This window comes from Callorhinus ursinus, unplaced genomic scaffold (genome assembly GCF_003265705.2).
Source record: "Callorhinus ursinus isolate GAN/ISIS: 27379988/994484 unplaced genomic scaffold, GSC_fseal_2.0 scaffold31, whole genome shotgun sequence".
Classification (NCBI taxonomy): domain Eukaryota; kingdom Metazoa; phylum Chordata; class Mammalia; order Carnivora; family Otariidae; genus Callorhinus; species Callorhinus ursinus.
In genome coordinates, this window is record NW_027397093.1 from 9,296,016 (window position 1) to 9,368,104 (window position 72,089).

The window sequence follows — 72,089 nt, forward strand, 5'->3', positions numbered from 1 at the left end:
AATCGCTTCACATTGCCTCCTGGGCTCCATGCAGCTCAGCAAGAGGAGGTGGACAAAAGGACAATTCTGAAGGAAGCTGCTCTTGGATAAGCAATTAGTCAGGGCCCCAAGGGGAGAGTGGGCTTGCTGGCATCATGGTGTTGTGGTTGCAGGCTGGAGCTGACAGAGGAGGGAGGTAGCAAAGAAGGTCATGGGCCTTGGTTTTTAGATCTTAAGGCCAGGTTGGCAAAAGAGTTCTAAATAGCATTTCAGTGATACAGAAGTAAATAGTGCATCAAACGCGAGCATCAGGGGCGCCTGGGTGGCTCAGTCATTAAGCATCTGCCCTCAGCTCAGGTCATGATACATGGTCCTGGGATCGAGCCCCACATCGGGCTCCCTGCTCAGCGGGGAGTCAGCTTCTCCCTCTCCCTCTGCCCCTCCCCCTGCTTGTGCTCTGTCTCTGTGAAATAATAAAATCTAAAAAAAAAAAAAAGCGAGCATCATTTCTAAAGGGCCAGCTTTAACCATTACATTAGCAGTAATGTAGTATAAGATAGTGGGTTCAAAGCATGGTCTTGGATTTAGCATTCAGGGATTTGGGTCCTAGCCCCAATGGGCAAGTTGGCTTAACCTCTTTAAGACTCAACTTTCTTATTTTTAATTAGTGTAGCTTCCTGTTGAGGCCATTGAGAGGGTCAAATGAGATAATATAAGGAATGTGCCTAGCACAGGGGCTGGTGTTCTCTCCAAATGTTTGCCATCATTTCAAGTTCTGTGAATAGATGGAAAAGATATTGCTGAGAACAGCCAGCAAAACTTCATGTTTGAGAACAGACCTGATATGGTAGTTAAAGAGGAAAAGAAATAATGTAGGTTGGTGGAGAAAATGGGGGGTCCTGAAGGAACAGAAAGCCTGCTGGCTGCCAGAAATATGTCACAAGCCTGGAGCTAGAAATGAAAGTCAGGATGTCTAAGAGCCTAACTTACTTTCTATTTCCAAACTGTGCTTCTCCCCTAAACTTCTTCAAAGAGAAGTCCCTTTGGACTACCAATGTCCCTTTATCAACAATTCACTAAATATCATTTACTTTCAAATCTACAGACATCTCTTTAGGTCTTTAGATTTGCCTCAGACATGGTCTTAAGATTCAAGACCTTAAATGACACACTGGACCAAATGGACTTCACAGACATATTCAGAACATTCCATCCCAAAGCAACGGAATACACATTCTTCTCTAGTGCCCATGGAACATTCTCCAGAATTGATCACATCCTAGGTCACAAATCAGGTCTCAACCGGTACCAAAAGATTGGGATCATTCCCTGCATATTTTCAGACCAGAGTGCTTTGAAACTAGAACTCAATCACAAGAGGAAAGTCGGAAAGAACTCAAATACATGGAGGCTAAAGAGCATCCTACTAAAGAATGAATGAGTCAACCAGGAAATTAAAGAAGAATTAAAAAAATTCATGGAAACCAATGAAAATGAAAACACAACTGTCCAAAATCTTTGGGATACAGCAAAGGCAGTCCTGAGAGGAAACTATATAGCAATACAAGCCTTTCTCAAGAAACAAGAAAGGTCTCAAAGACACAACCTAACCCTACACCTAAAGGAGCTGGAGAAAGAAGAGCAAAGAAAGCCTAAACCCAGCAGGAGAAGAGAAATAATAAAGATCAGAGCAGAAATCAATGAAATAGAAACCAAAAGAACAGTAGAACAGATTGACGAAACTAGGAGCTGGTTCTTTGAAAGAATTAACAAGATTGATAAACCCCTGGCCAGACTTATCAAAAAGAAAAGAGAAATGACCCAAATCCACAAAATCATGAATGAAAGAGGAGAGATCACAACCAACACCAAAGAAATACAAACAATTATAAGAACATACTATGAGCAACTCTATGCCAGCAAATTAGATAACCTGGAAGAAATGGGTGCATTCCTAGAGATGTATCAACTACCAAAACTGAACCAGGAAGAAATAGAAAACCTGAAGAGACCTATAACCACTAAGGAAATTGAAGCAGTCATCAAAAATCTCCCAACAACAAAAGCCCAGGGCCAGATGGCTTCCCAGGGGAATTCTATCAGACATTTCAAGAAGAATTAATACCTATTCTCCTGAAACTGTTCCAAAAAATAGAAATGGAAGGAAAACTTCCAAATTCATTTTATGAGGCCACCATTCCCTTGATCCCAAAACCAGACAAAGACCCCATCAAAAAGGAGAATTACAGACCAATATCCTTGATGAACATGGATGCAAAAATTCTCACCAAAAGACTAGCCAATAGGATCCAACAGTACATTAAAAGGATTATTCACCATGATCAAGTGGGATTTATCCCTGGGCTGCAAGGCTGGTTCAACATCCGCAAAAATCAGTGATACAATACATGAACAAAAGAAAGAACAAGAATCATATGATCCTCTCAATAGATGCAGAAAAAGCATTTGACAAAGTACAGCATCCTTTCTTGATCAAAACTCTTCAGAGTATAGGGATAGAGGGTACATACCTCAATATCATAAAAGCCATCTACGAAAAACCTACAGCGAATATCATTCTCAATGGGGAAAAGCAGAGAGCTTTTCCCCTAAGGTCAGGGACGCGGCAGGGATGGCCACTCTCACCACTGCTATTCAACATAGTATTAGAAGTCCTAGCCACAGCAATCAGACAACAAAAAGAAATCAAAGACATCCAAATCGGCAAAGAGGAAGTCAAACTCTCACTCTTTGCAGATGATATGACACTGTATGTGGAAAACCCAAAAGACTCCACCCCAAAACTGCTAGAACTCATACAGGAATTCAGTCAAGTAGCAGGCTATAAAATCAATGCACAGAAATCAGTGGCATTCCTATACACCAACAACAAGACAGAAGAGAGACAAATCAAGGAGTCGATCCCATTCACAATTGCACCCAAAACCATAAGATACCTAGGAATAAATTTAACCAAAGAGGCAAAGGATCTGTACTCAGAAAACTATAAAATACTCAGGAAAGAAATTGAAGAAGACACAAAGAAATGGAAAAACGTTCCATGCTCATGGATTGGGAGAACCAACATTGTGAAGATGTCAATGCTACCTAGAGCAATCTACACATTCAATGCAATCCCCATCAAAATACCATCCACTTTTTTCAAAGAAATGGAACAAATAATCCTCAAATTTGTATGGAACCAGAAGAGACCCCGAATAGCCAGAGGAATCTTGAAAAAGAAAAGCAAAGCTGGCGGCATCACAATTCCGGACTTCCAGCTCTATTACAAAGCTGTCATCATCAAGACAGTATGGTACTGGCACAAAAACAGACACATAGATCAATGGAACAGAATTGAGAGCCCAGAAATGGACCCTCAACTCTATGGTCAACTTATCTTTGACAAATCAGGAAAGAATGTCCAATGACAAAAAGACAGTCTCTTCAACAAATGGTGTTGGGAAAATTGGACAGTCACATGCAGAAGAATGAAACTGGACCATTTCCTTACACCACACAGAAAAATAGACTCCAAATGGTTGAAAGACCTAAACGTGAGACAGGAGTCCATCAAAATACTAAAGGAGAACACAGGTAGCAACCTCTTCGACCTCAGCTGCAGCAACTTCTTCCTAGAAACATCACCAAAGGCACAGGAAGCCAGGGCAAAAATGAACTATTGGGACTTCATCAAGATAAACGGCTTTTGCACAGCAAAAGAAACAGTCCACAAAACCAAAAGACAACCGACAGAATGGGAGAAAATATTTGCAAATGACCTATCAGATAAAGGGCTAGTATCCAAAATCTATAAAGAACTTATCAAACTCAACACCCAAAGAACAAATAGTCCAATCAAGAAATGGGCAGAAGACATGAACAGACATTTTTCCAAAGAAGACATCCAAATGGCCAACAGGCACATGAAAAAGTGCTCAACATCGCTCAGCATCAGGGAAATCCAAATCAAAACCTCAATGAGATACCACCTCACACCCGTCAGAATGGCTAAAATTAACAAGTCAGGAAACGACAGATGTTGGCGGGGATGTGGAGAAAGGGGAACCCTCCTACACTGTTGGTGGGAATGCAAGCTGGTGCAACCACTCTGGAAAACAGTATGGAGGTTCCTCAAACAGTTGAAATTAGAGCTACCATTCGATCCAGCAATTGCACTACTGGGTATTTACCCCAAAGATACAAATGTAGAGATCTGAGGGGGTACGTGCACCCCAATGTTTATAGCAGCAATGTCCACAACAGCCAAACTGTGGAAAGAGCCAAGATGTCCATCGACAGATGAATGGATAAAGAAGATGTGGGGATGCCTGGGTGGCTCAGTTGGTTAAGCGACTGCCTTTGGAGCGACTGCCTTCGGCTCAGGTCATGATCCTGGAGTCCCGGGATCGAGTCCCACAACGGGCTCCTTGCTCAGCAGGGAGTCTGCTTCTCCCTCTGACCCTTTCCCCTCTCATGCTCTCTCTCTATCTCATTCTCTCTCTCAAATAAATAAATAAAATCTTAAAAAAAAAAAAGAAGATGTGGTATATATACACAATGGACTATTATGCAGCCATCAAAAGGAATGAGATCTTGCCATTTGCAATGATGTGGACGGAACTGGAGGGTGTTATGCTGAGTGAAATAAGTCAATCAGAGAAAGACATGTATCATATGACCTTACTGATATGAGGAATTCTTAATCTCAGGAACAAACTGAGGGTGGCTGGAGTGGTCGGGGGTGGGAGGGATGGGGTGGCTGGGTGATAGACATTGGGGAGGGTATGTGCTACGGTGAGCGCTGTGATTTGTGTAAGACTGTTGAATCACAGATCTGTAATTCTGAAACAAATAACGCAACATATTTTAAGAAAAAAGAAAAAGAAGAAGATAGCAGGAGAGGAAGACTGAAGGGGAGTAAGTCAGAGGGGGAGACGAACCAGGAGAGATGATGGACTCTGAAAAACAAACTGAGCTTTCTAGAGGGGAGGAGGGTAGGGGGATGGGTTAGCCTGGTGATGGGTATTAAAGAGGGCACATTCTGCGTGGAGCACTGGGTGTTATGAACAAACAATGAATCATGGAACACTACACCAAAACAAATGATGTAATATATGGTGATTAACATAACAATAAAAAATTATAAATAAAATGTTAAAAAAAAGATTCAATGATCATCTTTGACAAAGCAGGAAAGAATGTCCAATGGAAAAAAGACAGTCTCTTCAACAAATGGTGTTGGGAAAATTGGACAGCCACATGCAGAAGAATGAAACTGGACCATTTCCTTACACCACACACACAGAAAAATAGACTCAAAATGGTTGAAAGACCTAAACGTGAGACAGGAGTCCATCAAAATCCTAGAGGAGAACACAGGCAGCAACCTCTTCGACCTCAGACGCAGCAACTTCTTCCTAGAAACATCGCCAAAGGCAAGGGAAGCAAGGGCAAAAATGAACTATTGGGACTTCATCAAGATAAACAGCTTTTGCACAGCAAAAGAAACAGTCCACAAAACCAAAAGACAACCGACAGAATGGGAGAAGATATTTGCAAATGACATATCAGATAAAGAGCTAGTATCCAAAATCTATAAAAAACTTATCAAACTCAACACCCAAAGAACAAATAATCCAATCAAGAAATGGGCAGAAGACATGAACAGACCTTTTTCCAAAGACATCCAAATGGCCAACAGACACATGAAAAAGTGCTCAACATCGCTCAGCATCAGGGAAATCCAAATCAAAACCTCAACGAGATACCACCTCACACCACTCAGAACGGCTAAAATGTTTGACATTAATAAGTCAGTAAATGACAGACGTTGGCGGGGATGCGGAGAAAGGAGAATCCTCCTACACTGTTGGTGGGAATGCAAGCTGGTGCAGCCACTCTGGAAAACAGTATGGAGGTTCCTCAAAAAGTTGAAAATAGAGCTACCATACAATCCAGGAAATGCACTACTGGGTATTTACCCCAAAGATACAAATGTAGGGATCTGAAGAGGTACGTGCACCCTGATGTTTATAGCAGCAATGTCCACAATAGCCAAACTGTGGAAAGAGCGAAGATGTCCATCGACAGATGAATATATAAAGAAAATGAGATAGATATATATATATATATATATATATATATATATATATATATATAATGGAATATTATGCAGCCATCAAAAGGAATGAGATCTTGCCATTTACAATGACGTGGATGGAACTGGAGGGTATTATGCTGAGCAAAATAAGTCAATCAGAGAAAGACATGTATCATATGACCTTACTGATATGAGGAATTCTTAATCTCAGGAAACAAACTGAACGTTGCTGGAGTGGTAGGGGGTGGGAGGGATGGGGTGGCTGGGTAATAGACATTGGGGAGGGTGTGTGCTATGGTGAGCGCTGTGAATTATGCAAGACTGTTGAATCACAGATCTGTACCTCTGAAACAAATAATGCAATATATGTGAAGAAGAAAAAGGAAGAAGATAGCAGGAGGGGAAGAATGAAGGGGGGGAATTCGGAGGGGGAGACGAACCATGAGAGACGATGGACTCTGAAAAACAAACTGAGGGTTCTAGAGGGGAGGGGGTGGGGGGATGGGTTAGCCTAGTGATGGGTATTAAAGAGGGCACGTTCTGCGTGGAGCACTGGGTGTTATGCAAAAACAATGAATCATGGAACACTACATCAAAAACTAATGTAATGTGGTGATTAACGTAACAATAAAAAATTAAAAAAAATTAAAACTAAAAAAAAGAGATTCAATGATCAGCTGACATTCTCCAAGGAGCCTTCCCATTTACTTCTCTAATTTGTCCTTTGTTTCCCGCCTTACAAGTAACACACATTACGTGTAAGTGCATTCACTTGGATTTAAGTGACCAGGCTTATTCCAATTCTTCATGCCAACAGGAGGGGGCAGGTGTTTTGTCCCTTAAAATATTGCCTTTGGTGTTCTACACAGGTAGTTTTAGTACCCCTGAGTCCCATTCACTTCTCCTGAAAGTGGCATGAACCTTCTTTTGCACATGTAATATTAAGGAAATAGCCCTACTGAAGAAGCGTCAGGGAGGGTGGCTTAAAATCCAGTGGGAATCCCATAATGAGGAACTAAACACAAGGCAGCTTTCTTTAGAGAAAGCAAATATTGGAAATAGATCCAGAGATTTCCCATACATCAGCCCAAATCATAAGACAATACTGTATTTGAAATAAGAAAAATTAAAACCCTCACTGGGAACACTGCAGTGAATTAGATCCAGTTTACAAAGAATGGAACATTGCCCATTGGTCATTTAGCCTTTTATTAATTCTAGACCTAATTTTTTCTGGGGAGGGGGGAAAAAACGGAGTTCCTATATCCGGGGTATTCAATCTGTCTAGTAGCCAAACTTCCTCAGGGTCAAGGCCATGATACTGGGACTCTGTTCTTCATACTGATCATTTATAATAGAATAAGTCTTAACACTAGACAAGACCTGAGAGGTCATGGAATCTGATATTTTACCTTTGCCACTGAGAATTCTGAAGCCCGGATTTGTTGACCTGTGATTGATAGTATCAGAGACAGGCCTGGAACAGACATCATCCTGGCTCCTGGTGGTACTCTTTGCCCCTCTCCACATTTGCTTCTGTTCCAAAAAACTCTTTTCCAAAATTGGCCTTAGTAATAAATTGACGATTGGGTTCCAGCTGCCCAGACGCAGGCCCACTCTCAGGAGAGCCAACTTTCCTTGTCTTGAACAAAGGTGGGAACGCCAAGAAACCCATAGTGTGTCAGAAATGTTGATGGCTAAATATTGCAATGTAATAACAAAGGCAACCTTCAGAGGAATAAGGAAACAAAGCAATTTAAATCTCATTTAAATAATTTTCCCTTCTTCCCCCATCTTCATCCTAGACTATTCAATGAGCCCATCTGAATTCTGAGGGCATATTCATCCTCCCACAATGGGGCTGAGTGCTGGAAATGTCCTTTCATTTAATTTCCAGTACTAGCTAAATTATCTATTGCCACGATCTGTGATTGATTTAGCTTTTATTGCTCTTGGCTGCGACAATCTATAAGGACCCAGCTGATTTCCCCTTTTTGGGTTTTAGGCTTTATTGCTGTCATTTTAATGACAGATATTAAACATAGGGAATTCTCATCTGTATTTCCTCCAATAGGCTGAGCTGTATGTTGTATTTGAGTGTAAAATGATATCAAGAACTAGTTCCTCCAAAGTTCCCTTCTCCTACTTGCTCCAAGCAATCACTCCAGAAACCTGTGACAATCCTGAAGAACACATATATCTTCAGGCTAAATTCATTATCATGATACCAAATATACAGTAAATATCTAATAAATATCTGATGTATATGTACACTAACGAATGAAGACTTCATTAACCCTTTGGCATGTGGACTTTTCCATGAATCTGTCATTAATAAGAGCATTCTGTTCTACCTTATGTCTACCTTCCTTTTCATAGAATTTCCAATTAAATGCTTCTTCTTTGCTCTTCAAACCTGGACACAGTTTGTTCAATATAAGAAATAAAAAATTTCTAAACTTAATTTTCGAGATGTCCTCTTAATTCTTGAAAATATATCATCAATCAGGCTGAAATTCACAAGTAGCAACATAGTCAAATCAAGTAATAAGTTGGCAAATAAATTGTTTGAAAGCCCAGATTTCAGCTCTGCTTTCTGTTTATCACTGATAGGCTCAAAATGGGGTTCTCTCTTCTTCACCATGACAGGTTCATGAGATGCATTATACAATGATATCCTACCTCCTGTTCTCGGGTGCTACTGCTATCTTCATTTGCCAACAAATTCAAATATCAACTCTAGGGTGTCCATTCAAAGAGATGGCATTGTAGAAGCTGACTCTATTAGAAGAGAAATTATTTATGCTTGATTATTATGAAAGTATGTATGGATAGTGATGGTAAAAAGGGAAAAGTTACTATTTAAAACAAAAACAACAACAACAATAGCCGCATAGGCTTGGATTTTTGCCTACTTGGGAAGCACAGAAAATATGTGTAGGTAGGAATCAATGTTTATATTTAATGTAATTATATGTTTAAGTATTATATCATAGCTAATACAAAAAGATAACTTTTCAAAATGCTTTTGTTGATATTATTCTTCTTTTTGAAGACTTGAATGATGGCAATGAAGGCACACTTATCAAATCTATAGATGACACAAAGCTTTAATGAAGAAATCTATATTCAAAGAGACCTCTACAGTGTTTTTTCCAATAGTCCACAAAAGCCAAAATACATATGATATACAGTGTGAAAACAGGTTTCAAAACAACAAAAAGGAAATGGAATATTAAGCTCTCCCTTTTTCTCCCCTTTCTATCCCTCCAAAAAAAGTAGTTTTAATCAGCTACCAGAAGCCGGAGCTTATAGCAAGCCCAGTAAGGGAGAGACACTTGAATTGCTTCTGGTAAGAATAGAGCTTGGTGAGTTGAGAGGATTAAATTTAACCTGAAATTTTAGAGGTTGGTGTTTGTTTTCTCATGGAAAATTTGGGTTTCCTCATCCCGAGAAAAGAGGATCTTTGAACATGTGAAATTTCAAAGTGTTCTAGCAAAATCAAAATCTTTCACTCACTCAAAAAATGTTTGCTGAGTGGTTTCCATGTTCCATTCACTTGGTACCCACCTTTACTGGCTGGGGGATTAAGAGGAGACAGACCTGGAAGATGAGGAAAATGAGAGAGATACTGGCTGGGATGGGGGGTGGGAGTAGGCTCTGGAGACTTTTTGAATTACACAGAAAATAAAACAAATTGAAGAGTTTAGTAAATGTCCAATACTTGACAGCATCTCTGATCCCAGGCCTAGAGTTTAACACTTACCTCTATGCATCTTCAGCAATACCACAGCCAGCATCTCCACCAAACCCATTTCCTAGTCCTCTAAGCAGAGAGAGCCTGAAGTTGGCAGTGGTGTTAAAATTCTATCTGTCCCCCTGGAAGGGTCCTGGGAGGAAGAAGAGCCCAACAGAGGATCCGGATGTCTCAAATGAATCCAAAATTCAATCACAGGACCTAGGACTGGCATCCAAATCAAGTAATAAGGAAACCAATAATCATAGATTATTGTGTTCCAGATGCTTTGTGCATGTTCTACAATGTTTTCAAAAGAGGTTTTAAAGTCAGAAAATGGGTTGGAATTCTAGCTCTGATCATTTTTTAGCTGTGACTTTAGTAAGAGTGTAAAACATAGTATCTTCTACTACCATTATTATTACTACTACTCTACAACTATAACTTCTACTACTGTAACTACTATCATGATTACCTTGTTGGATGTTATATAATTCACCCTAAAACCTTATGAAGTGTGTATTACTAAACCCAGTATCCCAGGAAAAACAAACAAGGAAGAAAAAAGAAAAGAAAAAACAAAGCTTGTCCAGAGTTGTATAGCAAGGAAGTAATGGAACTAGAATTTGAATCCAAGTTTGACTCCAAAACCATTGTGCTTATCCAATAACTGATCATACCTATAGGGTGGACAAGAATTTAGTTCCCTGAGAGCCAAGGAAAAGAGAGAATGTGAATGGTTGCCTAAGATTCTAAATTGCAGAAACAAAATCTTAGCAGAGCAAGGAGGACCATAGGTAGCATGGCTCTGAGACCATCTCAGACACCATCTAAAAAGACCACCCCAGTCCCAAAAGCTGTTTATATGTTATATCTTGTTGTTGGCTTAACCACAAATCTTGCCTTCACCTTCCCTGTGCAAGTCAACTTATGCTCAGTACAGATGACTGTTGGACCATCCTCTCCATTCTGCTGTGGAGATGCGGATTTCCAGTGAGGCCAAATTATCCAAGATGGTTGCCATTTAAAACATGTGGTCCTCCTCTTTTACAAGTCACTGACATATTCTGGAAATTCTGATTTTTATATGTCCAAACACTCTTAGGCTAACTCTTAAAGTAGTTGAAATAAATTTATCAAGCTTATTTTTAATTGGGAAAATACAGGTGGCAGAGCAGAACCCGTCTTCAGCTCAGCTCACTAGCACTTGTTGCTGCTGACCTTGCAGAAGGGATGTGTTGCTGATTGAGCAGAAACAAGGAACTCAGAGCCTAACATCTTGAAGAGGGGAACAGCCACACCAGAAACCTCTTCGGGGCACCATGAATATTACCAATAAGGAAGTACTTCATATTTATACCATTTGACATCAGATTCTCACAAACTCCTTGTGAGGAAGGCCAGGTGTCTTATAGATGACAAAGGGAATACACAAAGGAAGAGGCAAGGACTTAATATCTAGTGGGTCTTTTACCTGAGCTAGCTCATTTTCTCCTCCCACAGCATTAGTAAGTGGAGGTAAGTTATTTTCTCTCATTTATAAGTGAAGATATTCAGGCTCAAATAGTGGAAGTAATCTGCCCAGGGTTAGCACATAGTCACCTGGAACAAGGTTTCAGGTCTTTCTACAGGTCCACACTGCCTTACTTTCCCAGACCACAAGGCTCCATGACCCCATTCCCAACAACCCACCTCAAGAGAAGTAAAATTTGTGCAGACCATGAGGGCCTCCATATTTAGGAGTATGTTTTAAATATTGACAAGTTCTTATCTAAAAGGCCAGTATGTAGTCTCAGCCTGAGGAATGTCCACCGCTCCTCTATCTGCAGAGTCGGTGAGGGAGCAAATGTGAGAACTAATTCACACCACTTTATCTGGTACAAACATCTCTCTAAGTCTTGGGTCAAGAAAGTACCCAGGGTTCTTTATTCAATCACTGCTGTCTCTCCCAAGCAGAGACAATTTGGGTTTGAGCTTCCTCTCTTCTGTGGGGAAATCAACCTCAAACACTGTTGCCGATTTGGGGCAAATGAACTTTTGTAATCATAAAGAATTTTACCATTTTATCAAGTGCATCCTACCTTTTTATCTGCCATGTTCCAAACTCTTCCTGTGTGCTCAATGCTTTCAATGTATGCATTTATTTTTTCCCTACAGCAACACTGTCGGCTAGTTTTTTGTTTTTGTTTTTGTTTCATTTTAGAGAAGGGAAAACTGCAGATCTGACTTATCTAGGGCCCTTTAATAGGAAAATAGCCAGGCTTCAAACCCAGATTTTTCTGATTCTTCAGACTTGCCCTTGAAGCAGGCTGGTATCTTTCAGAAGGGACTCTTTTACTGAGGCTTCAGCTGCAGCCCAGGTATTATTGACCTTGTCTTTAGGTACTTGTTCCTTTTCTATTTGGGATGGAGGGTGAGGACCTCTCAACAACATCAGCCCTTGGAGGGGTGGTTTGGGTTTATAGGACTGGAATTTGAGGTCACCTACCTTCCTACTGCCTATCACTTGCCAAAGAACCAGGAAATATACCTGGTGTCAGTGCCAGGTACCAGGTGAAGAGGATATCGAGAGAGTCTACCTGTGTCCAGCCCAGAGTGGAAGGGGAGAGGTGCTTTCTGCATGGTGTCATTTATCATGCTCCACTGCCCCCTCCACCATTCAAAACAAGGATATGGCATTCTGCATGTCCAAGGGGCAGGAACAGGAGTGCAGAACATAAGCCTCATAACCTCCGCTGGATCCTTTTCCAAGTGGTCAGCAGAACCCATTCAGGACCAACTGCAAAGGAGCAGGCACCCAGTCAAACTCCCCCAAATGCAAAGACCCTTTGTTCTCTTGAAAACTTGTCTTTGTTGGCGAGATTGCTATTGCTGTGGTCTTGGGAGGGAGGAAAATGCCGACATCTCCAGTTTCTAATATGGTAAATGTCAGTGTTTATGCCTGCGCGGGCTGGCCTAATTATCCTGTGTCCTCTAAAATCTTCTGCTGTAATTACCACTCACCGCAGTGACACCTACTGCTAAAGGGAGAGCCGTAAGCTGCAGGAAGCTCAAAGCCAGAGCACACTCAGCAAACTGCAAGCAACACCAGCAGCTGTTTCTGGTTTCAAAGCGGTGGGAGCTTCCTGAGCCATTTTCCCTGGTCCCTCCGGAGTAAATGCCACCATGGTTGAAAAGTTGGAAATGTTTGTCAGGCCCAGAACAAAGCTGTGAATGAATACTACAGCAATTTGCTTCCCCACAATCTTCTCCTTTCTCTAAACCAGCCGTGGAAGCAACTGATGGGGCCAGAGCAAAAGGAAAAAAAAAAAAGACTATTAGCACGAGTGGTATCTGGTATGTCGTTGCTATTATGTGTATAATAGCCTTTGTGTTATCTACATATGTACTGTAATGCATAGAGAACGAGCTGCAGAGTTGAGACAGCTCAAGAGAATAGCTTTTAAGCAAAACGCTATGCTAAAGAGACTGATCGTCCTTCTAAAAAAAAAAAAATGCCCATTAGCACACATGGGCAGTATTGAATCGCATTTCCAGTGTAGAGGGAATAGTCTGGCCTGGCTTCTATGCTTGTAACGGTACAGAAAGAGGAGGGGAAGAAGAAGGAGAAGAAAAAGAAGAAGGAAAAGGGGGAAAAAAATCAATAAATTCAGTGTAAGCAAAGTCAGAGCAACCTTTAAAATAATAAGACAAATCCATTTATTTCACAAATGTCTTCATTTCCAAATGCCATTGTTTGGGCCACTCCGCTGTCATTGTCCATGACATTTTCGAAAACTTGGCTCTTAATCATTTAGGTGTAGCTGGAGTTCTCCAGCAACAGCCAAGTTAAAAGCTTATACATTCACCCCACTGCTTTCACAGCCTTGTGCTGTGGGGTGAAGGAGGGAGGCCGGCGGTGGGGGGAAGAGACAAGGCTTAAATATGGACAGAAAAGCTCAGCTGTATTGCTATATACAATGAAAAGTAATTACAGAGAAAAATGAAAGCTGTTTCTTGCTGTTAGCAGGAAGAATAAGAGAATTCTGTACCTTTTTAAAGCTCTGAGTCCATTTTGATGTAATTGGTTCTGGAATTATTTATGACGTTAATTGCTGCGCTATCGACTGCCTGTCAGTGGCTCTGGCAGTTAGTCCATCTTTCTTAGCAGAGACAGCCTGCTCAGCCCAAACTAGACTGACAAGCTAATTATACCCATCTTCCCCTTCAATGACAAATGCTGCTCATCGGAAACCTTTCTAGAAATAAGCTCTCATTCTTTTCCCTTTTTCCTGAGCCAGACATAACGGATATCTCAAGGTGCAGATCGCAGCTAAAACTCAGCTCACAGGGCTATTAGCTCTGAACATCTCACTTGAGCCAAAAAACCTAAGCATCTTATGTTATCAAACTGTATGTCATTCCCTGATGCTAGTTTTCAGGGATGAGCAGGGGCCTGGCCTGTCAGTCAGGGCCTGGCAGAGAGAGCCAAGCTGACTGAATTAGCCAAGCTCTTCCTAACCATCAACCGTGTCCAACTCAGGTGATGACATGGAGGTTGGGAAAATGCCTTTTGTGCTTTGTACAGCTGCTGTGGGTGTCGTTTTGGGATGCTCACTGCAAGGGCCCATTTTAGGAAGACAAGGTGGATAGTTTCCCTGGCTGCCTCTTACCCAAAAACCCCTTTGTGATTTAATTGTGTAAATTGTTCTTGCCTTCAAGGCTTGTTTTGCATGCAGATTTAGTAGAACATGTTGGAGGCAGGACACCTACTCCGTGGGGCTTTGCCACATACCCTTGTATGTGGCACACTTGGAGGAGGCACAGAGGAGAAATGAGGTGGCTCTCTTGCTTTAGGACCATGCAGGCTAGTTGGGAAGACAAGGCATGCACATAAACAGGCATGAAGAGCCTTTTCTCAAAGCATTCGGTAAACACAGGGAAGTCGTATATTTATGAGAAGGCTGGACAGCGTTGACAAAAAGAAGCAACTCTATTTTGGAAATACCACCTGGTTTATTCTCTGCCACAGGTATTTTTGCTCTATTTTGTGCTGGCCAAAATAAATTGGCAAAATTAATTCTCTTTTTAAAAGATAAAGTGCTGCAGAAAACAAAGGCCCCTGTGTGCACTGTTACTCAGTTGGGAGGAAATTCAGACGGCTAGAATTGGGTCTTAGGCAAGACGCAAACTCTCAAAATGCAAACCTGCAATATGAACTGAATAACCCCAGTCTACCTCCCAGTCAAAGCTTGGTAGGAATAAATTTAGAAAAATTATAAAAACACTGAATAAACAAGAATTCTGTTTGCTGCAAAAGTATGGTGATGAGAACAGGATGAACTATGGGCTTTGTAGCAGGAAGGTCACTGGAGACAGCTTGCTTTGAGAAAGATCTTAGAAGGCCTTTGAGATTATGGGATCCTGAGGACAGTATCAGGTGCATTCTGATCTTTCACATAATTTTGATATTGTCTTTGTTTACAGCTGAAAGGGCCATTTATGGAAGTCAAGTCTAGAAGGGGTGGGCTGCAGTGGATTTGTATTATATTAGCTGAGCTAAACTGTGCATTTCCTAGAATTCCCTTCCCTGCACAGTTCCAAGTTAATGCCACATGAGATATTTTTGTATGAGATTTAGAAGGGGACAGTAGATGTGTGGCCATATTCTTTTACTCTCCAGAGGTCGGTGGAGGGAATCATACATCACCACTTATCTGCTGGCTTATCTGATTGGCATGGGACAGACATCAGGCTCACAGCTCCTCCAGCTGCTGGGTCATCTGCTTCAGCTTTTCCAATGCCTGGAAGAGGTGCCTGTATGAGCTTCTCCCACAGCCTACCCCCTCATCAAAGCAGGAGGTCTATAGGAGGAGGTAAGAGACCAACATGGATTCCCGACTTTCCTCCTCAGTTCAAACTCAGCCTTGTTGGTTCCAGCTTGTCCTTGATTTCCTGACTTCATATCTATCTTTTTTTCCTGGCTGTCTGTTATGGACTTCAGTCCCTAGCATCAGTATAATTTATATACTAATATGATACATTTATTAGTGTAATATATATAATATAGTATATACAAATTGTATTCTTGTGTATATATATATATATATATATATCCATATATCCTCAGGATTATATATACATTCTTTTTTTTATATAGATATAGAGCTCCATATCATTAAAATTACTCATTGCCCAGTTGGCATAAGAACCAGAACCCTAGGGGAGGAAAGTTCCAGTAAAGGACTCCTCAGAATGTGGGAAGAGGGCATCAGCTACTATGTCTATAAAGACGTGTTCATCAATATGCCTGACACCATTTGATTTTCATTTTAGTGTAAAATGAAAAATGAGAAAAGAAAATTTGTGTTAACATTTGAACTCTATTTTTATGACCCTGAATATTTAAACACCACCTAATATTTTGACCTTAGAATACCAAGCACTTGTATAGCTAGAAAATGGACTTTGTTTTCATGCAGAGGATGATAATTTACAAATGTAAACTACTGATCCAGGGCATAGCACAGTGAAATTTGATCTACAAAGGACTTTATGTAGGGTGACCCATGGTCCCAATTTACTCAGGACTGAGGGATTTCATGGGTCATGGGACCTTCAGTGCTAACTCAGAGTGGGATGGCTGATTCCCTTCAGTATGAGACACCTTCTCACATGCCCTAAGAGGGAGCCAACCCAGCATTATAGTGCTTTTAGCCGCTCTGTCTCCTCACCTCTAAAATAGTTTGAAGATTTTTTTTTAATAAATGTAAGACATGATAGTTCTTGACAAATCATAAACAGATATGTGTAGATATATAACTAGATATGTAGTTACTAATAATTAGCAAATAATATTACCAGAAAAAGTAACACAGGAATATGTGAAATTATAAGAAAAGTCCGTATGTGATGAAATATTGAGCATTAAGTGAGGATGAAAGCAAGTGCTACCAGGGCCCATGGAGACATACAATATGAAGGCAGGAGGTTCTTGTATTCATTCATTTGACAGAGTATCTACTCTGGGGCAGGCACCAGACTAAGTGAAAGGTCTAATTTGGTGAACCAAGTACATATTGATTCTTATCTTCATGGGGCTTTCAATCTATGGGAGAGTCAGACATTGCACAAAACACAACCCCCAAAAATGAGTATTATGAGAGAAAGTAATTGAGTACCCTCAGAGAAAATTTGGGGAGAGATCTAATTTAGATTCGGTAATCAGAGAGGGGTTCTCTGATGAAGTGCCATTGAGAATGAGTCCTGAAGGATGAGAAGGAGCCAGCTAGACACAAAGGAGGACAAAGTACAGCCCACACACAGGGGAACAACAGGGCTCAGGGAATGGATCTTGGAAGAGGTAGGATTTAAATTTGGTCTTGAAGAATAGGTGAGTTTTCATTTTTTTTTAAGATTTCTTTTATTTATTTCAGAGAGAGAGAGAGAGAGAGAGAGCAAGCACAAGCATGAGAGGGGGGAGGGCAGAGGGAGAAGCAGACTCCCCACTGAGCAGGGAGCCTGATGCTAGGGCTCAATCCCAGGATCCTGGGATCATGACCTGAGCTGAAAGCAGACCCTTAACCAACCAAGCCAACCAGGCGCCCCCAGAATAGGTGAATTTTTTTTTAAAGATTTTATTTATTTATTCATGAGAGACAGAGAGACAGAGAGAGAGGCAGAGGGAGAAGCAGGCTCCCAAGGAGCAGGGAGCCTGATGTGGGACTCAATCCGAGGACCCCGGGATCATGACCTGAGCCGAAGGCAGGCGCTTAACCATCTGAGCCACCCAGGCGCCCAGAATAGGTGAATTTTTAATAGACACAGGGGAATAATTCCTATCATGGGCCTTTCTACATCTTTACTGACCTTGGGAAAATTATTTTCATTGCCAGGCCTCAATTTCCTCTTCCATGAAATAATGGGTTCAACTGGATGATCCCTATGGAAGAATTATGTTAATATAATTGAATATGCCCAAGAAGATGAACACTTAAGAATCAAAAGCCACTTGCCATTAACCATGGCCAAACACAAATATCCCATGGGAATTGGAGAAAAAGTGCAGGTTCCCCAGGTTGCTATAGTCACTGCCCATTAATTGAATGGACTAAGAGCTTCCCTTAGTGAAGATTTACTCAGATGTGAATAGATGATGGGGTGCAAATTAAACCTGCCTAGGAGCAAGTCTCATGCATGTCTCGGCTTCTTAAGGAGGAATTTGTGCTTCTTATTTTCAGTGAATGATTTCAGTGGGTCAGAGTAAAGAATTTTCCCACTTATGAAGTCCTTTCCCACTAGAAGGAAAGGGATAATTGTAAGTCTAAACTGGGGACACTTTATACATATTTTTTTTTCTCCTGGTAAATTCCTTGGAAACATCCACATAAAATTAACATGCAGGTCTAAAAATCAGATCCTTTAAATCATTGACTCTGTGCTTATAAATTGTGGGGTGCTGTGGGTAGCTTTCTTAAGGCCATTTTTTTTTTCACTGATTGTGTAGAGCTTCTGAAGTAGGTAGATCAGGAGAAAGGTTTCATGTAAGTCCCCCCACCCCCCACCTCACCATCCCCAGGCAACCACGGGTTCATTTCTGTGCTTCTCCCTCAATATTGCCAAAAGAGGAGGAAATTAGGCCTTCTCTGAAGACCTTCATCTAAACCAGTGAGCCCCATGAAGGCCAAAGAATCTCCTGCATCCCAAACTCAGGGCGCAGAGCCTGGCCCACAGTGGGACCTCAGGGATTGCCAGGTAGTTGAATGGACAAATTAACTTCAAGCCAAGATCTGCCTTGATCTGATCTGGCTCATGTGGAAATTGAGGAATGGCAAGGAGATTGGAGAGGCATTTAGAGTAAGAGTAGCATCCTGACACTTGGCAAGAAAAATAGACTCTCAGTCAAGCTGTAGAGGGAGGCTCCCTCTTGGGGCCCTTAGCAAGGTGATCTTGACCCAGGTGACTGTTCTCTAATCTGAGCTCTGCAGGTAAAAATTTCTCTCCTAGGTAGAAAAACTGTCCTTAAAGAAAAATAAAGTGAACTTGGCAGTCTTTCAAATTCTGTAGCTTAGACTTTCAAATAAACATTTTGCAACATGACATAGGCTGGCTTAAGCTTAGTCCTGATGAAGAGAGAAATCAACTAGCAATTGCAATGCAAATAGCAATAGTTTTTTACAGTTAGTAAACAGATAATAGACTCCAAAGTCCTTTTACATACACTACCCCATTCAGAATGGCACAACTACAACTTCATCTCCAATATGGGCGGGGACCAGGTATCTCTTGTTTATCGCTATATTCTCCTCACTTCAATAAATAGTTGTTAATAGATATTTATTGAATAAATCAGTAACAACAAATCAGATCCTGGCTTAGGAATGCCGTATCATTTTCCCAATGTCAAATAGTTAAGAAATGGCAGAGCAGTTACATTTCAGCACAGGTAGTTAAGAATGTTTTCCAAATGTGCTCATAACTCAACCTCTTGCCATGCCCACAATGGCAGGTATATTCACCTTCAGTTTCATTGATACAGGTAGTGTTCAAGCTGAAGAAAGGATAAAGTTTTAGATCATAAAGGAAAATGTGGAAAAACAACAATAGCCACCCAATGTAGATTGTTTTATAGAAATTAGTTCACAAATCCCAAAGAAGATCAACCCTCATTGTAGTTTTGTGTTATATTATGGTTTATCATACCATATAGATTGGTATTTTAAGGTCAATAAATTATTTTTTAAAGCTCACCAAAATGCCCAAGTAATAGTTCTCTTTCTAAAATTCCTTTGATTTTTCTATAAAAGTATACTTTGACCAAAATTTAGCAATCATGCAGATGATATGCTTATGCTTTTCACCTTTAAGAACAATATTGTTTAGCACTCTATTCATGGCTTCTGGAAATTATCCCTTGGGCGCTTCTAAAATGCTTCTTGCAGAGGAAGTCCCGTACGCAACAATTTACCAGTCTTTGGGATGGCAGGGTAAGTGAAACGTTTACATCCAGCCAAACCCAGAAAGGCTGTAGTACGTAACTCCAGGAAAAGTGCTATCTTCGGCGGTACTTTCTCTTTTTAATTTCTGAATTTAAGGCTGCAGTTGGAAAGAAGAGAAAGATGGGCACCCCCCTTTCCTTCTGGTCGATAAGCTCACATCAGCTTACCCAGAACTCACAGACATTATCTTCACTCAGGACAGGTGGCGGAAGGGGTGGTTTGCTCCCTCCTCACCCTGTCCTTTTAGGTTTCCGACATTTTTAAGACGTGTAGAATTTTTTTCAGGTGAATGCCACAAGAGATTTAATAGAAGATGCATTTGTTTTTGACTTCTAATTAATCAAGATAACATCTCTCTCAACCATTAGACAGTAAAATCAATACCTCAGGCAGCTGTACCACCAGTTAGACTTACACACCAATACCTATTATTGGCAAATCAGTGATGTATTTAACCATGTTGTACTCTATCATTTTATAATATGAGACCAACGCGACTATGTTGAAGGTGTGTAGAGCAGGATACTTTTGCCTCTGGACCCAATAATGGGATTTCTTCTGCATCCCCCAGCCCTGGCCCACACTCTCCCACACCCAAAGCTGGGGTGATGATTCATTTCCCAGACTCTGATTTGCACGAAAACATATACTTACCATGAGCGATATCAGAATCCCAGAATATGAGAAACATAGGGAGAGCAAAGATCCCGGAGAAAAAGATGGGACAACAACCATGAGCGATGTGGGTATGTCATGAGCTCCTTCCATCAATAGACAGTGGTGGCCTGGGGTAGGAAGTGTCCTGTCTATTCTGAGGCCCTGCTTTTTGGAAATAGCATGTGGAAGATGTCTTAGGTCTGGCTGAGGGGGTAATGAATCTCTGGGGAATTCACTGTAGAATTTGCATAAGTGGAACCTGCCCTATTCACTGTAAATATTCTTCTAGGCAAAACCCACCAAGTCAGGGGGTCCCTGGCAGGGGGAGAACTTTGTTTTTGAGGCAACATACGGCCTCCTGCTAAGCCAGAGCTAGAGCACTGAGTCCATGATATGTTCCAGCAATTGACTAGCTATCCAAGGCACTGTGTGACCAAGAAAGCCTACGTGGCAGGTGACCCTCCCCTGGACCCTACACACAGTCTTGACAAATCACTGAAGTCCCGCATCACTATTGCTCTTTATTAGAGTGCCCTAAGTTTCAATCATCCCAACTTTTCATCTAATTTGTAAGTATTCCGTGAGGGAGACTCTTGAAGGCATGATGAGTTCTAGGTGACCTGGAACCTAAAGAAGACACTCTGACTCAGGGGAGAAAGAGCCTGGGAGGGGCTTAATAAAGTAAGGTACCTGCTGGGACACTGAGGCACAACAAAGCTAGTGCTAACCTTTAAGACAGGCACACTCTTCTGACTGATCATCTTCCAGAAAGCATTCTCTGACCCCCTCAGGCTTCTCCCTCCACACCCTGGCTATCCTTGGAACCCCTCTCTACCACATGTCACAGAAAGAGGTCTGTTTCCTGTCTCTTCCCTCAGTGCCTGTGAGCTCCAGGAGTCTTGTTCTTCTCCATTCCTCCAGGGTTAAGCACAGACTTGGTCCCAAGGGGACATTCTATCAAAGGTAGCTATTTTCCTGTGGAAATTCAGATGCAGGCACCGCTAAACCATGACGGTAGGACACCACAAGTTAGTCTGAGTGTGAAAGGGATAAGAAATACTGAATCAATCCTATTTTCTGGGATACCTGATGAGGGGGAGGGACACACTTCTAGAACACCTATATTGTTGGCAAGATGGTAGAAAGAGTAATAACAACAACCACAACAATATCTATCATAATTATGAAGGTAAGTACATGGCATTGTGTGTGTCTCTGTGAGGCTGGTTTTAATACCCTGTCATATTGAAGAGGAAACTGACTCTGAAAGTTCAAATCATACACCCAAGCTTACACAGCATTTGAGTTTGAGTGGGTCTGAATCTAAAACCTGTGCTGCTTCCACAATGCTACATTACCTCCCACTTAAAACTCTAAAGTGACCTTTCTTCGTTTTCACTGAGACATTTCCCCTTTTTCCTTCACACTCAGTTTCCTTCCCAGAGCTCGTGATGTTCACAGCCTTGTGTTCCTCTCATTGGAAAGCTACACTTGGAACATCAACATACACAGAAAAGTAAATTTTTAGGAATATGACTATGCTTCTGGGATCTATTCTTTTGCCACCAAAATAATGATTCAGTGGATCATAGGCATTGCCCTGGAGACTTATACATACAAACACCCTACAAGGGGGGAACCTCCATGCTGGGTGTGCTGTATGTAAAGGATGAATTTCTGCTGACACTGTTTCTAATTGAAAGACTTCAATTAGGTGCCCAAAATTGTTCCCCAGTATTATGAGCTGTGGGCTCAAGAAGAGATCCCTTCTTCATTCTTGGCTTTATATTCAAACTTACAGTAGCTAGGAGTTTATATCGTCCATGAGCTTGGTTGAATTTTTCATTAAAATATTTTTCTTTAGCATATCTTTGGGTGGGAGGCTGAATCTCTAATTTGTAGCACAAGTTTAGGTGAAATGAGGCATAATGTCTCTGGCCTCAGTCTTTAAGTCATTTCCCTCTTAGTGACATTTTTACACTCCCACCTCATATTGTCTTGAGCTATATGGTCTGCCCCATTTGAACAGAAAGTTCTGGATCAACCACAATATGCAGTCCAATGCACTCCTCACAGGTTTGTAGAAATGAATCAGGGTTTTGATTAATTACTTGGTCTTAGCCTCGATGTTAAATCTTACCCTTAATGTATTGCTGTGTGAACATGCATTATGGATTGTGAAGCCATTCACCCACAAAGGAAGTTGTTTGGCTGACATTTAATTTTACCACTTGTCAGCACCATGATATGAGAGAGGAACCACCCTTTGACAGGAAGTGCTCTGAATTCTTCTAGAGATTTGGTGGTGGTGCACCAACCTCTGCAGGGCATCTCATGATTGTTCTTCCAGTCAACATTCATGTTTCAAACTTTATTGGTTTAAGTCCCTCAGTATTAGTCCGCAAAATCAAAGGTGGCTGGTCTTCCATAAAACATAGGCTTGTCCAGTATGTTTTTGCCTCACACTGTCTTGTGGTAGCCCATTCACTGTCATCTCTTTCGCTGTAGTTCTGGGGGCTTCAGGTGAGCTGTAAATACAGGCCCCTCCTTCCTTGGTCCGGGTCGCACTCAGACTTGCTCCTCTGCTCCAATGTCAGCCAAGTCGGCTTTCTTGCATTGATTCTTTATTTTTGTATTCATTCACTCATTCATTCATTTAACAAATATTGGTCGAGTACCTACTCTGCTAGATGCTAGGGATAAAATGATGATTATAATTGGCATGGTTCTTATACTCATGCTTGTTTGAGTTTATTGGAGGAGATAGGAATGCAGTATGTAATTAGGTATCATCATAAACACTAGGAAGGAAAATAATAGCATGCTATAAAAAAAATAAAAGATAACATGGGACCTACTTGAGATGGGTTGATGGGAGTTAGCCTATAATTTCCTTACTTCCTAACCACCCACCTCCTCTACACTCGTGGAATTGCCCTTAACTGAAAAGAATTTCCCCACCCAAGGAAACACACCTTTCCCGGAGCACTTGAATCCAATAATTGGCCCACAAGAGGACACGAATGTCTGACTCCCTCGCGTCGGAGCAGGATAATTCTGAAGCTCCAGAGCCCACTGCGGAATCGGCTGAGGCCTCTGGTACAGCTGCGTGCAGTTCCACTTCTCTCCCTCCCCAGTGCTGCTCCTTTCACTCGCCTACAGGACTTGTTCCAGAGGGCACTCTCCAATAAACCTGCACGAAAATCTCAGAGCCTGGTTCCCCAAGAACCTGATCTATGGTGCAGCCCATCCCAACAGGTGGCGTTTAGCTGAGGCTAGCCGCAGGAAGAACAGGGAGACATCTCTCTAGGCAGAGGGAACAGCATGTACAAAGGCCAGGAAGGAGAAGCACTGGGAAGTAATTATAGGTCAGCAGTGGTAGGGGCTGCCGCACTCTGAACGTCCTCCCTCACACGGCCTCTCTAGCATGATCTGGCCTTGCCTATCCATATGCCACCCGATCTATGTGCCCGCCCAAACTGTACATAGTCTCCTCCCTGCTTCTGAGGCCCTGACTATGGACTTCCTCCAGCCTGCACTGCCTTTCTCCTCTCTTATAAGCTGCTACGCTCATCAACTTTATTTTTGAAAACTTGATTTCAAGCTTACTATTTTCTCCTCTGAACTTGTGTGCTTGGTTATTAATGATTCTTTTATTTGGGTTTTTAAAAAAGTGTTTTGCTTTTTGTTTTTGCTCCTTATAGCCCTGATGAGACCAAAAGATGCTTCATAGAAAGAATGGTTCAGGAACTTCTGTGGAATTCTCTTTTGCCCAGAGAGAGGGATGAGGGAGAGATGAAGCAGGGAACCAGTGAAGGTTCTTAGTTATGGACAGCAGGACCTAGTCTGGCTAGTTCAAGAAGCAAACTTATTAGAGGATATTATATGACTCCCAGAGTATCTGGAAGAGCCAGAGAACCAGGTTTGGAGGTTCTTCAGGCAAACATAGCCTCCTTCATCATGGGCTATGTCAGTGGGGACATTACTGCCACTTGGCCCAGGCTGTAGCTCATACATAGCCCCAATGCTGAGTCAGGACATGTCACTAGCATCTCAGTCACTGCTGTCTCTGGGACATTTCTCCTTCCATCCCTTCAGAGTGGAGTCTGACTGACATCTGCTTAACTGAGTCCCTAGGTTCTGAATCAGAGTCTCACACAGAAACATCTGACCAGGGGAGCCTAAGTCACATCCCTGCACTGCCAGAAAACTGGCAAACCAAGTTTTGGGCATCTACTGTAGGGTAGTGAGGATTCATAGGTGGAAACATTGGAAGCTTTGGTAAGGTGTTCAAATGTGATGGACAGCCAAAAACACTGACTGCTGAGTACTCCCTTTGGATGGGAGAGGGAGTGGCGATAGAGCATGAAGGGCCTCTACTACCAGTCTACGAAGTCAACCCATATCTAGGGGTCATCACCACCCCCCCTTCACATCGGATCCCTGAGAAAGACCTTCTGATTTACTTCTTAAGCATCTCTTAAAACCATGGTGTCTCCCTTACCATTATCCTCATTCAGGGTTAGCAAACTTTGGTCTTCAGGCGGAATCCAGCCCACCTCCTGTTTTTGTTAACCAAGTTTTATTGGACCACAGACACACCCAGATGTTAATAGGTTGTCTGAGGCCATTTTGAGTGGAGTAGTTTTGCTAGAGACCATATGGCTGACAAAGCCTAAAATATTTACTACCTCATCCTTTACAGAAAAGGTTTGCTGACCCCTGTCCTTGTCTATGCCAGCACCATTTCTTACTGGACTTCTGCAAGAACTTCCTAAAGAAACCCACATTTCTTATCAGTGAGTACATCTGATAGCCATGGTGCTCATTGCAAAACATAAATACGATCATGTCAGTGTAAGATAAACTTATTCAATAAACTCATTATACTTAATATAAAGAGCAACATCTTCAAAATGGCAATAAAAGCCTGCAAAATTTAACTTGAGTCTACATGCCTGGTTGGCCAGCGGGACAAAACTACTGAGTGAAAGACACCAAAAACATGGTCAGAGTATGTGGTATTTCTTTGATGATCAAGTATGAGAGGTGATACTCTGACAAAGCATGAGGTGAGAGCTTGCCCCTAGGTACTGGATACAGGGAGAGGCTTCCACTTTTCCCAAGCCCCTCACAAAAAAACAGTGCCTGTGGATAACACTCCATGGAATGAGTATTCAACTAGCTGCAAGAATCTTGATTTTGTCATTCTCCTATTTTTAAAAATACCTTCTTGTCTCCCTCTCCCCTCACCCATCTGTCTGATGTGAAGTCTCTGACCGTGGTGCTGCTTGCTCTTTGGACACAAGTGACAAATGCTTTATATCCCAGCACATTTCTCTTCATTGCAGGACTACATAAATTAATGATTAACTTTCCAGGTATGGTGAACTCCAGTAGGCCCATGTTTCAAACATGCATAAGATCCATTCCTGAATTGAGTCCTCTGGTCTAAGATTAAATATCCTCACAGTATCATTTCAGTAGATTTAGCTTTTTGGTTTGGTTGGTTCATTCAGGTTTTTTGTTTTTATGTTGTTTTATCTTTCTGAACTTTTTTTTAACTATTTATTTATTTGTTTTTAAGTTTAAATTCATTAATTAACACATAGTGTATTATTAGTTTCAGAGGTAGAGTTCAGTGATTCATGTCTTATCTGATACTCAGTGCTCGTTACATCACGTGCCCTCCTTAATGCCCATCACTCAGTTACCCCATCCCCCCACCCCCCAGGGATAATTATTTAATGTTCATTCATTTCTTTCTAACCACAGCATCAAAAAAAGACACAAAAGGATTTGGCATGTCAATCTCTGGCAGACAAAAGGCTAGTGAAATTATGAAACAATCATCTCATGTTGCTAAAAAATTGTAAAATGGTATTTAATCTTTGAACTTCTATTTTATTACGCATAGTATACAATTATCACTTGACTATATAATAAGGGGAAATATAGGAGCAATCAAATAGATCAATTATATCACCAATTGAATAATTTGTCCTTTTTGTATGTTTTATGTTTTGTCCCTTTTGAGGTTAGCAAGTTCTAATAATTATAATAATAATTTTGAAAAAATTTTTAGTTCCAGTTAGCATGCAGTGTTATATTAGTTTCAAGTGTACAATATAGTAATTCAATACTTCCATACTAATAATAGCGTTTTAAATTTTATAAACCCTCCCCTATTACTACAACTACTCATCCTTCTCTTCAGACTGCCCACTTTATTGACTTAACCCTATTCCCGCCAACTGTTGAAGATATTCTTACTGTATGCCAATATCAAGGTATTCTCTCCTGCCCAAACATGTAATGAGTACTCTCCAGGCCTCCCTGGAGATATCTATCCTACACCTACCTACCTACCTACCTACCTATCTACCTACCTACATACCTATTGTTCATTTGTTTGGAATAGAATAATAGAAGCTAAAATTGGTTCTAGGACTATACAACTTGGGCATAAAGACAATAGGCATATTACTTATTTTTAGAAATTTTAAATAGAATTTTTATTGGAATATGATGTACATGCAGAAACACAAAATATACAAAATAGAAAATACACAAAATATAACACAGTAGAGCTCAATGGATTTTCCACAAAGTGTACACCACCATATAACCACCAACCAGATCAAGAAGTACAATATTACTGGTACTATGCAAAATCCCTCATGGCTCATTCCAGTCAGTGCCCCTCCAAAGGTAACAAGTATTAAGACAGCTGTCACATTGTGTCTCTTCTCCTCTTCTCAAGAGGACACCATTTATTAAAAAAAAAAAAAAAGAGGACACCATTTATTTTGGATTAGAGCTTACTGAACACATTTTTTGGAAGGATACAATTCAACCCATAGTAATCAGTTTTAAAGCTCTGTAGTTAGTTGTATATCTAGTTAAGATCATTATGATATTTTATCAATTTACCAACCTTTATCCTTGGTTATTTTTTTCCCTCCAAATTCTACTTTGTCTGATACTAATATAAATGTTCCAACCTTTTTTTTTTAAATTAGTGTTTGTAAGGTAGACTTTCGTACTTTTTACTCTTAAACTATGTATATTCTATAGTTCCAGAGAGTTACTATAGTTTCTTTTAGTTATATATTTATCAATTCTGATGATCTTTGTCTTGTAATTGGTATGTTTACACCATTAGTATTTAGTGATGTTGATATGTTTAGATTTAAATCTACCATTTTATTGTTTTCTGGTTTTTATTCCTCTGTTTCTTCTTTCTTACCCTTTCTGGGGTTTTCAGACATTTTCAGCATTCTATTTTAAATTGGGTACTGTGTTTTTAAATATATTTATATAATTTTTATTTGTTGCCTTAGGGATTAAAAAATACAATCTTAACTTCTAACATTCTACTTAGAATCAACATCTTACCACTTTGTGTGTAATGTAAGAAGTATACCACAATATAGTTTCCTGCACCCTCCCCTCTTTGGTTATAGCTGTCTTATATATTATATTTATATACAGTGAACACCCCTCAGGACAATGTTTTAATTTTTTATCTTAATGGACAAATGCATTTTTAAATAACTCAGTAGGAAAAGGATAGCCCCCTATATTTACCTATATGTTTAGTATTTCTATTGTTCTTCCTTTATTTCCGTAGTTTTAAGTTTTCTTCTGTTATCCTGTCCCTCTGTCTGAAGAACTTCCTTTAGCAATTCTTCTAGATCAGTCTTGTTGCTGGTAACAAAATCTCTTGGCATTCCTCCATATGTGAACCTTTTTATTTCACCTTCATTCCTAAAGGATACTTTTGCTGGAAATTCAATTTTTTTTATCAGATAAATGGATAATCAGACTTTCTATTTCTTCCTGTGTCATTTTTAGTGAGTTGCCTTTTTTAAATTGAATGTTTCATCTAGTTTTTCAAATTTATTGGCAAAATCATTCATGATACCCTCCTTCAAATGTCTATAGGATCTGTATTTTCATTCCCTTATTTATTCCTGATATTTGTAACTTGTGCCCTCTCTCTCTCTCTTTTTTTCCCCATCAATCTCCCTAGGGGTTTGTCAAGAAAAAGAGAAAAGACTGAGGCAGCTCTGAATATTAATGTACATATCTTTGTGTGGACATATCTTTTCATTTCTCTTGGGTAGATTATTAGGAGTAGAAATAATGCATCATATACTAAATTTATCTTCAAATTTTTTAAGTAACTGCCAAATTGTTTTCTGAAGCTTCTGTACTATTTCACATTCTCATTAGCAATGCATAAGGCTTCTAGTTTCTCTACATTCTCACCAATACTTGGTATTGTCTTTCTTTTTGACTATAGTCATTCTAGTGGGTGTATAGTGATATCTCATTGTGATTTTAATTTGCATTTCTCTAGAAATTAATGGTATTAAGTGCTTTCTTGTGCATATTAGCCATTTCTATATATTATTTGATGAAATGATTGTTCAAGTATTTTATCTGTATTTTAATTGACTTTTTCATCTTATTATTGAGTTATAGGAGTTCTTCAAGTATCCTAAATATGAGGCATTAAAAAATCCAGGATGTTTTCAGTCTACCTTGTGTTTTACTGTCCTCTAGTTCCTTTTGAGTCTTGTAGTTTATGTATGTAGCCTCAGGGTAAGTAGGAGTGTGAAAATAGCTTGGAGCTCTCTGTCTCCACTGACCATGTATATAGACTCAGCCAAAAATATGTTTGTCCCAATCAGGACTACAGCTTCAGGCTACTGGAATGAAGACATTGGCCTTGCCACTTGTTTGTCTTAGAGAATTCATTTCCACTGAAGATGGGCAATACCTACTGCCCCAAATGGAGTGAATCTTCCTCAACTGTGTCAGAAAAACTGCTGGTCCTCATGGCCTACCCTGTCCTGGCAGAATCTCCACATCACCTGCTGAAGGAGGGGGTAATGGGAGTAGTCCCATTCCCAGGTCTGAATGCCACAGAATCCCAATGTTCTTATCCTGAATTCAATGATTTATCACAGATGATTATATGACTTTGGTGGAATTCCGGAGTAATGACATAATATTACTGGTTAATTTTGCCCAGCTTTATAGTTACTTTTTGCGAGAACATTTGCCAATCTCACTTAGCCATAAATCCTGACCTTCCTATCTTGAATTTATACTTTCTTCTCTTTAATATATACATTTAATTCTATATATTTTCTTCTAAGAATAATTTGAGCTTCATTGCATAAGTTTTGATAAGCTTTATTTCATAATAATTCAATTTAAAATATATTTCAATTTCCATTTCAATTATTTCTTTGCCTCATGAGTTATTTATAACCCTATTGTCTAATTGCATACTGTGGGGATTTTTAATAATCTTTTGTTATTGATCACTGGCTTCATTAAACTATTTTAAAAGAACATATTCTAAATCAGTCATGATTTTGCCCCCCAAAGGACATCTGGCAATATCTGGAGAGGAGTTCTGTTGTCATAACTTGGGGAGGGGCGCTAATACTGGCATCTAGTGGATAGAGGCCAGGAATACTGCTAAGCATCCTATAATGCACAGAACAGTCTCTCATGACAAAGAATTTTATCAAGCCCAAAATGTCAATAGTGTCAAGGGTGAGACATTGAAGTAGGTTGAGACTAACCTTAAAGTTTAGTGTGTCACAAATTTTGATAAATGTTCCGTATCTACTGGAAAAAATTGTGATTCTGTCAATGTTCGTTTCAATGTTCTCTATTAGATTCATATTTGTTCATTTTGTTGTTAATGGATTCTAGATTCTTACTAATTTGTGTCTGCTTGTTCTACTAGTTACTAAGAGAGGCATGTTAAATTCTCCCATTTTGCTTATTGATTTATCCTTTTTTTTTCAGTTACTACTTACATATTTTGAGGTCATTTTTAGGTTCATATAAATTTTTCTATCTTCTTGGCTAATAGACCTTTTGTCAGGAAATTGTTTCTAGTAATGCTTCATGCCTTATCTGATATTACACCAGGCTCCTTATGGCTAATGTTTCCATATCTTTTCTCCATCCTTTAATATTTAAGCTACTCCACAATTTATCCTAAGTTGTCTCTTATAAGTATAATATAATTTGAGTTTGAGGTTTTATATAGTCTAAGAATATTTGTCTTTTATTGAAATATTCAGGCAATTTACTTATAATATTATTACCAATGTGTTTGGGTTTATATTTACCATCTTAATGTTTTTCATTTATTATCTACTTTTGGTTCCTTTGTGTCTCCTTTCTTCAAAATTTTTTGATTAATCAAATATTTTTATTATTCTCTTCCCTTTACTTTCTTCATTACAAAGCTTTTTTTCCCCTTCTATTCTTTTAGTGGTTTTCCTAGATATTACAAAATACATTGTTGAGTTATTAGGATCTAATATGTTAGTACTTTCACTTCTTCCCAGACAATCCTTAGACTATTTAACCTCCATTTTGTCTAGCATCTTTGATGTTTTTCATGTTAGTTGTTATCATACATTTTAACTGTGGATATGTATTTCAAATCACACAAGACATTGCTCTTTGGTATAGTCAATATGCTTTTCTGGTTGTCCACATATTTCCCTTTCTTATTGTGCTCTTTATATCTTACTGCATACCGTTGATTTGTCAGATAATTTTCTTTCTACCAGAATTTCCTTTAGTCTTTATTTAGCTCACACTTGCAAGTAGCAAATTCTCTCAGTCTTTGTCTAGAGACTTTATTTTTGTCTTCACTATTAAAGGATATTTCTTGCTGGGTATGGAATTATAAAGTGGCAGTTGTTTAATTTCAGGACTTCAAATATACCATTCTGTTGTCCACAAGCTGCTATAGTTTCTCTTGGGACATCAGCTGTCTGTCCCACTATTGTTCCTTTTAAAAGTAATGCATCTTTATATTGGCTGCTTTCAAGCCATAGAATTGATTTTAGAGTGGTTTGGGTAGTCAACTCTAGGGTTTATAATGAAAAAATGAGTATGTGGGCTTGGGGTGGGTATCTCCTATTGGCTCTTGCAGATTCTGTACCCCATGGGGAGGGGGCTCTGTGTTGTTAGGTCAAGATGCTGCAAAAAATATTATATACTGGGTGGCTTAAATACCAAACATTTATTTCTCACAGTTCTGGATGTTGGGAAGTCCAAGACTAAGATACTGGCAGATTCAGTTCTTGGTCAGAACTCTCTTTCTGGCTTGTAGATGGCTGCCTTCTTGCTGCATTCTCATGTGATAGAAAGAGAGCTCTGGTTCTCTCCATCTTCTTATAAAGACACAAATCCCACCATGGTGGCCCCACCCTCATGAGCTAATATAAACCTAATTACCTCCCAAAGATCCAATCTCCAAATTCCATCGCACCGTTGGGTTAGGGCTTCTGCATATGAATTTTGGGGAGACACAAACATTCAGTCTATGGCATCCACATTCAGAAGAAAAAGGCCAGAGCAGAGACTGCTAAAGGATCCTTTTGTCTGAGTCTAATAGTGGTACTAAGTATTGAGTCTATAACAAAGATTAAACTGTAAACTTAGAACTAAGTGTAAATATATAAAAGTGGCAATTAGGACAACAGTACAGAATAAAATAATACACACTTTAATAATACAGAAACTATACAAATAGAAATGGAGCAACGAAGAAAAAAAGATGAGAGGTAGAAAAGTATGCTGACTTCCTCATGTATAATAGCTAGAAACCAAAGCCTATCATTTAAAGTTCACAAATCAAGTATCATCTATCCTCTACAATGCATACTTCTGTTACACGAGTTTAGGCCATATGTGATTTGAAATTGGTAGACATGGTGCTGGAATACTGAGGAAATCATTGATTCATGTAAAATATTTATCAACGTGTTAATATTTCAAACCGCCAGGAAATTAACGGCTGAATGTAGCAAGGCACAGAGGAGTACAGGACTGTACACACCATGCAGCTACTCCTCTTTCTTGGATCACTTTGTCCACATGCACTATCTTTGAGGGATTATTGCACATAACTCTCCAGTCATTGTATATTTGGCCCTTGTGTCCAAGACATTAGCAGATGCAACACTTACAACACACACATGCACATGCACACTCATACACATACACACACACTAAACTTGAATAAGACTAGGAAAGATAGAAATAGAATAAAATAATATAGTAGAAAAGGAGGACGAGAAATAAAAAATAAGCTAGTGTATTTATTGCCCCCTTTAGGACACCATATCAGTCAGGGTTTCAACAGAGAAGCACAACCAGTGATTATATATATAAAGATATTTATAGCCGAGAATTGGCTTATGTGATGGTGGGGTAGGCTGGGCAAGTTCAAAATCTGTAGTATGGGCCATCAGGAAAAGCAAGCTGGAGTCTCTTAGGCAGGAGCTAATACTACAGTGCACAGGTGGAATTTCTTTTTCCTCAAGAAAACCTCAGGTTTCTTGCTGTTAAGAACCTTAAACTGATTGGATCAAGTCCAGCCAGATAATTAAGAATAATCTTTTACTTAAAGTCAGTTGACTATAGATGTTAATCACATCTGCTAAATACCTTTACAGAAACTTAGATTAGTGTATGATGAAATAACTAGGTACTAAAACCTAGTCAAGTAGATAGAAACCTGAGCATCACAGAAACACACACAAAGAATTTCAGGTTGGATTAAAAAACAAAACCCATGGACATTTCTCTAAAAGTCTTTCAATTTTGTTAATTGTTAGAAAATTTTCATAATAAAATGTACATAAATATTGATAGAGAAAAATTAAAGCAAAACTCTAAGTTCTGTATAGGAGACATACCTAATACATCGTGACTCAGAAGATGTGGGGGAATAAAAGGCAACTATAAACAAGGAAGACAAAATAAAAAAGAAAATGAATTAGCAAACTTAATAATATATCTTATTGAATTCAGCCCCAAATCCTTAAATGATCCTAAATATTTTATATTTTATTTATATATTTATATATAATATATATGTTAATAATATCAGGCTAAAGAGTATAATGTAGAATGAATACACAACTGTTGTGATTATATGCATTCAATAATATAGCATTCACATTCATAAACCAACATGATTTATGAATGTGAATGCTATAGTTATACAGATAAGCAAAAATATGCTGGCCTAAGATTTTAACTCCTCTGTCTTTATAAGGAAACAAACAGAAGACTCAAATAACAATTAAAAAGGAAGGCACCAAGGTCGCTCAGTTGGCTAAGCGTCTGACTCTTGATTTTGGCTCAAGTCATGATCTCAGGGTCATGAGATCGAGCCCTGTGTCAGGCTCCACAATGAGTGTGGAACCTGCTTAATAGTCTCTCTCTCTCTCTCTCTCTCAATCCCTCTGTCCCTACTCCCCAACTCACTCGCTCTCAAAAAAAAAAAAAGGTAAAAAAAAATAGATGTATTATTTGATATATTCTGAGCTTTAAACACTGAAAATAAGGAATATACCTTCTTGGAGTGCCTGGGTGGCTCAGTCAGTTGAGCAGCCTACTCTTGATTTCAGCTCAGGTCATGATTTCAAAGTCCTGGGAGTGAGCCCTGTGTTGGGCTCTGAATCAGCAGGTGGTCTGCTTCAGGATTTTCTCTCCCTCTGTCCCTCCCCCTGCTCACTCTCTCTCTCTCCCCCTCTCAAATAAATAAATCTTTAAAAATATAAATAAGAATATACCTTCTTTTCAAGGTGTAGACTATTTGCAAATAGTCTACTTCACCTGGAAGTCACCAATAAATTTCAGTTAAAAGTACTAAAAAATGTATTATGCTTACAATGAAATAACATTAATAACAATACAAATAACATTAAAAAGTCCCATAAGCATCTTTTTTTCAAGTATAAAATAGAAACTGAAATTATAGCATATTGAGAAAAAAAATGAGTGGAACATTCTAAAGAACATTCAAGTAAAGGAGCAAAGTGAAGACATTTTCAAGTGTGACAGAACTTGATCATTTAGCAAGCACCTTTTATTAGATGCTTTAGTCCTTTTTCTTCTCTCTCTTTTCTTCCTTCCTTCACTTCTTTCCTTCTTTCCTTCTTTCCTTCCTTCCTTCCTTCCTTCCTTCCTTCCTTCCTTCCTTCCTTCCTTCCTTCCTTCCCTCTTTCCTTTCCTCCTTCCTTCCCTCCTTCCCTCCCTTTTTGGTAGTGGGGGGGGGAATGAGAATACAATCACCCAATGATGAAATCCAGTCTAATAAAAGAGAACAGTGACTTGTAAAAGGAGCATGGGGTGTTCAATGTCAGAAACCAGTACTGCAATGGCTAAATCTTGCTGCTAGACCAAGAGTGTGATCTGGCATACAAAGAACTCAGAGAATGCAGCACAAAACTTCTTTTTGAGAAAAGTACTCCACAACCAAATCTAACCAAGCAGGTGGAATCAAAATCAAAACACTCAGAAATGGAGAAGCTCCAGAGAAAAGACTGGTGGTGAGCAATAAATTAATACAAAGAACTAAGGTGATTATGCTCTGTACATTGTGATTACAGAACATAAGTGTGATAACTCTTGGTAAGTAAATTTGAGAGGTGGGGCAAGGAATCTTGACAGGAAGTAAAAAAGGGCCACCCACTTACCTTTCATTGTGTGAATTTGATCACTATTGATTAAAATTGAAGTGGAATTTTAAGAAGTATAATATTTCCACAGTCTCTTAAATTTGAAAGTTCATAGTTTTTTAGCCTTAGATAATTTAGGTATTTATATCTCTTATGGTAAAGAAACAGCTGAAGTTAAGCAATTCCCTTATTTTTTAATTATTTTTCTTTTTTCCTCTCAAAATTATATTTCATTAAAATAACATGGGTAGCATAAGCTGTTTTAGTTTTTCTCTATCCCTTCGTCCATGTATGTGCATTAGAACAGTCTTGAAGAATGTTATCTAATTTTATGAGATACTTATGGGCAGTATGATTTTGGATATTACTTTTAATTTTTTTTGTTCTGGTTGCATTTTTCTTCCTTTATGTTTTGCCATATTGTTTGAAAAGTTCATGATGAAAATACATAACTTAAAAAGCAAGCTACAAAAATATTTCAAGAATCAGAATGGGGGCTAAGTTTTATGTAAGAAAACTGACAGGTCTGAATGACGGCCTGACTGCAGGGAGAAAAGGAAGAGGAAAATTTAAAGTCATCCTGAAATTAGAAGCTGGGCTAATGGCAGAATGGCAGAACCACCAGCAGAGTAGAGAACCAGCAGAGAACAAGCAGGATTCCTTCAGCCTCAGATGTGTGCAGATTAGGGGTTATTGTCAGTATGGCGTTGTAAGGCGAGAGGCTGGAAGACAGAATTAGTTAGAAAGACATACTTGGGAGTAAACATGGTAGAGATGTGAGCTGGAATCATGGAAAAGGATGAGATACCAGGAGTGCTGTGTGCCCAGGGAAGGCCTGGGGGTCCTGACACAAGCCGGCCATCACTATTCTCAGGCAGAAGGAGATACTCTGCTATATGGGTCATCTCCACTCACCAAGGACAAAACCAGAGCAGAAAGTAGCTGAAACTGAGATGCAGCAGCACATATGGCCAAAACTTACCTGGCGCTCCACAGGCAGGTTGCAATTAAAGTATCTACGCGGGGGCCCTGCTATTCTCAAATTTCAGGCTCTACTTGGGTCACTGTGACACCAGAATTCTCATTCCACTTCAGCATTGACTGTTGGCATTTGTAAAGGCAGACAGTCACACCACAGTTGATTTATCACTGTGCCTGAGGCTCCAAGGGATTTTCAGGGGAAACCAGATTCAGAGCCTATATGTACCACTGACTTTTTATCAAATAATTGTTTGTTGCATTTTTATAAAATGAATGTACTTATAAAGTCCTTATGCTATTTAAAAATGCTTAATGACAAGCCAATGTATTGAGTTAAGAACCATTAAATAAATACACTCTCTGTTAGTAAGCTGGAAGGCCAGGCTAAAGATTACACACACATCTGCTGCCATCCATCATGCCCTAAAGCCAGTTAACCATCACTTCTGGGCTGGAGTTAATCAAGCCGGGCTCTCCCACCAGGTGAGCTTGGTTACCACCTGTTACTTTGGCTGGGTGAGAGGACTAGCCATGGATTTTTATTTAGCAGAAATATTTGACTTTGGCAGACTCTTAAAAGAAGTGATATTTCAAAATAATGCAACAGAGGAATATTTATGAAACTATTTGCACAGTGTTACAGAGAAGCTAGCTCTCCTTTCCCATTATAAATCACTCTCCAGCCGGGTCAGAAGAGCAGGTTTGCCAAATATTTAGATTCTGCAGGATCTGCTGCAAAGATCATTATATTAAAGGAATTAGAGTCGTCAGAAGTTATTGGTGGGGGAAATGCTGGCAGCACAAAAATCACACACGGAAATGTGGGAAAGAACTAGAATAATTGAAACCCTTTTCTTGGAGGGCAATGCAGAGAACAAAGAAAGAGAGCAAGGGAAAGCACATCAAACCAGTGTGACCAGCTTTGCCTCCCCCTCCTGACCCTCCCTAGCTGGAGTGCACCTACTTTGGGTGACTGATCCTAGGTTACTGCAGCTTACCAATATCACTTGGTCAGGAAAGAACGTTTTCAAGGTTTTTGAACACTTCCCACCGGCTCTATCCATTTGTAGTTACCATTCTGGAGTTGGGCATGACAAGAATTGGAATTGACATACACCAAACTCTGCATGTCCTGGAGCCAGCCTCGATCACTCTGCCACTGTCACGTCAAGCTCCATCACTCCTGGCCACTCAGGGCCTGTGCCCATGACACCTGTCAGAAACTTTCAAATGTCTGCTTGTTTCTTCATCAGGATTGCCTACTTAGCCTGGACAAGGAAGGGATGACATTTGGGATGAGGGAGGATTGGGCAGTGCCTTCCTCTTTCTGCCTCCCCCACCTGTCAATTTGAATTTTCTCTCAACATATCAAAGTTTAGACCCAGTCGCCTTGTCATTTAGAAATGCATGCAGTGGTGACCAGGTTTGAAAGCAATGTGGGAGAGAGAGAACTTGGGCACATCTCCTTTGAGAATGAGGAGATTAAACAAAGAAAAGAGGCATCGCATGAGGCTATCTCTGCCCTTTGGAAATGTGCTGCTTTGGGATATGCGTGGATGCACTCAAGTCATCTAAACACATGGATTCCTTTGCATTTTTTTCTCTTCATTAAAGTGGAATAATTTAGCATATGAGCATGAGTTATGCAAAATTGCAGAGTTTTTCATGGTGGGAGGTTTTAGTTGTCTATTGTTTTTCTTTTTCTTCTTTTTAGTAATACTTTCATTCTAATATAGCATAGACAGGCAAGAATATGGGTCTTAATTAAAGACAAAACTTCGCAGTGTTGCAAGCTCTGTATGGATGTATGTCTGTAATTCACTCTTCTCATTAACATAATATGGACAAATATGTAGGCACAGAAGTGCTCTCCGCATCCATCCAAATTTTTCTCCCCAGTGGCTTTAACAGATAGCACGAGTTCTTTCACTGGTCTTCTATGAGGACAAAATGAGTGTTTTCTTTTTCCTTTAATCCATCTGAGCTGTTTTAACACTCCAAACAGGTTGCATAGAGGCAAACTGTATCATTGAATTGCTTAATCTCCCATTAGTTTCCACTGCGCTTAAACTCTGGCTTTTGCCACAAAAATGTCACCCAAATCTTCTGATTTTTTTTTCTCAGTTGTTATTATTGAAGTAGAGTTGACCCACAATGTTATATTAGTTTCAGGTGTGCAACATAGTGATTTGAAAATTCTATACATTATGCAATTCTCACCACCGTAAATGTAGTTACCATCTGTCACCATATAATGGTGACAATTTTTATTTTATTTTCCCCCACAATAAATAATTCTTTCCATTTACTCAGGGGATGGGATTTCTCAAGAAGCTATGCCAAAGCAGGGCATTAAACTAGAGCTGACAGAGCTGGCTTCTTGTGGGGCAGCATCTTGTTAGCCACACGAGAGTCCTAATCCTATGAAGCTTGTGCAGACGGATGCAGTAGACTGTTTGTTGCCTTGGGGGTCAGGTGTGGTGTCATTCCACTTCTGCTCCCAACTCTCTTCTAAGCCTTGAGCTAATGACCATCATTTTGTGCCTCTATCTCTGGATATAGAATTGGAAGACAGAAGGATGATTTGCCTCACTCATGAGGCAAATAAAAGTCCAAATTAGATAATGGTTATGGAATTACTTGAAAAGAATAAGGGGCTGTATTATTAGAATAAAAAAATGGGGAGGGTTTGAATAATTAGTACAAATGTATCTTATAAATACTGTAAATGGGCTTCTATGACCTGGCTTATCCTCAACAACCACACATAGAAGCAAATGGATCCAGGAACCATGTTTGTAGGGGATGGTGCCAACTAACTGCTAGAAGGTGAAGAAGTAGGGACATACAGCTTGTGTAGGGAGATTATATATATTAATCATTCTGGGTTAGAACAGGTGACTGCAAAAGCTTCCAGGTAACTTGTACAAGATCAGACAACTATTTGTACCCAGAAATGAGAAGATAAGAAGATGATCTTAAGAGTAAAAAGGAAATCAGGATAAAAAGGAATATAAACGTATAACTCTAACCGCCCCCCTCCCCCGGAGTGGGATTAAGGGTCATGTCAACAGCAATGCTCATCTTCTCTGGCCAGCAGTTTGCTCCTCTCAGCTCACACCCAGGGCAGCACAACTTGGAGTCAAGGACTTCAGGGAGAGAAAAGCAAACCCATAAGGCTGATTTTCTCTCCACATCCAGGTGTCTGACATAGAGTAACACCAGCCCTTATAGAGTGTGAGATTCCAAGGGAAGGCAATGGTGTGCTGGGAAGGATGTGAGTAATTCTTAAGCTGACAGTTGGACCATTAGCCCCTAAGACAAAAACTCACAAGGCCAAGGACAAACAGGCGTGGCCATAGGGCCTTGTGTGCAGACAGGTAGGTCACCATGGAAGAGGTACCTGCACCCACACAAGCCAGCTCATCCTGCAGCAGATAGGGGTAATGGAACTCAGCACCTATTTGTGAATGCAAGAACTGTTCAGGGAACCATTCTCTCCTTTGTTTAGTATGCCTCTTTGGCTCAGAAAATGGACTAGGTCACTCTTTAGAGGTAGCACCTTTACTTACCTCAGGGGAAAGGTGAATATGATGTGGGAAATTGGACTCTGGCCCTCTTGTGTGAAGGTCTGCCCCTCTGGGCTCTCTTTGTGTACTGCCCATTTGCTTGCCTGATTTTATATTTTGTTCCAGTTGCCATGATGCAGGTAAGCTCATGCGAGCAGAACACCTCTACTGTGCAACTGGCAAACAGGCAGTACAATCTTGGCTGGCACCATACCACATACTTGAATTTAATTATCAACAATAAAAACCAATATTCCTGTCCCTAACTGGCTCCTATGTCTACTTTTTATTGTTTTTTTGACTCCTGGAGGGAAGGGTTATTCAAAATCTTAATAAGATTGTGGGTAAATCAAATGTTTTTTATTCTCAGGCCACTTCTGTGGGAAATGGGAGACAATGACATCATAAATACAACTGTGGGAAGTGATTAAAAGTGAATCACAGGTAAACTCTCAGAATCAATGCATGACTTACATACTATGCAATAACCCTTGAATAATTCTTCCCTTGATCCTGGTAGGGACTGTACTATATTAGGAATGACCTGTATTAGAGATAGGTGTTTATGACAACATCAACAAATAAAATGTAGTAAATATAATTGTGAGGTTGTGAACTTGGTTCTCAAAAGCAAACTTCACAAATATGCAATGAGAGCATGTGGCTACATGAAAGAGAGATATACTACATGTAAACAAAATGAGGGTTTGCTAATGATCTCTAGGATTGTAAATTCCAATGAGAACCTTCAACACAGAGCTCAGAGTCCCATTCTATTATGCCCTGTGGGAACCACTCTGGAATTCTGAGGCCAGGTTGAATGTGACACATTGAGTAGGACACCAGAAACCTGGGCAGACCCACAAGTGACAAAGCAGGATGGCAAAAGGAAGGGACAATGGGATCTGAAGAATGGTACTCTATCACCTGGACAAAAGAGGCATGAAGACCATCTTTAAATATCCAAGTGGTGATCATGTGGATGAGGAAGCTAGTTGTGTGGCTGCAAGAGGCCCAAGCGGTAACTATAAAGAAGAGTTTTCTAACAACTAGATCTAATTGAGATAAAATTCCCCCCATGGAGTGAGTTCTTAGTTATAAGAGTATAGGCAGAATTCATGCATTTGGTAAGAGTTAAAAGGGGTGAGGTATCATAAAGATATCCAGGTGTGATATGCTATGATTCTAGAAATTACTCATCTAACACTTATCCACTTCATAGCCTTGAATTATTATAACTATATAATTCTGAATGTGGATTCTCTTCTCCTTTTTCCTTACTAGTTCACTCATAGGGGCTAACCTAGTGTATTGCACTTGAGCACTTGACAAATGTCTACCAAATAAATGAATGGTAGGCACTCAAATATTTTTGATGGTGGTGATATGCTCAGTAAAATTTGACTAGTAGATTAATACACAAAGAAGAATTTTAAGTATTAGCAAAATTTTTCTCATACTGTTTATTAACACAAGCAATTCTTCCTGATTTGGTAATATTTCTCTTTAACATTCTTTACATATGAATTGAATACAATATGCTGAACAGCTTTGAGGCATCTCCCAGTTTGAAAAAGAGCAATATAGTTTACATTTTACAAAGGATGCTCACATCCATTATCTCTTTATAATGCTCAATATAACTCATATAACTCAATGAAGTTGACATTTTCCAAATGAGGAAACAGGGCCCAGAGATAGAAAGGGACTTGCTCAAGGACTCAAAGCCAGTAAGTACAGAAACTGAACCAAGGACAAGGTCCACTAATTCTAAGATGCATGCTCTTTCCACTGTATGTCAAATGCCTCTGACAAAGACCCTATGTAAAAAGGAGAGAGAGAGAAGAAAGGAAAAAGAAAAAAAAAAGGCTATATGCTTCTATTTGGTTAAGTTGGTCAGACCTACCTACTCCTCATTTTCCCCATGTGTCTCTCTTCCTAGCATCCTGCATTAAGTAAAGCCAATTGTTCACAGAAGATATGGTTCTGGTTTGCCTGGATGCTGAGTTGATGGTGATGCTATGTGAATATGACCACGACATAACTTGTCTTTATAAATATCCATTCCTTGCAGGCTTGTGAAACTACTTGCTTGATGTCTGAGTCCATTTGGCAGGGAGACAGGACAGGGCAGCTGTAAGTTGGCACAGTTACCCTAGGCTAGTCCATCGCAAGCTACCTCACTTAAAGGAGGACTGGAAGCTGGTGCTGTGGTTTAATACCAGGACTGCTGGCAGCTCCCATCTTGTGACCTGGAATTGCAAGGTGATCTGTGAAGAGAAGCTTTGAAATATCATCAGACATGCTCTGAGGGTATGCTTGCTGCTGCTTAAGTGCTTTGGAGAAGGGATGTCTATTAAATGTGTTCAATATTCTTTCCCCTTCAATCAATCTTCTCTCACTCTTTTCTTTTTCTCCCTCCTTCTAGCCCAAAAGTAACATGTTTTTGTAATAATGAACTAAAGTTTTCTCATGTTAATTCATTTAATAATCTAGAGTACTTCTGATGTGCCTGATGCTAGGCTACGTTCTGGAAATATAGAGCTGAAAAATACTGTTTATACGATCAATGAATCAGTTTAGTAGGAACGACAGCAATTAGACAAATAAAATAAAGGCTTATTAATAATATTATTGAGATATTTGAAAGATGCTATAATTGCTATTCCTGAAGAAATTAATCAGAATCAGTGGAATATAAATAATAATCATATGTATAACAAAATTTTCCCAAGCTGAATAAGAGTGTGCCTATAGAGGACGCACCACATATCAGGTAAATTCAGGAAAAGAGGCCAACACTTAAACATCCTGAAGACATTTAATTTTTTAGTAATTGTCATAGTCTGAATAAAGATTCCTAGCAGAAGCAAATAGTGATCATTTCTGGAAGAAAACTTTCCCTCATAAAGGCACTTATTGTTTAAATGATTTTGCTTGTGTAACTATAGTTTATTATGGAAAAAAGTAATGCCATTTTTTTAAATGCTTTATATTTTCCCTGGAGTTCCTAGTTGCCTTTATTTTATTCTCAAAGTTTTTATTTTCACCTTCTTTAGGCCTTTTGCACAGATATCCTTCTGGTGTTTTCCTTGATAACTCTCTTGAGTTAAATCTAAACAGTTCTCTGTAGTTCCCATCACAATACTTCCACTACAGATCATTTGCCAAAATATGGTCACATGGCCAACTGAATGCCAAAATAAGAGTCAATTCCTCATTAATTAACATATAACCTCAAATCGCTTTCTGTGTCAGCTTAGATTCAATGTAGCTGCATATAAGGGAATAGTAAAAACTAAATGACACTTAAGTAAGATAAAATTTTATTTCTCTAATACAAAAAGGATTTTGGAGGCAGGCAATACAGAGCTGGTATGGTGAGCTCATATTGTAATCTGAGACATAGTTTCTCATCTTTCTTTTCCATTATCCTCCACCTATGGCTTTCATTCTCAAGAAAGCCAAAGAAGCAAAAATGAATGTTAGAGCTCCAGCTACTGTATCTACAAATTGGAAGGATAAGAGGAAGTGATTCTCTCTATTTTAAAGATATCCTCATGAACCACCCCCCCCCCAACAACAACACAACACATCCACTACAAATCGTTGGCAGAATGTGGTCAGATAGCCATCCATAGCTGCATGGAGGAAAAAGAAGAGAAGGTATTTTTTTTAAGCTTAGCTGGAATGACAATAAAAACTATTTTCTATTGCTGACTAGAAAAAAAATGGATCATGGGGGAAACAGATTTCTCTCTTTCATATCTGAAAGTATCTTTACTTTGATCTTACATTTGTTACATATTTTGGCAGAGTATAGAATTCCAACTGAAAACCATTGTCATCAGAACTTTGAAAATATTTTTTCTATTTCATTGATTTCTGCTCTGATCTTTATTATTTCTCTTCTCCTGCTGGGTTTAGGCTTTATTTGCTGTTTTTTCTCTAGCTCCTTTATTTAGGTGTAGGGTTAGGTTGTGTCTTTGAGACCTTTCTTGTTTCTTGAGAAAGGCTTGTATTGCTATATACTTTCCTCTCAGGACTGCCTTTGCTGTATCCCAAAGATTTTGAACTGTTGTATTTTCATTTTCATTGGTTTTCATGAATTTTTTTAATTCTTCTTTAATTTCCTGGTTGACCCATTCATTCTTTAGTAGGATGCTCTCTGGCCTCCATGTATTTGAGTTCTTTCTGCCTTTCCTCTTGTGATTGAGTTCTAGTTTCAAATCATTGTGGTCTGAAAATATGCAGGGAATAATCCCAATCTCTTGGTACTGGTTGAGACCTGATTTGTGACCTAGGATGTGATCTATTCTGGAGAATGTTCCATGGGCACTAGAGAAGAATGTGTATTCCATTGCTTTGGGATGGAATGTTCTGAATATGTCTATGAAGTCCATTTAGTCCAGTGTGTCATTTAAAGTCTTTATTTCCTTGTTGATCTTTTGCTTAGATGATCTGTTCATTTCAGGCAGGGGGGTGTTAAAGTCCCCCACTATTATTGTATTGTTGTCAAAGTGTTTCTTTGCTTTTGTTATTAATTGGCTTATATAATTGGCTGCTCCCATGTTAGGGGCATAGATATTAACAATTGTTAGATCTTCTTGGTGGATAGACCCTTTAAGTAGGATATAGTGTCCTTCCTCATCTCTTATTACAATCTTTGTTTTAAAATCTAATTTGTCTGATAAAAGGATTGCCACCCCAGCTTTCTTTTGGTGTCCATTAGCATGGTAAATGGTTTTCCACCCCTTCACTTTCAATGTGGGGGTGTCTTTGGGTCTAAAATGAGTCTCTTGCAGACAGCATATCGATGGGTCTTGTTTTTTAATCCAATCTGATAGCCTCTGTCTTTTGATTGGGGCATTTAGCCCATTTACATTCAGGTAACTAAGGAAAGATATGAATTTAGTGCCATTGTATTGCCTGTAAGGTGACTGTTACTGTATATTGTCTGTGTTCCTTTCTGGTCTATGCCGCTTTTAGGCTCTCTCTTTGCTTAGAGGACGTCTTTCAGTATTTCTTGTAGGGCTGGTTTTGTGTTTGCAAATTCCTTTAGTTTTTGTTTGTCCTGGAAGCTTTTTATCTCTCCTTCAATTTTCAATGACAGCCTAGCTGGATATAGTATTCTTGGCTGCATATTTTTCTCATTTAGTGCTCTGAAGATATCCTGCCAGTCCTTTCTGGCCTGTCAGGTCTCTGTGGATAGGTCTGTTGCCAATCTAATGTTTCTACCTTTATAGGTTACATATCTCTTCTCCGGAGCTGCTTTCAAGATTTTCTCTTGTCTCTGAGACTCGTAAGTTTTACTATTAGATGTGGGGGTGTTGACCTATTTTTATTGATTTTGAGAGGGGTTCTCTGTGCCTCCTGGATTTTGATGCCTGTTTCCTTCCCCACATTAGGGAAGTTCTCTGTTATAATTTGCTCCAATATACCTTCTGCTCCTCTCTCTCTTTCTTCTTCTTCTGGGATCCCAATTATTCTAATGTTGTTTCGTCTTATGGTATTGCTTATCTCTCGAATTCTGCCCTCGTGATCCAGTAGTTTTTTATCTCTCTTTTTCTCAGCTTCTTTATTTTCCATCATTTGGTCTTCTATATCGCTGATTCTCTCTTCTGCCTCATTTATCCTAGCAGTTAGTGCCCCCATTTTTTATTGCACCTCATTAATAACCTTTTTGATTTCGATTTGGTTAGATTTTAGTTCTTTTATTTCTCCAGGAAGGGTGTCTCTAATAACTTCCATGCTTTTTTCAAGCCCAGCTAGTATCTTTAAAATCATGATTCTGAATTGTAGGTCCGACATCGTACTAATGTCTGTATTGAGTAGGTCCCTGGCAGACTGTACTACCTCTTGTTCTTTTTGCTGAGGTGATTTCTTTCGACTTGTCATTTTGTCCAGAGGAGAATAGATGAATGAGAGAACAAAATGCTAACAGGTTAACAATGTCCCCAGAAAATATACTCTAAACAAATCAGAAAAGACCTGAATCCAGGGGAAAAGAAAGGGAAAGAAAGAAAAAAGAAAGAGAAAAAAAAAGAAAAAGAAAAAGATAAAAACAAACAAAAACAGAACAAAACAAAACAAAACAAAACAAAACAGAATATGATCAGGCTAGTGCATAGGTCAGTGCCACACACTAGATTTTGGGTGTATTTTGGTCTGTTAAAAGATAGTGCCTCCTAAAATTGTAAAGAAAGAAAGACTTATATATGTACAAAATAAGGGTTGATACAATGAAGGGATGGAAGATGACTGTAAAGATGAAAATTATAAAAGAATTTATAAAAAGAATGGATAAGTTGTTTGAAAAAAGAAAGAAGAAGATTAAAAAAAAGGGGGAGAGAATGTGATCAGGCAGGAGACTAGAACAAAGCCATACACTAGAGATTTAGGGTATACTTTGATCTGTTAGAAGAAACTGTATCTCAAAATTTTAAAGAGAGAACAACTTATATATATATGCCAAAAATAAGGGTAACTACTATGAAGGGATAGAATATGACTCTAAAAATGAAAAATAAAAATTTTTTTAAAAGGGATTGATAAGATGTTGGTTGAAAAAGGGAAAAAGAAAAATTAAAAAAAAAAACAGTTAAAAAAATTAACTTTGAAAAACTAATGAATCATGGTAAAAAAGCCATGAATTCTATGTGCAGTATTCCCCTAGCGCTGGAGTTCTCCCGTTCTCCTTGATCGGTAAACTTGGTCTTGGCTGGTTGTTCGTGCTGATCTTCTGGGGGAGGGGCCTGTTGCCGTGGTTCCCAAATGTCTTTGCCGGAGGCAGAATTGCCCCACCCTGTGAGTCCGGGCTAAGCAATCTGCTCGGGTTTGCTCTCAGGAGCTTTTGTTCCCTGTAAGCTCTCGGTACAGCTTTGGAGGATGAGAGTGAAAATGGTGGCCTCCCAATCTCCACCTGGAGGAGCCAAGAACTCGGGGCCCTGCTCCTCAGTGCCCCCAGAGAAAAGCAGTCAATCACTCCCGTCTCCCCGGTCTCCGGCCGCACTCCATGCTCACCTGGCCTGTGACCGAGCGTTTCTATCTCTGGCACCTGACCCCGTGTGGAGTCTCCAAACCCAGCAGATCCCTGCGGTGCACTCCCGCGCCGCTCCTCCCGGGGGAGGAACAGGAGTCTCCCTGGCTCTGCCGCTTGTTCGGTCCCTGCTGGAGGAGAAGTGGCCTGACTGGGCCGTGGATCACAGTTTATGGCCACCCCGAGCTGAGAGCCTGCCCCTCGGCTCCGTCTCTGCAGCCGGCTTCCCCGCTCCGATACCTGGGAGCTCTGCCGCACTCGGGCATCCCCGGTCTTTCTGTGACCCTGAGGGTCCTGAGACCACACTGTCCCGCGAGGTTTCCACCTCCTGCTTAGCCACTGGAGTGACGTCCCTCAGCAGAGCCGACTTCTAAAAGTTACGATTTTGTGCTCCACAGCTCTATCACTTGCCAGAAGCGGCAGAGGCCCCCTCCCCCGCTGTCTATCCTCCCGAATATCGCCTCTGATTCACTTCTCCGCACGTTCTACCTTCTAGTAAGTGGTCACTTCTCTATTCAGAGAGTTGTTGCTACTCTCTTCTTCGATCTCCTGTTGAGTTCGTAGGTGTTCAGAATGGTTTGATCCCCATTCAGCTGAATTCCTGAGACCAGACGAAATCCAGGTCTCCTACTCCTCTGCCATCTTGCTCCACCTAAATTTTTCCAATTTTGATGAAAACTATAAACACAGATTTGAGGAGCTCAACAACCCCCAAACAGAATAAACGAAAAGAAACCACACCACAGCACATAATAATGAAATTGCTAAAAACCAGTGATGAAGAGAAAATCTTAAAAGCTGCTAGGAAAAAAAAAGCCACATTATATACAGAGGGACAAGACTAGAATGACTGCAGATGAAAAATGATACAATACAGAGCACAGTAAAATGACATATTCAATGTGCTGAAAGAAAAAGTGTCAACCTACAACTCTATATCCAGTGAAAATATCCTTTAAATATGAAGGTGAAATAAGGCCATTTCTAAACAAGCAAAAGCTGAGAGAATTTATTGTAAGCAAAATCATACTATAAGAAATTATAGTTATAGGAAGTTCTTTGTGCTAAAGAATGTTTCTAAATGAAAACTCAGATTTCTACAAAGAAACAAAGAACACAAAAAATGGTAAATATGGGAATTAGAAAAATGTGGGTGCGTGTGTACCTTTTTCCTTATTTTAAAAATTTCTTTAAAAGCTAACTGTTTAAATAAACATGATAAAACGTATTAGTCATTTTATATACATAGAAATAAAATATATCACAATAATAGCACAAAAGATAGCAGGGGGATATGGAAGTATCCTGTTGTAAGGTACTACATTGCATGGGAAGTAAAAATGAATTAAGAACATACTGTGTAAGTAGAAAATGCTTATTGTAAACCCTAGAGCAACTACATATACAAGAAAAAGTGAACTGGAACACTAAAGCTACTAAATTAATTGACAAGGAAGCAGGAAAAGACAACATAGGAACAGAGAACAAAAAGTACAAATATAAAGCACATAGCTAGATGTCAGAATTAAAACTAAATATATTGTTAATTTCATTACATGTAAATTGTTTAAACAGTCCACTAGAAAGCAGAGATTATTCAATTTTTTTTAAAGTGAGGAGCAATTATATGCTATGAATAGGAAAATAATTTCAAATAAGAAGGTTAAAAGTAAAAGGATGGAAATAGATAAATCATACAAATACTGAAATAGTTACATTAACAACAAAGTAGATTTTGGAATGAAAAATATTATTTGAAATATGGCAGGACATTAAAAATGACAATTTCAATATGAGTATATGATAACTCTGAATAGGTAAGCAGTATCTAATAACAGAGCTTTAAAATACATAAAGCAAGCACTTAAAGACCAAAAGGAAATATAGAAAAACTCACAATTATAGTTGGAGATTTCAACATTCATCTTAGTAATTAATAAAAATGCATATGTAAAATCAGTAAGGATATAAAAGATTTAACAAAAATATAAATCAGTTTGTGTTAGTTGACATTTATAGGCCAATATATCAGCAATAGCAGTAGACACATTCTTTTAAATTGTACATAAAACATCCAATAAGTTATACTATAAGCTAAGCTCATTTAGAAGGATCAAAGTCATAGAGAGTTTGATCTGTCAAACATACACACAAATATAACAGAAAAATACCAAAAATTATTGGAAAATACTCAACTATTTGGAAATTACGGGACTTCTAAATAATTTATCAGTCAGAGTAGACATCACAAAGGATATTATTAAATACTTTTTAAATGACATAAAAATCACCACATATCAAAATGTATAGGATGAAACTAAAATAGTACTTAGAAATATATTGCTTTAAAGTCTTATGTTAGAAAGTAGGACAGTTTAAAAATCAATTATCTAAAAAAAAAACAACAATTATCTAAGTTCCTATATTAGCAAACTAGGACAAGAAAAGTAACTAAAAGTAAGTGAAAGGGAGAAAATAAGAAAGAAAATAATGAAAATTAATGAAATAGAAAACATACACACAAGAGGGAAAAATAAATGAAACCAAACTTGGTTCTCAGAAAATATAGGAAAAATTAACTAACTTCTAATAAACTCCCGGACCATAGATTATCAAACAGACATTAGTGGGACAACCAATGAAATGTGAAGTCTGTAGATTAAATGTATCCAACATTGATTTTCTGATTTTGATAACTGTTTCATGGTTATATAAGATTTTATTAAGACATTTAGGGAAGCTGGATGAAAAATACGCAGAAACTCCGCACCATTTTTGGTGACTTTTTGCAAGTGTGAAACTATTGCAAAGTGAAAATGTTTTTTAATTTTAAAGTTATTTTATTTTTTTAGAGAGGGAGAGAGAAGGGCGGAGGGACATCGGGAGGGGAAAGAGAGAATCTTAAGTAGGATTCACAACCCAGCATGGGGCTCTATCTCACAACCCTGAGATCATGACCTGAACCAAAATAAAGAGTCAGATGTTTAACCAACTGAGCCACCCAGGCACCCCTGAAAAAATTTTTTTAAAAAGAGAAATTTCCAAGATGGGAGAAGAAAGACTGTAAGAAATCAAAAAGGCAAGATATTGATGGGGAGAAAATATTTGCAATATATAAAGAATTCTTACAATTTAATCATAAGAAAACACATAAGCCTGTTAAAAATAAGTAACAGATTTGAACAGATATTTCACAAAACGGGGCATGTGGGTGGCTCAGTCAGTTAAGCATCTGCCTTCAGCTCAAATCATGATCTCACAGTCCTGGGATAGAGGCCCAGATCAGGCTCCCTGCTCAGCGGGGAGTCTGTTTCTCTCTCTCCCTCTGTGCGTTCTCTCTCTCCTAGCTCTGTCTCAAGTAAATAAATAAAATCTTTAAAAATAAGGAAAAACATTTAAAATTTCACAAAAAAAGATACATGAATGTCTAATAAGCACATGAAAACATGTTCAAAATTACTCATCATCAGGGAAGTGCAAATAAAATCACAATACTTTAATACTACATTTAAAATATCATGGCTAAAATTTTAAAAGACTGATAACACTAAATGTTCGCTTTTGTGTAGAGCAACTGAACTCTCATACACTCCTGTTAAGAGTGTGGAATGGAACAACCTCTTTGGAAATAACACGGAGGTTTTAAGTAAAGCCAAAAAACACTCCTAACATATAACCAAGGAATTATACGGCTAAATATATACCTAAAAGTAATAAAAAACATATCCAAACATGAACAAGAATGTTCATGGCAACATTATTAAAAATACTTCAAGCTATAGTAATTAAGACAGTATGGTACTAGAATACACTGAATGTGAATTTAAATAAATACTTAAAAAAAATAAAAGAATGAACCAAAAAAAAAAAGGGTAAATGACTTGAAAAGACACTTTTTTCCAAAGAAGGTATTCAAATGGCCAATAAGTATATGCAAAGATGTTCAATACCATGAGTCATAAGGGAAATGCAAATCAAAACCACAAGATACCACTTCACACCACTAAATGGATATTGTAAAACAAAAACAAACAAACAAAAAATTCCAGAATTTGGAACCCCTGTGTACTGTGGTTGGAAATGGTGCAGCTGTTATGGAAAACAGTATGGTAGATCCTCCAAAAGTTAAACATAGAATTACCATATGATCCAGCAATGCCTCTCCTAGGTATACACCCAACAGAATTGAAAGCAGGGATTTAGACACTTGTAATCCATGTTCATGGCAGCATTATTCACAATTGCCAAAAGGGCGAAACAACCCCAAGATCCATGAAGATGAATAGATAAACAAAATATGGTATATACATACAATGGATTATTACTCATCTCTAAAAACAAATGAAATTCTGTTACATGCTACCACGTGGATGAACTTTGAAAATATTATGCTAAATGAAAAAAGCCAGACATAGAAGGAGAACTATGATATAACTCCCCTTATATGAGGCACCGAAAATAGGCAGATTCGTAGAGACAGAAAGTAGAATAAAGGTTACTAGGAGTTGGGAGGGGAGGGGAAATGGGAGAGTCATCGTTTAATTGGTGTAGGGTTTCTACTTAGGATGATGAAAAAGTTCTAGAAATGGAGAATGGTAGGGCTGTACAATGTTGTGAACATATTGCTACTGACTTAGACACTTAAAAGTGGTTCTATGGTAAATTTTATGTTATATGCATTTTACCACAATAAAAGAAAAGGAAAATTATCCCCAAACTTGAAAAAAGGCAGATGTCCGCAAAGGAAAATGGAGAAATAAATCGTGGTCTCTTCATACAACAGAATACTATTTAGTAACAAAAAGCAACAATGTAAATAAAGCTGAGTTATAATACTTAGCAAAAGAACCCAGCCACAAAGTAAGTATATGCTGTATGACTCCATTTATATCAAGTTCATGAAAAAGCAAAACTAATCTATAGTAACAGAAATAAATTAGCTGTTGAGTAGGGTTAGGGGTTCTGACTGTAAAGGAGTATAAGGGAACTTTCAGGGGTGATGGGAATGAATATATCTTGATTGGCATTGTTGCTATACAGGTGTATTCACTGAATTTTAAACTTAAAACTAAGACATTTGGTGTTGTCTAGAAAAGCTGATGAAAGGAAGGGAGGAAGGAGGAAGGAAAGAATATAGGAATGAAGGAAAGAGGGGAGGAAGAAAAAATTGCCCAGTTATAGCAATTAGAAAAGGGTAATATAGGGGCACCTGGGTGGCTCAGTCGTTAAGCATCTGCCTTCGGCTCAGGTCATGATCCCAGGGTCCTGGGATCGAGCCCCGTGTTGGGCTCCCTGCTCGGCAGGAAGCCTGCTTCTCCCTCTCCCACTTCCCCTGCTTGTGTTCCCTCTCTAGCTGTCTCTCTCTCAAGTAAATAAATAAAATCTTAAAAAAAAAAAAAAGAACAGGGTAATAGTAATATAAGCACAAGGAAAGTCGAATGCACACATTGAAAAAATGAGAAACCCAGAAAGAATGCCACATATATACGAAAACTTGGCAATGCCAGAATTGACACTGAAAAGGAGAGAAAAGATGAAGTAGAACAATAAGCCAGCCATGTAGTCAAAAAGTCTAATTCTAACTCTGTATCACACCACCACAAATTCCAGATGGATCGAACACCTAAATATGCAAGACAAGATTTTATAGTTTTTAGAAGAAAATATAGCCGAATAACTTTATAATTTCAATTACTGAAGAATGTCCAGAGACATATCACAGACCCTGCACCTCTCTCACATGTATATCACAAAAATTAAGAAATCTGATCACATCAAAATGGAAAAGATAACAAGGTTAAAAGGTAAACCATAGATTCACACATTAGAGCCAAGTTTTCATATCTAGATTATTCAGGGAGTCCCAAAAGTCTTAGTGCAGTTTTAAGCTTTAAGCCTTTCAGAAGGGTAAGTGCTACTAACTTCCACTAACAATATTTGAAAAGTTAATTGTGTATATTTTTAAATATTGATGTTTCTTATTAAAATTCAATATAACTACTGTCTTGTGCTACACATCACTCTAGTCAATTTTCAAATTTTGTAAAAACTTTTCTCAGCTGTTGCTCAGTGAGAGAAAGAATTACATTTATAATGCTGGCCTCAAGATCCTCCAAGAAGAAAGTTTTGAAAAACACATGACAGAGACTTTGAACATGACCTCACAAGGAAAAGTCTAATGGACACAGATCAGGTGACCTTGGTGGCCAAGTAGTAGATTTCCTCCACTGACCCACTGTCAGAGAAAGTGTCATTCAGAAACTATTACATCCAAATAAATTAAAATTAAAAATTTACTTTTCAAACCCACAAAAATAAATAAGTAGAAGGGCAATATACATAAGTACACTGCCAAATGACATATTTGTAACTGTAGCATTTAAACTTCCAGGTTCATTAAAGCGTAAAACTCTACTAAGACTTTTGAAACACTCTGGGTAATAGATGCCCAAATAGATGCACAAATTCCCAACTAAAATTGCTCATTTTTCTCTCCACGTTGTTCTCTCAGTTGTTTTATATATATGTGAACCTACATTGATAGGTATATAGATACTCATGATCATAATATCTTTTTTAATTTAACATTTCTTTTAGCAGTATTATACTGCCTGTATTTTTCAGGATGGTATGGCATTTATTATGAGGAATTGGTTCATCTCATTATGGAGCTTGACAAGTTCTATTACTGTCTGCCATCTTCAAGCTGGAGACACAGGGAATCAGTGGCATAGGTCAGCCAGAATCCAAAGATTCTGAGAACCAGGAGAACCAATGGTGTAAATTTCAGTCCAAGGGCAGGAGGAGATGAGTTTTCAGCTCAAGCAGTGAGGCAGGAAAAAGAGGGAAAATTCCTTTCTCCACTTTTTGTTCTATTCATACCCTTAAGGGACTAGGATCCCGCTTACCCACACTGGGAAATGCAATCTACTTTACTGAGTCCCCTGTTCAATGCTAATCTCATCTGGAAACACCCTTACAGAGAAACCAGAAATAATGTTTAACATGGGCCTCCCATGGGCAATGAGGATGACACAAATTATCCATCTTTGTTCTTTAAGGGATGTTAAGTGAAAAAAAAAAGTAGGTGCAGGGCATTGTATATGGATCCATTTGTATAAAAAGAAGGAATTATGTATATAGCTACACACACACTAGTCCTCAGTTCTCTTTAGGTGGGGAGAAATAGTGCTGTATAGTTGGGGGAAAGGCAAATGTGGGGTTTATTCTTCTCATATATAGGCACTAATGAACAGAAGGCCATACTCTTACCTAGTTTCTGCCAAACTGTGCAGAAGAGGAAAACAAGTTTCCTAAGAACAACTAAAAACCACTGGGAATTGCTTTAATAGCTAAATGGGGAAAATGCAAAGATAAGAGAAAGCATCACAGATAAAACTTAGCCTTCAGTAATGAGGTCAGCTACAGGCCACAGTTTAGGATTTTTAGCTGGAAATTAAACCAGTGTTGAGTGTTAACAGGACTAAGGATTTTTAAATATACATCAAACAAGTGATGTCCCAGTTCCCCCCAATCTTCCCCAAGGGGTGTAAACTAGTCAGGGCTGGCATTACGGCATCCCGAAATGGAATTTTTTACCCAAGGCAACTGGGGACATCAAAGGATTGAGGAAAGTAAAGGTCTGAGTAGCAATGCAAAGGCCCAAGGTGGAAGAGTCAAGCCAGAAGGAATGTCTGAAAGATTACTAAAACTAAATGAGAATGAATGGCCAAAATTGGAAGTGACACTAAAGTCAGACACACCGAAAGGAATATATGATCAGAGAGATAAGAACAGATTAAATCAGTTGGAAGCAAGAAGGGAAAGGGGTATCTGTAGAAAACAAGCTGGTCTAACTTAAAACTATGGGCTAAGCACAGAGCATGCAGCATAGAATCTGGGTTTGTTGACTTTGATGTTTGAAGGATAGAATAGAACAGGTGAATACAAGCATACATTGGAGATATTGTGGGTTCGGTTCCAGGCCACAACGATAAACAGAATATCACAAGAAAGTGAGTCAAATGAAATTGTTGGTTTCCCAGTGCATATAAATGATTTTTACACTATACTGTAGTCTATTAAGTGTGCAATATCATTATGTCTAAAAAAACCAATGTACATACCTTAATTAAAAAATACTTTACTGCTAAAAATGCTAGCCATCATCTGAGCTGTCAGTGAGCCATAATCACTGATCACAGATTATTCTAGCAAATATAATAACAAGGAAAAAGCTTGAAATATTGTGAGAATTACTAAAATGTGATACAGAGATACAAAGTGAGCAAATGCTATTGGAAGAAATGGCACCAATGGACTTCCTTGACGCAGAGTTGCTGCAAACCTTCAACTGGTAAAAAACACCACTTGTACGTACTCGATTTGTAAAGCACAATAAAGTCAAGCACGATAAAATGAAGTACGCCTATATCATTAAACTATGATTTAGTAATCTCTGTGAACGGATAGTGTATATTAATTCTTACCTACTTCAAAACTCCATCACTTAATAGTCTAAATATCATGGTTAAGCCCACCACGAGCCACCTTTGTCCCTCTCATCACAAGGAGTCAAATTGAAAAGTTAGTGTTCAAAGGAGATTATTCCCAGAACCTCTCAAATTCATCCCTATTTCTAAGATTGAAGGAATTATTCCAACATGGAAAAGGAAATTTGGTTTAAGGTAATTGATGTGAGAAAACATAACCATTAATTATTTCCAGATTATTCGACATGCTAATTAAAGCTATGCAGTTGAACTTAGGTGTCATCTGCTTGTCCTATGAGTGGAGTTACCATTTACAGCCTGAACCCAGGGACACTCAAATCCTATTGCCAGCATCTTCAGCCCTGCATAGAGGCCTTCATCGTCTTCCTCGAATATCTTGGCATTTGTGTCATATTCTCAAGACACCCTTCTACCTCTGAACTTGAACATATGAAGGTTTGGCAAGAGCATGAAACTATTTTCTCTCTTTGATCTAACTGCCCAGACACCAAGTTTTCCCCTTATCTTTCAGCCAGTCCAAGTAGCAAGGGAACTGACCTTCGGATGCTGGTTTTTGTTGAATATTAATCACACCCCATAGTCATCTTTGTGCACAGGCAGCCATCACACATATGACCGCTTATGCCCACACTGCTTTGTAGTCCATTTTTTCCTCACTGTTTCATTGTCTTGGGCAGAGAAACTCATAAAATCTGACTGCATAGTGGCTCTCCTCACTTGTATCAAAGACAATCCCATTTTAAGGAGAAGATGTTGCTAAGTATCACTGCCGGGCTGAACATCAGCAACCCTTCTAGTTGGCGGAAAACGGTCTTTTCGCTTCTTTTCTCATTATTCCCTCAGCTCCCTATTTATTCCTGTCCACTGTGTCTGCTTCCAGCTCTGCCTCATTTCTCTCCTTTGTCATAATTTTTTTTTTTTTTTTATTTGACAGAGAGAGACACAGCAAGAGAGGGAACACAAGCAGGGGGAGTGGGAGAGGGAGAAGCAGGCTTCCCGCAGAGCAGGGAGCCCGATGCGGGGCTCGATCCCAGGACCCCGGGATCATGACCCGAGCCGAAGGCAGACGCTTAAAGACTGAGCCACCCAGGTGCCCCATAATTTCATTTATTATCGTTTACATCATCCCCACTTTAGGAACTCGCTCCCAGACATATTCCATACTTAAATTTCCTCTTTTGTTTCTTAGCAAAACTCCCTTGTCCCAGGTTGTATGTTCTCCAGCCCACATTCCATAACACTTTAGAAAAATCAACACATGCTAACATGTTAATAGGCACAAATAACATAACTTAGCATCTACTTCACCCACAAAGTGACAAACTAACATTACAATTCCCCAAAGAAGGACTCCTAAGGCTGGAAAACTTCAGGTAAACATAGAGGAAGACAATATTTTTGGACAGTGGCTGTGTCTTCTAGTATTCTTCAAATCCCTTAAGTGTTTGCTGATGCATTGGAAGTAATATACAGTACTCCACTAGGGGCTGATGGTCTGTTTGTCATATGAATAAGTAACCAACATGTTTTGTGCTCCTCTGGTCTCATTTTTCTTTCCAGGTCCTAGTCATGGTAGTTTACCACATGGTATTTGGACAAGTTAGAGGGAGCAGAACAAGTAATGGTAAACACTCTTCTTCAGCAAAGGCTTCTTGGAAACAGAATTGGGATAAGCAGATGGTGAATGTCACATTGGATCAGCTGCATTGGATAGACACCATGGAAGAGTCTCAAAGGACCCTGGTTGTCCACCCTTGGCATTAGGCAGTGACGCAGATCTGACTTAGGCTGCTTTTATGAGTAGCAACTACTGAACACTGTTATTGTTTTTGATGAAAAGAGCCCTGTGGATTGTTTTTGCTCTGCATATTAACAAAGAAGAAAAAGACAGCCAGGTTATTTCTTAGAAGCAGCAAGAAAGATTTTCCCTTAAAAATGTGCAAGATACATTTCTGCTGGAACATATGCATGCACACGCACACACAGAGACAAAACAAAACAAAATAAAACAAATGAAAAATCCTTTCATCCAGAATTCGTGGTTTGCTTTCTTTTATTCCTCAGTATATGTGAATATGTGAAAATGCACAACACTCAGACGTGCAGCCTGGTCGAGTGATAATCTCTTAAAATGTGCCTCTATTTAAAGCAACAAACAGATGGAGGGTTTATGAGCAAGGCTGGTAAAAGTAAAAGCAAATTATTGTAATAGTTGTACTTTTAATAGGATTCCCCACAATCTAAAACATTATTCCCCAAGGAACAAATTGTTCTATAAAATTGCATTACTTAGGAAAAAGACAGTCTGCCCTGACTTTGCAGAGGCAACAGAGGACTCTGGATGGCCTTCTATTGCAGCGGCTCTCAAGGCAGATCGGTGTCCCAGGAGAGAGGATACAGGGATGTCAGCTACTGTGATCTCCTAAGAAAAAGCTCAGTGGAATAGGGTAAAAGGCAGAAGGACCAAGGAGCCATTGGAGGTATGAAATAATTCTGAACTTTGATTGAATTTCTTACCTTCTAATTTTCTACTTTAAAAAACAAGGTTTGGGAAATTCTTACAAATTTAAGATAAGCAAGCAACTTATCGCTTGCTTATCCCGCTCTATCGACTCAGACCAACATCTCACTCTACACAGTGAATCTTGCTCCACAAAGAGTGGAACTGTAAACAACCCAACACAAATTCATGACCATTATCCCTTTTCAAGAGAAACAAAACTTGTAATAATTCTATCATAAGATGAATGGACCGTAGTGATGGCCTTTACGTAAATGATAATTAAAGCTAATCTTAATTAAAGTTATTACACCATTTTGGAAGAAAATAAACAACCCAAAGAGAGGGAAACAATGTGGTCAATAACTCACTCCAAAAATACTTTTTGCCTCCAAAGCTCGCATTGAGGGAGACATTCCTGTGCATGATACAAATGGTTCTGACATTAAGAAAAGTAAACAAGTAAGAAAAATAAAGATGGAAAAATTCTGTGGTCAGTTCACAAGTGCTTTTTTATTGTTTGAGGCAGGGTTAAAGCCTTTTATAAAGACAAGGATATATGTGCTGGTAGATTGGATATGACATTGGATATGACTCGTCTAGCTGCCCTTGCACAGAAATCTGGCTGCCCATAATATGCCATGGACAAAACATGTGTTGGTGCTTCTAAACAAAGAGCCAGGGTGGGACCTAAGGCAGCTAATTTAAAGCATTACCCAAATGCTGTTTTGTAGATCAAACAAAGAAAAGGTAATCAGCTCTGGTTATTAATGGATTTGGGAAATAAAGGTAAACATTTCATATCCTCTAATTATTAATGGCCTTGAGGATTTTGATCTAATTTGTCTCCATAACTGATTAACTTGCATAATCTACAAGAGGGACTCCTGCCAGCCTTGTTGCAAGTCATTCAAGGACTGTGTTGACTCAGGAGCCCAGAGGCCACGTAAACAGTCTAGAACTGAGAAAGTAGGTTCGTCTCGGGTCCTTGGGGATTGTGAGTCCCCGAAGACTTGTACAGTAGCGACCCTCTAGTTCTGTGTTATCTATAACTTGGAAGGACTTTCTTTCAGGTTTTGGTGTCCTTAACCTAACCTAATCCTGGGAGATCCAGGACAATGACCACCTGGTCTAAACAGAAGAAGGAAAAATAAATGCTGTTGTTTCAAGAGCACCCAGCCTTTCAAATATCTCCTAGAGTGATTTTACCAGTGTATCGGATATTAAATGAAATTATAGCCCCCCCCCTACGATTATGCTTCTTTTTCTTATAACATTAGTGCTGGAATTTAGCCAAAGATATATACAAAGACCATCACACAAGCTTATGGATTTCATTTCTGAGAGGTCCTGAGGAAAATTCAAAGGGTTTGTGCCTTCTATTAAAAACTGCTTGGTCTGGTGGGTGTTTTCTGCAGTCCTCCTTTTCTTTTTTAACTTCTTGGCCCTCTAGACCTTCACTCTATTTTTATCACCTCACTATCTTTAAATAGTACCCAAAGGAACAAGCCAGCTCCAAACTACAAATATGGCCACAGGCATTGCTGGACATATGTGTGGTTAAAAATAAATAAATAAATGGATAAAGAAGATGTGATATATATATATATGTGTGTGTGTGTGTATATATATATATATATATATATATATATAATGGAATATTATGCAGCCATCAAAAGGAATGAAATCTTGCCATTTGCAACAATGTGGATGGAACTGGAGGGTATCATGCTGAGCGAAATACGTCAATCAGAGAAAGACATGTATCATATGACCTTACTGATATGAGGAATTCTTAATCTTGGGAAACAAACTGAGGGTTGCTTGAGTGGTGGGGGGTGGGAGGGATGGGGTGGCTGGGTGATAGACATTGGGAAGGGTATGTGCTATGGTGAGCGCTGTGAATTGTATAAGACTGTTGAATCACAGACCTGTACCTCTGAAACAAATAATACATTATATGTTAAAAAAAAAAGAAGAAGATAGCAGGAAGGGAAAAATGCAGGGGGGGAAAACAGGGGGGGGGTCGGGGGGGAGATGAACCATGAAAGACTATGGACTCTGAGAAACAAACTGAGGGTTCTAGAGGGGCGGGGGGTGGGGGGATGGGTTAGCCTGGTGATGGGTATTAAAGAGGGCATGTACTGCATGGAGCACTGGGTGTTATACGCAAACAATGAATCATGGATCACTACATCAAAAACTAATGATGTAATGTATGGTGATTAACATAACATAAATCAATCAATCAATCAATCAATCATTCAGAGTCTTTGGTGCAACCAGCACTTGGTGCTGGGAAAGATGCCTGACATTGCCTACTATTCAGGACAAGAAGTGGATTTAGAAATATACAAAACGAGATCAAGTCTACGCTTTTGAGTTAGGGTTTAGGGAAAGCTATTTACTCCAATAAGGGAAGTGTAACAACACAAAGCCAGCCATAAATGTCTGACCTGGCTGAGAACTTATACCTTCCGTTCTCTGAAAAACTGCAAACCAGAATGCACTGCCTGTAACAATGAAAGATGCTAAAGGACAGTGTATGTTGCGGAGGTGGTGGGGGCGGCTGTGCAGAATAGAAGGGATTAAAATTTAAGGTGAATAAGGGAGGGTAGCCTTCCTCTAAACTGTGACTCTTTCACTAAAAATCAACCCACAGCACAATGGTATCAGAGGGCTCTCTACTCAATAGGCAAGCTGAAGACACAGTCTCTCTTGCTTGACTACAGCCGATGAGCATGCTCAGGGAGGCCCCAGGTGTGACCTCTGCTCCCCTGTGAGAAGTGGAGGGGCCAGGCAATCTATCATGGTGTTCCTCCTGTCAGCCCTGGTGCTTCGCTGCCACTGTCTGTCACCCTAGTGGATGAGACCTGCTTAAGGGCAATCATGTCAATCTCTATGTGACCACTCAGTCTAAGGCAAAAGGATGATGTTGACAGGCCTGGCAAAGTCAGCAGAAGGTACCAAAAGCGGAAGTCATAGCCTTCCCACAGAGACGCAATGTGGGCCATTGTTTTTTCCTTCAGCTTTTTCTTTATTTTTACGTGCCCTTTTTCTTTTATTCTCATGACACAGGCTAAAGCATACAGAACTTGCCATCAGAGCTGGTCGTCTCGGATAAACCTGTTGCCCTCTGAGTTTTTCCCATAGTAAACATAGTGGCACTTTCCCAGGACACCTGCAAAGAAAAGCAAACACATCTTCAGAGGTGGTGCGATTAGTACAGCAAGGAGGCACAGGTGCCAAAAAGCAGATAGGCAACATGGTCACAGATCCAGTGGGTGGCAGCAAATGGAGTCAGCCCCGAGAGGGAAGGACCCTACTTTCTTGTCCTCAGAGTTGACACTCAAATAAAATGTCACCAGAGCACAGGCTTCTAGGAATAACATGTTTCCTGCACAAATTCTTTTCCACCTTTCAAAGACTTTTCTAGTTTGGCCTAGTACACCTTAAAATAAAGCATAACGCTTTCTCTAGGTTCCCTTAGTAGAGTTTCTAAAAATGGAAAATTAAGACTTTCAAGATGGGTCCTACCCAAGCAAAAGATGTAAAACAATCTTCCCAGAATGTGACTCTTTTCAAGTCCTTCGTCATGAATCAAGATTATGACCTTCCAGGGAGAATCTTCCAGATCTCAGGAGGCATCAAACACATCTGGGTGATCAAGGAACAGTGGTGGTGTTGACAAAATGCCACATGGAAATTAACAAGAGCCTCCAGCATTAAAGGGCTTCTTCTTCCCCCTTTTTTTTTTAGGTTGGCTCCATGTCCAGCATGCAACCCAACACAGGGCTTGAACCCATGACCCTGAGATCAAGACCTGAGCTGAAATCAAAAGGAGTTGGACGCTTAACTGACCAAGCCACCCAGGTGCCCCAAAAGGGCTGAGATGAATTATCAGGTTGGAATGTCATTGATTTTCATCTTTAGTTTTATTTTAAATAATTCTGTGACTCCATGTACAGTTTTTGTTTCATTCAAGGAGACTGTAGGAGAGTTTAAGTATGAAAAATACCTCTAGAGTAGGATCAAATTGTTTAACCAACTCAATATTTATTCTAAATATCCATAAGAAATCACCTGCCATAATTATTATGAAAGCTTTGTATGATCAGTAAGGGAAAATCAGTTTTTCTCAAAGAAAATATTTATAATTACAGTTTGCTTTTTGCCACATTTTTCTTCTAATCTTAGAAAAAGTAACTTAAAATTCAGCTTCACAGAGTTGTCTTATTACTAAAAGTACGTGAGTCTCTGAAGTGTGCATAACCAGAAAAAAGCAAAGAAATGTCCATAAAACATTAATTCATGAGCCAAAAATCTACCTGTAAAAATAGCTCCCGATATGTATGATTATTTTTTTTTTTCTGTCAGTTTGTTAGTGTGAAACCAACAATCACCATCTATTGCTCATTTGGGGTAAATTAGTACTTGAAATCATCCAGGTTTTTCACAGCAGAAGTTCTAAGTAAATGTTTTGGTGATTCTACAAGAGATAATTCTCTACTACAGAACTTTAAATATTATTCTTAACAAAGGATTAAAAATGGCTCTTAGAAACTTTTAAGGACAGGGCAGATGCTCCCTGGTTTGGATGGCCTGGGACAAAGCTGGGAATTCCTGGGGTCACAGAATCTCTTGCGAGTTGGCAAAAGGGAGAGGATGACATTGTTTTATGGCCTCAGGCTGGTCTTGGTGCTCTCATTTCTTCTGTTTATCACGTTCCCATGAATAAATTTACTGCAGACTAATCCTCCCCCTTTAGCCATGCTTTCTCCTTGGCCCCAATCCCGAGTTTCTACTTTTCAGAAATTAGGTGCTTGGAAACATCAACCTTGGATAAGACCTCCTTGAGATCCTTCTTGGGGCTAAAAATGATTCCTTTGGCTGTTGGCAGCACCGAGCTGCTCCCTTTATTGTACTGTATTATGTAGCACCTGAGGTTGTACTAACATTGTCACCAATGCTGGGAGCTGGCCTGTTGGTCAGGCTTGGCTGGTCAAGTTCCGTTCCAGAAACAGTATCCCCTACAGGCCTGGGTGCGAGGATCTCAGATGTTTCTGCAAATCCACAAAGGGCTTCCTTGAACATAACTGACTCAAATAAACCCTCAAAAATCTGGAAGGATGAGGCCAAGGGATGTTAATTTCTTTCTACAACACCAGGACAGCATGAATTTTTATAAAAATAAATGGATAGGGCTGTCAGATATCATAAAGAACACAGTCTTTCTCTTGAGTAAAAGAATGAAAGGCAGACACGCACACACACACACACACACACCACCCACTGGTGGGTGCATTCTCTCCAGTAAACCCTCCAGTCCGTTCAGGGACTGAATTTCTTTACTCTATCCTCTTTCCTTGGTAACCGTCAATTCCAGACCTTGCCTAGATACAACCTGGACGGCAAGTGCCATCCTGGAAACAAGCTGGCTACTCCTGGAACGTGGGCTGGAATGTGGAGGGAGGGAGGTGAAGTGTTCTGAGCCCTGTTCCCCAGGCCTTCTTTCTGGTCGGCACTGATGAAAGTCCTTTTTAAGGCTTTCCCTGTTCCTTGGGGCCTGGAAGCAAGAATGTTTATAGACATCCTGGTGAGAGAGGGCTGTTTGACGAATGCAGGAGACTGGCGAGGTGTCAGAGCTTAGAGAATGAGGCAAGGACATGAGGTATTAATATTGTCAATGATCTCTTGACGGGAAAACAGATACCATACTCACCGTCAGATTTAAATAGGCATCAAGTGCATTGATGACAAAAGGGCAGACTTCAAACAAAGGGCTGTATGGTGGGGAGCAGAGCTAGTCTCTGTGCTGGCAATAACCTGATCTGAAGAGACACTGTCAGGGCTAGAGACAGGCCCAGGATTGTGTGCAGTGACAGAAAACAGAGATGCTGACAGAGATACCAGTGCCATATTATGCCAAGGATATTCTAACATTGTCTGCCGCTCTAACGAAAGCTGACATCACTCCCTATCACTTGGGGTCTTCTCCACCCGCTCCTGCGGAGCATTTCTCCCCAGACATCATGACAAAACTCGCTGCTCTAAGTTCCTGGCAGCCCTGTTCTGTCAGAGCACTTGGGGTCAAGGGGCCTAAGGATAACCTCAGTCAATCTAAATTTGGACTTTGCAGGAGGAGTGCACTCATCCCCCTGGTATCTCGGCTACTTGAGGTGATCAGTGCACCAACGTGTGAGGCGCTGTCACCTTGAATAAAATCCTTACAGGGAAGGCACTCCTCTGCGGGCTGCTGTAGGAAGGCACAGGGACGGCCTGGCAGCCAAAAATGAAATCCACCTGCTCGTGTTCTCCTAGGGAGAAAGGTGGTCTGGCTAGGGACAGTTAAAATTGGCTGAAATTTTTGAACTCACACCACCTACAATTGCTTAAATTAAGTTAAGTGTTGCCTCTGTTGAGAATCCTACCCGAGCTCACGGTTGGGAGGCGATCATTCCCTCACATGGGACTTTAGTGTTAAATAAATAAATAAATAAATGTATGTATGTATGTATGTATGTATGTATGTATGTATGTATGTAACAAGGAAGGAAAAAAAAATCAACCCCACAATCCCATGTGTGGCCATTGGACTTTATTTATCAGGAAGATTATTTGTAAAACAATTGAATCTGCTTATAAATTAAGTGAGGTGGCAGTGTGTTTCTCTCTCCCCTGCCTCCCCATGGTCCTCTTCTCTCATGATGGCAACTGCTATAAACGGTGAAAATTACAGAGGGAACAGTTTGCTTGCAAAGAACATTTTGACAGGGAGGCGCTCCGAGGCTGGAATTTGGGAACCCGCTGGTTGTGACTCAGTAGGCGGTGGTTTCTGCGTACATCTGTAATGCATTCACTTGTTTGTATCTCCTCGAACTATAACGTCTTGGGACTGCAGGGGGAACAACACATTTAATGGCATATGTAGTGTTTTTAATTAAAATATCTGGCTTTGGCCATAATAAGTGAAACAGGCTTGCCATGCATCAGGCCGACATGTATCTGTCTGTGTGGGGGGCTCTTTTCAGGGGCCCTGAAAAATGACAGTGTGCTGTCCCCTGGGGAATCTGCTCCTGCCAAATGAGACTCCTAATTTTTCTTAAGTAGCCAGCTCTCCCATCACCATAAGCTTTTAAAACTATAATTATGAAAAAAATGTATTGGGAAGAATCTGTTTTAAAGAGGTCCTTTATCTTTTAAATGTTTCCCCCTCTGGAATGGATGTTCTAATTACACAGGTTAAGTTAAGACCTTGGGGCTGCCTGAGGGGTGAGAAGCAGCCTCTTTTCTTTTGATGCAAGACTGTGATGGCGGGGCAGTACCAGAGACTTTGCTGGGGAAGACCCTGAAAGTCCTGAGTAGAAATGCCTTGTACACTCATGCGGAGTCCAGCAAAGACCCCTAGGCTCCCTGATCCCCCAGATGGACTTATACTTTCACTTGCATTTCTGATGTCTATTTATTAAGGAGAGTGGGAGAAGACCTGTATTTAAATCCAGGTCTACCCCTAACGGTTATGTGACCACATCCATGTCCCTTTTCCTTACTGGGCTGCATTCCCCATTTGCAAAATGAAGGCAAGGGGTCAGATAATCTTGGAAGTTCATTCTAGCTCTGAAATAAGTGATTTAGTATTTTCAAATGCTTCCCTTATGAAGACAGGGATGTCAGATCCAACACTGCCTGATGCAGAAGGCAAATGCAGTGGTCAGTTAATCAAAAATTTGATTTCAACTAAGTTAGCTCTTGAAACCCATCCAGCCCACATTCCCATAATATATAGAAGAGGAGCTCTGCTGGACTTCAAAATCCCCACGGAAAGAAGTTCCACTCACTTTTGTGCAGCCTGTATTCCACACTCAGAGCTGGGAAGTGCTTCCTGCAACCGAGCCCATGCCTGGTTAGCTTTGATATGAGCCCATTAACTTATCAACTTTACATCCAACAGAGCTCAACTCTAAGTATCAGAGTAAGTGGTTGGCCTTTTGTATCTATACAATAATAGTCAAAATCTAATTTAAACAATAATAATCTAGACACACATACACATACAAATATAAAAACTTATTTGATGATGGAGTACAGGTTGGACCAATAAATTCATATGTGTAAAATAAAGTAAAAAGTATCAATGCTATTATCATTATGAACATTAGTTTTAGTAATCATCATTTTAAATGCTATTATCACAAATGTAATTATGGCTGTGTAATGACAGATTTTGATTTAGTGATTTTGATCCCTAAGAGCTTACAATTAGATAGCACTATGGAACAGGCAAAGGACAGAGGGCTTCTCATGGAACTCCTGTTTTCCAATCTGTACAAATAAAGTAAGGAACTAGACTCTTCATGGCCTCTGAGAAAAAGTGATGACAGTGTTGTGAAGAGGTGGGTCCACTGACAGGGAAAGAGTATCTGGAGAGTCTTTCCGGTCCACTGAAGAAGGTTCTAGAACTATGCTTCCATGTGACACTATACATACCTGTGAACCTATCACCTCTACAATACTCCCTCCTCCCCAATTTCTAATGCCCAGTGGCTGAAACAGCACAGAGGAGGTGTTCAATAAATACTTGATGAATAGATGAGATTAATACCACTGAAATTATTACCTATACACAATTTGAACAGAATCCACAAAGTTAGCAAATTGCTGAACGCTCATACCTTAACCTCTGCTAAGACTACATGTCTGAAACAGTTTTAAAATGTACACAGATTGAATATCTGCGTTATTAAAGAAGGGGGCAAAATGACAGAAGGCAACAGTCTCGATTCCTAAACACCAGGGTTGTTTTTATCCTGAACACTTTCCTCCCACAGAAACAAAGCCATCACATTATCTGGCTGGAAAGAGAGAAGTGAAGTGAATGTTATCATCCAGCCTTAAGAGCTGTAAACATCATACACGGGAAGGACATTCCGCAGAAAGCACATTCGTCGGTCTTTGTTACGTGTGGGCCGCGAGTAAACTGGGAGCTGGAAGGGAATAAACACCCATGTTTTATGATCTTGAGAAGTGGCTGGAGCAATACCCTGAGGTCAGCCTGTGTGATGTGCTATCAGCTCTGCTGTGGCTATCACACCGGATTTAGCAGAGCCTGCAGAATTACAGGCTCCCAGCACAACATCCTCCTTCAGTGTCAGCTACTTAAATACAAAAGCAAAATGAAAAGAAGAGAGATTGTAAAAGGTCTTAAGGGAAGGGGTTGCTTAGGAGCTATTTTTGTGGAAGGAGGACAAAGTCCACCGTCCATGCCATGCAGATTTTCCCTTCATCTGAATGCCCCTCTGAGAAGCCTCAGGCTGGGAAGAAAAGGGGAAAGGCTCTCTAGGTGGAGAAGTCAAAGAAGAAAGTGAGAAACTTCTTTCCCAAACTAGCTGAGGGTGATTTTAGGCAAGTGTCTCAGTTTATTACCTGCTTCTTGAGTTGGAATCGGGTGCCATGGTTGTACAATGCTTGCTGATCCCAAAAACATCTGTAGGGGCTCCCGCTGTCTCCTCCATCAGCCAGGGGCATAGGGACCTTGCTGACTACTGCAGCAACTACCTCAAACAGCGCTATGCAAGGGATGTCTCCTAGTCTCTCAAATGAGCACACCCCAGAACTTTCCTCCTTTATATTATACAAAACAACCCCATGAGAGGTAGGAGCAGCATGCCCTGCTCTGTTGTTCCTGAGATATTGCTGTGGCAGACCTTTGAATTCTGCCATTTTGACCCCAAGGATGCTTTGGCTTCATGCTTATGAATATAAACACAGAGACTAGCCTGGTAATTTTTCTTTGAGAAAGCATTAATTATTCAGAGCAAATTCCATTTAGCCAATTTAATTCCTTAAGTTTTAAATGCAAAGTTAAACCATATTCTATGTTTCACATTTCGCTTCTATTTTATCAAGTTTATTTTCAATGGAATCAATTCTTTTCCATGTAATTTTTACATCAAGGCTAAATTTCTCAGCTTTTGCCCAATATCAAAGTTGACCAGTTATAGCTTCTAAATCTCAGAGTCATCAATTTTTACAAAGTCACATTACCTTGAGTAAAGTTTTGCAAATCTGAATTGTGACAGGAAGACTTGTGCCTTCTGTTAAAGTTTAGTCAACTCACTTTATTGTGTGTTGTTTTGGTTCATTTCAATTTTATTTTGTTTTCATTATTTCCACCAAGGCTAATTTCTCCCCATGAATATACCAACAAGATATAAATCTTGGTCAGTTTTTTTTTTTTTTTTTTTTTTGGTCCATAATAAATTACATTATGTGCAGGTTTAGCTGCTGTCAGTTTTATTTTGGATTGGCTCTTTCTACCGGCAATGTTTATTATAAGTTAAAGTAAATGATAGTTTTTATTCATTTCTTAGCACAAAGAGTATGCAGGACAAAGATCAATACTCCGGATGCATGACAGCATCCGAATGGTGGGGTTATGACGTGCTGCTTTCTACCAAGCACCGGTCAAAAAAAACAAAAACAAAAACAAAAATACAGCATAGGTCATAGTATCCAAGGGTTTGGATGCATCCACATCCTGAAAGAAAGCTGATTGACCTCAAATGCCAGGCCACCTATCTCTTTGAGAAGAGAGCACTTGGTCCCAGTGCTCAGTCCCCTAGGGAGGCCTAGTGGGAAGTTAAAATTTGCACCGAGAGCAAACAGCTTATATAGCCTCTGCTTACACAAATGCTGGGCCTTGTCAAGCCTCACCCGTGTGTTTGTGAGGAAGAAAAAGCCAGGGAGGGAAACCAGTCAGCAGAGAAAGGATCTTGGCAAAACCTGCCCTGAAGGTGATAGGAATGCAAGGCTGAGAGGCCAGCCTCCCAGGCCTGGGGGAGGCTGCACAAACGGTCACATGACTGGGCAGACAGGTTCATGTGTGACAAGCCAGAGCTTGTGGAAAATGCACTCTGGGCTCCCAGAGCAGCTGATGAGGCTTGTCATTTTAGAAGAAGGGAGGAGGTCAGAAAGGAGGAGAAAAATGCAGGGCCAGTTTTGTCCTCACATAATCTGCTAGTGGGAAATGTAAAAGCTGGTCAGACTCCAGAAATAACCACACCTTGGAGTGGACCCTCAGTAACCAGCTCCACTATCCCACCTTGAGCCCCTGGTCCCTGCCCTCAGGTTGCACATGCCCTGCCCAGACCTGACCCGGCCATTCAAAGTCCTTTCCACATAGAGGAAATATTAGGTTGACAGAATTAAAAGTTATCTGGCAGCAGACGTTTCCATTATGTGAATCCTGGAAAGGAAACAGTCAACACGCTTTTCCTCAGATGTCAATGCTTTTTAAATTGTGTTGTATTGAGGTTGTTCAGGTAGACAGAGACTGATGGGAAGAATCCCAGTCTGAGGGTGGGCTCACTTGCTCTTTTTTAAACCTCATTAATACGTTTGGCTCTTATCTCTACATATGCTGTATTTCAATCAAATAGGAACATAGACACATCAGAAATCAATGCCATAGTAAAGATTTCCTTGCTCCAACAATATCCCTCCATTAAAAAACAAACAAATAAACAAACAAAGAAACAAAAAAACCTGCTAAATCTTCTTAGTAATCCAAATTTCGGTTTTTCTTCTCAGGCTACATTTTTTGTGCCAGTTAAAATGAAGCCAGAAAGCTTTTACTCTGACTTCCTAAACAATGATTTATTTATACACTCTTACAAGAATACTCTATTTTGCTATACTTCCTAGCAAGCTTAAACACAGAATAGAATACTTCTGTTTAAAATTATTTCTTTAACTGTACTGAAGAATTCTTGTTGAGACAAAATTTAAACATCTTCATTTTAGGTCAAGTCTTTCGTTTCATAATGGCAGAAAATGAGGTTCAAAGTGGCTTTGCCAAGGTCACAGTGCCAGACCAGACATCCATGCAACTCTACCTGTCTAGCCCAGGTATCTCTGAATCATGGGAGACTGCCCTTAAGATGGGCGAGCACTCCAAAGATCAATCTGACATAGGCTGACTCCTACTTTTCCATTGGGAGAAATTGAATCTTCAAGGTCCGTTTGGTGTGAGCATGTTCCCCTACTCCCCATCTCTGTATTCTAAGTGGGGTTTAATGGATTTGAGATGGGCTGGATTCCAAAGTGCATGCCAAGCTGGAATGCAAATCAGTTCAGATTCATGAAGTTCCCTTCTGTGCTGCTCACTGATGGATGTCACATAAACCAAGCTGTCAATCAAAGTGGACAGTGGTCAAGTGGTATGGCTTCATTTTTCTTTCTCGGTGTTCTTTTTATTTTTATTGAAGAAAACTCAGAAATCTTTCAGACAGGAGAGAGAAAAGAGAGAAAAATTCACCCCTTCATCACCTCCACCATTTCGACCATTAGGTCCACATTCATCTTTTCCATCTTCCGTCTGAAGCCAAGAGCATTGCCACTAGAGGGCAGCATGAATTTAGGAAAAACAGCAGCTTTCTTTAAAAAAAAAATGATGGCAACTATTCAGGAAGGGCCATTAAAGGGACACTGTGCTTTTGGTCACCAATTATAAGTTCTGTAATGATCAATATGTCATGTTTGCTCAATCTATACAGAAGGCTTTGGAGAATGGGGCAACCAAACACCCCCATTTTGGATTCCCCTAGCCTTGATTCTGAAGACTGATTTTCTTTGCCATCAGTTGCTCTAAATTCATCTTCCAGGCTCAGGGGTTGGGGATGTTTACATAATACCTGCATACATATAAAGAAGTATGCAAACTAATATACAAAGAAAAATTCCTGCATTTCCTAGAAAAATATCATTTTTATTGCAGAAATCCAAAAGGAAATATGCCACCCAATAGCATGGAGTTACCAATCATTGTGACAGCAAAAACAGTACAAAACTCAAAAATAAGACAAAATAAAACTGGATCAATAAAATATACAAAAGATGTGTATATTCCATCCACACAAATCATAGCTGCCCAAAACCCACCCAGCTATCATCTTCCCTCTTAGAGTATCTGGTCCAGACTAATCAGAAAAGAGAGGCAGTGGGTGCCTGGGTGGTTCAGTCAGTTAAGCATCTGCCTTCGGCTCAGGTCATGATCTCAGGGTCCTGGGATCAAGCCCTGCACCAGGCTCTCCATTCAGTGGAGAGTCTGCTTCTCCTTCTTACTCTCCCTCTGTGCTCTCTCTCAAATAAATAAAATCTTTTAAAAAAAAAGAAAGGAAGGAAGGAAGGCAGAAGCAGCTCAAATAAAAATAAAATAATAATTCCAGGTTCTCTTTGACCACTATTTGGTGCCCATTATTAGTCTCTGGTACATGGGTCAGTGTTTATTTTCATGGCCTGACAGCAAATCACCACTTCCCTTTAGGAGAAATGAGGTACTCATGGGTTTCCAGGGATTTCAAGATTATCATTATTTTTAAAACAGCAATAAAGGTATGACATTCTAGAGCATGGCATTTTAAATTAGAATTTTTTAGGATTAAAAGCAACGAGTAGATTCAATGAGAGAAGGAAGTAAACAAAAATCGGTGTTACTGGACCAGGGGAAGTAGAGCTGAGTGCAGGTGGGGCTCTCCATCTCAGCTGAGAGACCTTTCACGTGGTCAGCAAAGCATGTGTAAAATGGCTCTCACACGCTTTCTTCCCATACACTTTCTTTCCTCATATAACAGTCATGTGATTGACTAGCCACTAGGGGAATGTTGGGTTCCAGTTAATTAATTAAATTATCTCATTAACTCGTGACTAACTAGAAACCTTTCTTAGTTTTCTCTTGTACCTCAACACTATGTAAAACCAAAGTCAGCTTCATTGTCTTACCAGGTACATCACAGTGACCACAAATGAGGATTTCTTTGAGTATCTATAGTGAGGATGATACAGTTGAGAAGCTTAGCTGGGATGGGAAGACTGTTCATTGAACATTTCTCAAGGTCTCAGGATCTCCTTTATGTATGAGCTCCAAAAGGGTAGACATGACAACTTTTCATCCTTGCTTCATGAGGCTCAGGGCATGTAGGTACTCAATAGATTATTTTGTGTGTGTGGAATAAATGAAAGAATCCTAGGATGCAACTTGCCCTTGCACCAGAATCACCTGGAAGGCTTGATAAAACAGATTGCTGAGTCCCATCCCCAGAGTTTCTGATTAGTGGGTCTGAGATAGGGCCAAGAATTTGCATTTTTGCTAGTTCCCAGGTGAGAGTGATGCTGCTGATTAGGGGACCTCACTTTAAGAAACACTGTTCTAGGACAACCCAAGGGACTCCTTTTTTTTCCTTTTAAAAAAAATAAAACCCTTGACATTAGCTTTTATTCTTGTAAAATTAAGATCACACAAATTCAGAGACAGAAAAGCTAGTTGACTGAGGGTCCTAGTGTATTGAGTTTTAGTAAATGAGTTACTGTCTCCAAACAACATTCTGAAAACCAGTGGCACCTAAAATTAATAATAATAACAACTATTATTATTATAATAGTGCTAGCTAAGAAACAAAAAACCATAAAAGTCTAAATTTAAGTGATGTGTAGACTGTATTAACAGAAGAAACGAA

The 72,089-nt window shown here is 39.5% G+C and overlaps 1 protein-coding gene and 1 long non-coding RNA gene across 2 annotated transcripts in view; one reads left to right on the forward strand and one right to left on the reverse strand.

The window, feature by feature from the left end:
- The first annotated feature begins 15,603 nt into the window (after window positions 1-15,603).
- On the forward strand, window positions 15,604-41,773 carry LOC141370298 (uncharacterized). Its single transcript, XR_012374202.1, has 3 exons — window positions 15,604-15,673; window positions 39,895-39,968; window positions 41,599-41,773. It is a non-coding gene; the product is annotated as an uncharacterized lncRNA (long non-coding RNA).
- Window positions 41,774-60,602: 18,829 nt separating this feature from the next.
- Window positions 60,603-72,089, reverse strand: part of LRMDA (leucine rich melanocyte differentiation associated) — a 1,074,443-nt gene continuing 1,062,956 nt past the window's right edge. The window contains exon 9 of the mRNA XM_073878762.1: window positions 60,603-60,757. Within this exon, the coding sequence (XP_073734863.1) occupies window positions 60,678-60,757 (80 nt within the window). The 3' untranslated portion in view covers window positions 60,603-60,677. The remainder of the gene's footprint in view (window positions 60,758-72,089) is intronic.